This window comes from Prunus persica, chromosome G4, assembly GCF_000346465.2.
Source record: "Prunus persica cultivar Lovell chromosome G4, Prunus_persica_NCBIv2, whole genome shotgun sequence".
In the NCBI taxonomy this organism is placed as follows: Eukaryota; Viridiplantae; Streptophyta; class Magnoliopsida; order Rosales; family Rosaceae; genus Prunus; species Prunus persica.
In genome coordinates this window covers 21140422-21212510 of record NC_034012.1, presented here as the reverse complement: position 1 = coordinate 21212510, position 72089 = coordinate 21140422, and positions in this window count along the sequence as shown.

The following is a 72089-nucleotide window of genomic DNA, read 5'->3' as shown; positions in this document are numbered from 1 at the left end:
CCCAGCTCCACTTCCCACAAGGAAGGGCCCAGCCCAAGCCTTGCCGAATTTGCTAGAACCCAAGGCCCAGCCCCTTTCGAAGGTACAAACCCGAGCCTGCTCCAAGCGAATTCCTGCCGAAGGATAAGAGAGAATAACACATCAATATCATTGAATTTATGAACAAACCTTGCCGAACGGCAAGGCCCGAGGGAGAACAAAACGGTGCAAGCAAAAGGTCTTACCAACGTTGCTCAAAAGGCCGACACCATGACGCTTCAATGCTTCACCAAAATTCTCCTCCTTGCCCAAGCTACGCTGACCCAGCTCCAAGCCCTAACACATCCAGGCCTTGACAAAATTTGTTTGGACTGGCTCCAAGGTTCAACAAAAGCCCAAGCTCCAAAAATTGTCACAACCCAAGCCTTGACAAACTTGTGATTGTGCCGGCCTTCAAGAAGAAAAAAAACCGCACCCTTGCCGAACGGCAAGGACTATGCGGAAGGGAAAAAAGGCTCACTTCAACCTCTTGCTGAAATGCCCAGACACGAGGACCAAGTTCCTTGTTGAATGTGGAGCGGTCTTAGCTCCTACTGAAGGTTTTACTAGACCACAACAACAAAGGCTAACATCAAATCAAAAGTTCAAACCGGCCTTGCCGAACGGCAAGGACCGTGAAGAACCAAACAGGGGCTCGCCAAAAAAAAAAAAAAAAAAAAAGGTTCTCACCAAAATTGCTAAACCGTAAAGCCCAACTCCATAGCAGACCCTGCTCCAAAGCCCCTTACCGAATCATGAAGAGTATCAACCCTGCCAAAGGAATGAATGTGAGGCCTCAAAGACAAAATTTACTCAACCCACCCTTGCCGAACGGCAAGGGTTGAACAAAGAAGAAAGCGAGGCTTGCCAAAACTGCTAAACTCGTATAGCCCAGCTCCAAAGTTGACCCGGCTCCAAAATAACAAAAGTTAGACATTGAACCAAAAGACAAGCACAACAAAAAACAAATCCTCAGAAAATTCTCCTTGCCGAATGGCAAGGAGCATGCAGAAGAAATGGAGGAATCCAAAATTCCCACCTCTCCAAAGCCCACATGCCGAACGATAACAAAGGGCCAGCTCCAAGTCTTCCTTGCCGAAGCAAGCCCAGTTCCAAGAAAGGTTCGAGCCCAGCTCCAAGCCCCGTGCCCAACTCTATTTTAGGGGCTCAGCCTCCGATCTCCTATTTTATAGAACCTACCAAACAACAAGAGACCACTCGATTAAGATTGAAATTGCCAAGAGGGAGTGCAATTCAAATTGGCCTTGCCCAAAAATTGAAATTGGCTTAGCCTCCGATCTCCTATTTTAGCCAACTACGTTGTAGTCACAAGGCCCTCGCCCAAAAATTCCACAATAGCCCAGCCTCACCCTCTTACCGAAGCCACAAAGATGACAAAAATTGAATTTGTAGCACCCTTGTCGATCGGCAAGGGCCTTGCTGAGGCTCGGTGGCACACAAACGCTCTCTTTCAAAAAGATCGCGGCCTATTCGTGCTCTAGCTCTAACTTCCCTTGAAGAGGCTACTTGCCGAAGCTCAAGGAAGCCTGATCCCAACTGACTTCAGAACCCACCAAAACCCAAAGTTGGATTGATGCCAAAGACCACAATACTGTCAGCTGGGCTTCAAAATTTCCCAAGCCACCCTTGCCGAACGGCAAGGGCCGTGAGCTGGAAAAAATGGCAAAACTCTCCCAATTCTTGCCGAAGATGGAAGCCCTGTTCGCGAAGGATCTTCCCCTTGCCGAAAATCGAATAGCTCAAACCCCTTCCAAGCACCCTTGCCGAACGGCAAGAGCCATGCTGAACTACGAGCTCTCTCCTTGCCGAAGACACAACAAGGAACCTCTAAAAAATTCCCACTCCACACCCTACCGAACTATATGTGCTTCCCAAATCGATCTCACCGAACTGCACAAACCCCAGGTAGTCTTGCCGAATGCTTAATGGTATTTTCCCTTGCCGAAATTACCTTGCCACTCTCGACATGACCTTGCCGAACAGCAGGTTTGGTTTTTAAAGGACATCACACCTCCTCTCCCAAACCCTAGCTCCAACAAAGGCCCAGCCCATTCCACAAAGACTTGACTCAAAACTTGCTACCTTGACGAACTCCCCTTGCAGCCCACGTACTGAACCTCAAATGCCCTTGGCCCGCTTGTCGAATGGCAGGTACCTGGCCAAAACAAATAGAGGCCCAAGAACCCTAAAAAAAATAAATAAATAAAATAAAAAAGGGGGGAAAGTCTTGCCGAACGGTAGACACCGCAGAAGGGGGGAAGGCTCACCAAAATGTTATTCAACCAACCCTTGCCGAATGGCAAGGGACATGCCATAGCCAGTACGTACTCACATGCCCCTTTTTCTCCATTTAAGATCCTTGCCAAACCTTATCATGGCCAAGCCCTTGAGGCCCAAGTAGAAGAACGTCACTTGCTCTTTGCCAAAGGCCTAGTGGGCTCACAAGGGGTCACCTACCTTCTCCTTGCAGAACGCCCAGGTGCCCAGCTACTAACAGTTCCAGAGGATCACACAGCTTCTACGATACCTTTCAAGTGTTGACGCAACTTCTAAGGAATGCCCTATGGCTCCCACTGAATCTACAATGCTCGGTCACGGTTACACAAAAATCTCACAAGTTCCCAACCCAGAAGTTACTTCTTGACCACGAACTTAGGGGACTACTGTTTACACCATAATCAACCGAGCATATTCAGCCTCAAAATGACTAGCACTAAGGCAGACACGCCTTCTCTCCTGCCGAAGGAAGACACTCTTCCTAGGTGCCAGATCTGCCGAAGCTCTCGACTTCCGAAGCTCTCAACTGCCGAACCTAATCTCTAAGACACGTGTCACCACCACAGCATCTTGCACAAAGTCCCACATCCAAACTTGGTGCCAAGCTCCCACTTTCACTTCCCTATAAATAGAGAATAGTACCCAAGTAAAAAGGGTAACTACTTTCTCACTTTTACTGTTACTCTGCCAAATTTACCACTCTTAGCTGGCTTAAGCATCGGAGAGCCTTCGGCTGGCACCACACTGGTGTCCGAAGCTTAACAACTGCTTCTCCTACTCTATCTTCTGCAGGCTCTTCCCTTGCCGAAGGTCTTCACCTTCCCCCCTGTTGAAGACTACCTACTTCTCTCTAAGTTGACCTCCCGAAAAGAGCATCAACATGGTTTGAACTGTACAGAATAAATGGAAGATTCGTCTTCAGTTGACAAAGCCTGTAACTTGGCCTCCACTGGTGTGGGGAGTAGTTTGCAGAGCTGCTGCTTCTGGTAGGCTCCTTGAATATACCCAAGCTTCTAAGTATCAATGTTTCTTGTTATCTTATACTGTTGGTTTCATGATTGGGAATTGTCTATGGAGCTAATGAAGTCCCCTACAACTTACAATGCACATCAATATTCATGTTTCCATCTCCTCCCAATTTGCGATTTCTAAGGCTTACTTTACTTTGGAAGTTCCTGCAGTAATACTACCATATTATCGAGCATGTGCAGTTCTCCATTAATACTTTCTTCTTTTTTAATACAACTACAAAATTTTTATGATTTGTCTGTGGCTTGATCAGTTAAGCCTATAATATTATAATAACCACAAATGTGATGTTTATAGCTGATTTAAAAATTACACACCACTGCCAGGAAATTTTCCTTTTGTAATGAATTTGGTCAGGATCTGAACTTGGAGATCCATTAAGGATAAAAAACTGCCACTTCACATTAATTTATTGATGTTATGAATTTGGTTAGTAATTGGACTTGGAGATTCATTTACAATGTATTACTGCCAGTGATGAGTGATTTATTAATTTGAGAGAATAGCACGGTAGTGGTCAAAAGTTTTTAACAGGTCATCTAATAATAGTGGAATTCATTGTACTTCTTGAAATGTTTAATGTTTGCAATTGTAGTAATATTTGCTACACTTCTTCTCTGTCCATAAATTACTTTTCAGGCAATTATTTCATGTTGCAGAAAATTTTCACTGGACTTTTGAGGACGTTGCCAAATCAATAGTTTGCATGTGTATGTCTGGCCCTTTTCTCACTGGCTATACCCAGGTGTGCTTTACTTGGAAGGCGAAGTTTGGTTTTTCTCTGATCTATGAGGTCTTTGTACTCCAATAACTCCCTGGCCTTTGTTTAGACACTAAATGATTGGTATGACCGAGAAATTGATGCAATTAATGAACCATATCTTATGCAATTTAGTACCTTACACTATTTAAGCTTATGTTCATATTAGACACTGTTTGTGTTTACATTCTACATGTTTTTTTTTTTTTCATTATAGAGCTAGATGGAAGGACACGTACACCCAAATGAAATTGGATGAGGTGCGAGAAGAATTAGCAACTCATGTCCTAGAATGGCTTTTTGATTGAGCTAAACATTCCTTCATTTTACATGTCTTTCTCGCTAGTATTTTGCAAGTCATGTCCTAGAGTGGCCTTTTGTTTGAAATTAGCATTCTTCATTTTATTATGTATTTTTGTTGCTAGTATTTTGCTTATAAACAAGTATGGATCATATGTGGGGTTGGAAAATTTGTGATTTATGGAAGTGTTGGATATATAATTTGATATATGGAAATATTTAAATTTATATATGTTTTTTGATGTGCAATGGACAACAGTACATGATATTGTTCATAACAACCTCAATTTTGCACAAACAACAAAAGTTAAAAATTTAAAATAACAACAGCACTCCTAAGACAATTGATGCCTATAACTGGAAGCGGCATCATCACTATTGTATTATACGATGTTGTAAGTCGGAAAAAGCATCAATGTAGTATATAACTCTGATGTTGTAAACAGCATTTAGCATCAGAATTATTAAAACTACCGAAGTCATTACATGTTTAGGCATCGGAGGTCGACGATTTTTTGGCACATGGAAGGCACTTTAGCATCAGTGTTTAGGATATAACTGATGAGGTAGATATATAAAGGCAATGGATAATATCCCAATACATCGGTAGGTAGTGGCCTTTAGCAACAAATATTATCAGAAACTAAAGGTCAAATTTAACATAGTGAGTGGTTGGTGTATTGCGTAGTTTTAGGAATTGGATTTCACTGAAAATTCACAAAATGACTCCTCACACCATATTATGATGTTGCTCAAGTTTAGGGCTCGATCCAAATTCACTAAGTCAACGAAATTGGACACTTCAAGTTCATACGAAGTTCGTTCGTAAATGGAGTGGTTGGTTTATTGCATCGTTTTAGCAATTGGATTTCACTCAAAACTCACGAAATGACTCCTCCCACCGTAATATGATGTTGCCCAAGTTTTGGGCTCGATTCAAATTCACTGGGTCACTGAAATTGAGCACTTCAAGTTCATACAAAGTGCGTACTGTAAATTTAGTGGTTGGTGTATTGCATAGTTTTAGCAATTGGATTTCAATCAAACCTCACCAAATGACTCCTCACAGCATATTATGATGTTACCCAAGTTTTGGGCTCGATCCGAATTCACTACGTCAATGAAATTGCACCTCAAGTTCGTATTGTAAATGGAGTGGTTAGGGTATTGTATAGTTTAGCGATTGAATTTCACTCAAAACACACTAAATGCCGCCTCCCACCACATCACGATGATGCCCAAGTTTTGTAGTCGATCCTCAGAGAAATTGGACACTTCAAGTTCGTACGAAATTGGTTCGTAAATGGAGTGGTTCGTGTATTGCATACTGTAGTGCACCTTGAAACTTTGATCAAATCTGACTTTGCCCCCCCAAACTTAAAATGACCCACTTTCATCCATTGACCGAGGTTTGGTGACCCACTATGCCTCCTACCGTCAACTCTATCTAAAAGTCTGTTAACTTTGATGACGTGGCAGGGGTGTTTTTGTAATTTCATACACATGGATCATCATCCACTAATCAAATGAGTGACATGGCAAGTGGAGGCTACCTTCTCCATATGGATAAAAATATAATTAAATATTCTAATAATTAAAAGTTAAAAAAAATAAGAAAAAAATATTTTCACATAATTAAAAACTCTACCCATCACCCCAAATCCTCCCACCCACCCACGGCCACCCTCCCTTACCCCCCATCCACCATTAATCATTTCCCACAGCCAACCCCAGCAGCTAAAACTTCTGAGACTTGATTGGTCTCCATTAAAGCTACAAGTAGCTCCTCCCAAGTTCAATATACAACCCAACAACCATCTTAGCCATCTTCTCATTGATCTTCCACCCAGCATCCAACACTATCTTCATCTTAGCCATCTGTTGCTTTTGTTTTTGTTTTCAAATTAAATCTTTTAGTTCATTTTTTTTGTTGGTTGCAGATTCAATGATAAAGAACATCAAACTCGTCGCAACATCCTGCCTTAGATACGAACCCTACCACCATCACAACCCTCCCTCTCTCGATCTCCAACCAACCTTAATACCCAAATATGGGTTGTTTGAAACCTAGCCCCCTTCCCCAACCTCACCCCCCTCTCCCCCCTTCCTCTCTCTCTCTCTCTCTCAGATTAGCACCTTCAAGCCCATAGGAGCTCTAAAAATCAAGCCAATTCGATTCAGATATACGTAACAAAAACAAACCCAAATTCATATATGGGTTGTTTTTATCATTTGAATCTATTTAAAAAATATATTTAAATGAGTTATTTTGTAATTAACATTTTTCCTACCAAAAAGAGGGATAAATAGATTCAATTTTCACAAACAAACAAACCGGAGCAAGACTGTTATGATTTCCTTGGTGAGCTTTAGCCAAGAAACAAAGAGAAAATAAGAAAAGGAGAGAAAACTTTGTCTCCTCTGATACAAATCCTAGAAAGCGAGAGAGAGAGAGAGAGAGAGAGAGAGAGAGAAAGATGGTGGGATCTGGGTGGGCGTTGGATTGTGTACTGGGTACAATTTTTAATTGTTTGAATATTTTTTTTCTTATTTAATTTAATTATTAGTTATTTTTTAATTATTAGAATTTTTTTTTATGTGGAGGTGGGCTCCACTTGCCACGTCACTCATCTAATTGGTGGATGATAATCTATGTCTACGAAATTACAAAAACACCTCTGCCAAGTCATCAAAGCTAACAGACTTTTAGACGGCGTTGACGGTAGGGGGCAAAGTGAGTCACCAAACCTCGGTCAAGGGATGAAAGTGGGTCATTTTAAGTTTGGAGGGGCAAAGTGAGATTTGACTGAAGTTTCAGGGGGCACTACAGTAAATAAGCCTAGTTTTAGCATTGAATTTCACTCAAAACTCACCACAAGACTCCTCCCACCATATTATGACGTTGCTCAAGTTTTGGGCTCAATCCAAAATCAATAGGTCAAAGAAATCAGACACTTAAAGTTCTTATGAAGTTTGTTCGTAAATGGAGTGGTTGGTGTATTGCATAGTTTTAGCAATTTGATTTCAACTCACCAAGTGACTCCTCCCACCATATTATGATGTTACCAAAGTTTTGGGCTCGATCCAAATTCACTAGGTCAACGAAATTGGACACTTCAAGTTCATACGAAGTAAGTACGCAAATGGGGTGGTTGGTTTATTGCATAGTTTTAGTAATTGGATTTCACTCATTACTCACCAAATGACTCCTCTCACCATATTATGATGTTGCCCAAGTTTTGGGCTCGATCCGAATTCACTAGGTCAACGAAATTGGACACTTCAAGTCTGTATGAAGTTCGTACTGTAAATTGAGTGGCACATGTATTGCATAGTTTTAGCAATTGGATTTAACTCAAAACTCACCAAATGTCTCCTCCCAGCATATTATGATGTTGCCCAAGTTTTGGCCTCGACCCGAATTCAATAGGTCCATGAAATTCGACACTTAAATTTCGTATGATGTTCGTATTGTAAATGGAGTGGTTGATGTATTGCATAGTTTTAGTGATTGGATTTCACTCAACACATGACAGGACTCGACCCAAATTCCACTTTGGAATCTGAGGCGAACCTTGTACGTGTCTGACACCTGGCTAATGTCAGGCATAAAAGACCAAATTACCCTTCTAACCAAAATCCAAAGGAATTCAAGTACGACTTCTGCCGAAAATTCGGCAGAGTCTCCCCTGTAAATTGAACATTTCCCAAAAATTTTCGCCTGTAAAACAAGCATATATGTTTATATAACTCATCTGCCAGCATGCATTAAACCATATCCAGGCAATCATGCAACATATCACTCTGGCCTTAGGCCTCAACAAATCAAATAAATCATTCTGCTAACAACATTCAACTCAATTTTTTAGAACGTCCCTTGAACAGTGTTAGTTTTCATAATAACTTAACTAGACTACCTTTTTATTATAAGACCTCGTGGCTGCACCTAGAATTCTAGGTTGCCTACGTACCCTTAACAAGGGATCAAGCCACACGTAGTTCTTTCCTACAATTGCAAAACCACTAGTTCTCATATTTCATCTCAGCCTCCTGTTTTCTAGGCTTCCTGACATTTCCCACATGGCAATATATAATTAAATGAAGGAATGAAATCATTTAAATTCAGGTAATCACGCTTGGAAAACCACAACTATCAATTCCTCGTGACACCATGGTGACACGTCCTGCCCTATAATCCTCGCTAGACTTAGGAGACATCTGGTCCACCTGATCCGCAATCCTCACTCCCACTGTTCGGATATCTCAAAGACTCGTGGGGAAAAGTTTGCTAGAAATACTTGAGCTATTTAATACCATGTCCAATAATAAAAAGATAAAGGCAAACAACTTAGATAAAATAAAATAAGATAAATTAAAGCAAAATGGATTTTAAAAAAATAAACAAGCTCCGACTACCCTTGTATCGAACTCGCGTAAGGTTCATAAATAATTAATTATATATATAAGAAAATAATAGTAACCATATAAAATTCCTCAATTTTAATTTTAAAGCGTCTTAAAGTTTAAATCATCTCCACCCAGGCGTACCCCCATTTTTGATCCGTCATTTCCTTTAATACTGTCAATTCCATCCTCGCAGATCTCGGAAACATAAAGTTAACCGAGTTGCATTCTTCGCAGGTCTCAGAGATAACACTTCAATCTGAGCCACAATCCTCGCAGGTCCCGCAGACACCAAGTCCATCCGAGCCGTGTTCCTCGCATGTCTCAGAGATAACACTTCAATCTGAGCCGCAACCCTCGCAGTTCTCGGAGATACCACTTCAATCCGAGCCGCATTCCTCGCTCAAAGATAACACTTCAATCTAAGTCGCAATCCTCGCAGGTCTCGGAGATACCACTTAAATTCGAGCCGCAATACTCGCAAGTCTCGGAGATACCACTTCAATCCTAGCCGCAATCCTCGCATCGCATTGGGCGTCCCCGAAACTTGTGAGGCATTATCAATAATAACAAAACTGTTTCAAAGGCGACTGGGGGGTACCCTCATGGTGGGTTGAAAATCATATATCAAAACTTATCTCAAACCTTCCTTTAATTCTACAAATCCATGTTTTAAGTATGTTCTCAACTTTCCAAACCTCAGTTCTCAACTACCTTTGAATTTACATCACACACATATATATATACAATAAATAACATGTAGATGGACATTCGCTTAATTCCTTGTTCCTTTCGGAATCCGATACAAAACATTTCCAACTCTTCACAACTGAACACAATATAATATCCTTAAAAATTAATTCAATTATATAGCAACTCAAGAACATTAAATTATCCAACAACACTCAGCTAGATACAATAATAATAATCAACACAATACATAAATAACCTCCAATATCAAAATAATATCCCATATCAACATGAAACATTATAACGTAAACTCATAAACCAAACATAGACAAAACACATAACATAACAGTCACTCCTCAAGTATAAGATCGTTCTAATACTTCTCGAAGGATAAACTACCTCAGAAGACTCTCAGTCAACAAAGTGGTCAGACTTTCCAAATTGAGTCAACGGGGCCAGCGTGGGGTCCACTACCTCCTATCACAAATCCGGAAGTCCCCACATGTCTCGAGAGTTCGGTGTCGATCGGACGGTCGGATTGCTCACAATCGCACGATCGGACGGTTACTGTAAACCTAACCCTAAGTTGGCCTTTTCGAAGTATCCGGGACTCCGATTTATGATCCGTCAAATTCTACACGATCATAGAATTATCTAGATCAACATGTATGAAATTGACTACGATCCAACGGTTCAAATGTATCGAACCTGGAAATCACACAATACAAGGATCATTCTATGATTGAGAGTGACCTCACTGGGCTGCCCACGAGCTGCCACATGCGCTGGCGGCGAGTGGGTGGCTTGATCAAATTCCGGCAACTATAATTCTTCAAAACTGGAAACCCAGCTTCCTACCCTAGGTAAAACACCCTATTTGGAACCACTTTTGTTTTTGGACCTACCCCAAAAAGTGGCCGGAAGTGGAACCATTTTTGTTCTTGAAATCCAATTCGAAAATCGATCTACCTAGGGCCAAAATTGGTAAATTCCTACCCAACGATCAGCTAGATCATGAAAAATAGGTGAGAAAGCATACCTCAAAGTTTACTGTTATGAACAGAGGTCTGAGGTGATTAGCCATTTCTTTGGTTGGTTTAGAGAAACAAAGCTGTTTTGCGGCCAGCTTCATGGCAGTTCCGCCTGTCTTGGCAATAGGTGTTTACTGTTCTGGAGCCTCTTCTACCTCTGCCAACTTGCACTCAAAGCTTTCCTGGGAGAATACGTTTCCTCCAGAGTGTTTTCTTGGCCTTCTGCAACCCTAAATTCTTCTGGCAAGATGAAGACCATGTTAATGCCCAAATCACCCTGCAACAGGCTTTCCAATTTTGCACCAAAAGCCTCGGTTTCTTCATCTAGTTCTCCATCATATTCCATCTACTCTTTCCCATATTCTTCGGTCCAATCTTCTTGTTCTCCTGTTTCAAGGAGTCCAATCTGGTCATCTGCAGATGGTTCATAGTCCAACTACTCGTCCTCATATTCTTCGGTCCAATCTTCTTGTTCTTCTATTGGAATAGGTTTGGATTCACCTTGTGCTTTTGAAGGCTCAAGGTGATTCACTGAGGATGAGGTAAGATGGATAGAAGGTCCGCCTGGAGATTCAGTTTTTACCAGCTTTTGTGGCTAGCAGGTTGTTTGTTCTGTCTGAGGGAGTACTTCAGGATTTTTCCCTTTTCTGGCAGAACTGGTCTCTGGAAGTACCTGTGTATCACTTTTGTTCTTGAGGAATGTGCAATACTGCCTTTGAACCCTCCTCTTCTGAGTTCTGGTCAATTCCAGAGTTGGTCTACCACTTTTTCCGACAGAATACCATCTGCCTTCTATGATAGCTGCCAAGGGCTTTTCATTCCCATGCATTTTAATTGGTATTTCCTTCTTGGGCTACTCTGTCATCCTTCTGCTACACTGAGTAGGCCTAAGATAGTCCTCCTGTCTGGCTCTATCTTGAGATGAAATCGAAACTGGACCCTGCTGGTGACATGTCGTCCCAATTCTATCAAAAACACTGGGTGTGGCCTACTTCTAACTCAGTTTCGCATTTGCACTTGCTGCAGAGCACTACCCCAGCTGAGATAGTTGCCCTTGGCCTTTGATTAGCTTCCCTTGTGACTGTTTTGCCTTTGCTGGAGTTGGCCCCTGTCGTAGGTTTGCTTCTCTTCTGTTCTGGCCATTTTAAGTTGACCATGTTGACTTGTGACTGGGGAAAAGGATCTGTTGTGATTGATGGAGGTTTCTCCGCCAGTTTTAGCCTTCCTGATGTTATTCCCTCCTGTATAACATCCCTGAAAACAACACAACTATTGGTGGAATGGTTCCAAGAGTTGTGCCACCTGCCACCTGTAATACTGGCTTGGGCAACCTGTGGGGTGTCTCTATTGCCTTCTGTAGCAGCATCTCATCAAACAAGGCATCCACCTTGGTCAGATCGAAGGAATAGACCTTGTTCTGTGTTGGTTTGTTTGGAACAAACCCTCCCATGAATGGTGGCGGCTTCTGATCCTTTGGTGGCTTTATAAGAGCCTTGCAACTGATGGGATGTTTTAGTTTCGCCATTTCTGCCATTGCAATTTCTCTTTCCTCTGAGCCTTCTGTACCTTCTTTTGATCCTACCTCAATCAGATGTATTGAAGAAGAAGGGGACTTGTAGTACTGCCTTTAGATGAGTTCCTCTTTTGTTGTTCTTCCCTGAGCAGCTCCTCATATTTGGATGCTTTGTCAGCCAGTTCTGCCAGGTCTCCAAACAGCATTCCGTCAAATCTTTTCCTCAGAGAGGTTTTGAGAACAGCTTGAGCCATCTGGATGAAGTTCCTCTCTTCTATAGGGATCCGGCACTTCATTTTGAGCTTTCTGAACCTGGTTATGAAGTCTTGAGCTGGTTCATCTTCACTCTGTTTGAGGGCAGCAAGATCACTGATGGTGACTTCTGGCTGGATCCTGAAATACTTGTCATGGAAAACGTTTTCCATTTGCTCCCAAGTTTGGAGAGAATTGACTGGTAGACTGGTGTACCAGGTGAAGGCTTGTCCAGAAAGAGAATTCCTGACAACCCTTAGCTTTAAAAGAGGGTTATTTTCTATGGCTATGCACTGGACAGAAAACCTACCTATATGCTCGACTGACGAAGCATGGGGATCTTCTCCGTTGAACAAGGTGAACTTTGGCACCTTGAAACCCAAGGACAGAGGTATCTGATCAATATAAGCCGGATATGGCTTTCTGTAAGTGGGCCTCTCTCCTCTTCTGGCTTTAGGCTCCATCATTTCCCTGATAATTCTCTGTAGTGCCCCCATGTCATTTAAAGCATTGACAGGGTGCAAATTTCGTCCCTGTTCTGGCTGGACGTGATCAATCCTGTACTCCAACCTGTATGGCCTAGGCAGAACTTTCTCCCTATGTTTTTCCTCTACTTCAAAATCTGGATGATTCCTCCAATTTGCCCCCGGTCTGTTTCTATCATTGTTGCCAAAGGGGTTGATTCCCCCTCTGCCTCTTCTGCCCCTTACTGGTGGAGGGAATGGATTGGGATCCATCCTTCTAGGTCTATATGGTAGCACAGCTAGTGCCTCAGGCAGAAGTGCCAGGGGCCGATCACGTGGGGCCACAGGTTGTGGAATAGGTGGAGGTTCTAGCTGATCCTGTGGGGCTTCGAATGGTAGAGGGCCTAGCCGAATTTGACCCTCATGCTCTTGGACGGGAAGGGCTCCTCCCCTTTGTCCAACTTGGATCCCTCCATGCTCCAGTACTCTAGCTATCTGTGCTATGAGAGGGTTCTCCTGGTATGGCCATGCTAATCCCGGTGGGGGGGCCATAAGGAAGGTCTAGATGTTAGACCACAGCATCCGGGTTCGAAACTCTAGCCATGGCAGCCTCACGATCTTTCCTGAACTGCCTATTAACCTGCCATTGCATCATGGCTGTCATGTTGTTTAGGGTATCCTGGCTTCTTTGTGCTGTGGTCTCCTGCCAGAACACAGCTTCCACTACTACAAAAAGTGAAAAAGACGACCAGAAAACAACGACGGTCTCAGTGAAAACCGTCGTGGTTTTTAAAAAGACGACGGTTCTAAAAACACCGTCGTGTAATACCACCTTAGACAACTAAAAAATGGAGATTCAAATGGCTGTTCAAAAACAACGACGTACTTAATTAAACAACCGACGTCTATTTGAAACAGATTTCCGCAGTGTAAAATCAAAGCCAACAAAGAACGGCAGAAGTTATGAATCGACCGACGTAGAAAGTAAAGACGACGATTTCAATAAAAGCCGCCGTTTTTACTCATAAAATAACACGACGAGGTTTTCGTATAAGACGCTGTATAATTACAAACAAATCCACGGCTTTAAAATACAAAATATCGCCGTATTAAATTAATGTACAACGACGAAAAATATAAATATATCGACGTCATTCTGGTATAGTTCTACGACGTTATCTTTAAATCGTACTATAAAATTTAACGTCGTATTTATTCATTTTATACGTCGTACCTTTAATTTAAACCGTCGTCTTAATAAGAATTTTTGTTAACAATTTTTTTCTTTGATTTTCTTATCCTACGTCGGTAGATCTACTTAATGACAAGAATTGAAATAACCACGACGGTTTATATAGAAAACCGCCGACATAATCAGATTTTTCTGAGATCCCAAGGGTTACGAAATCTTACCAGATGGAACTCTGTTCCACATCATAATCTTAACAGATGACACAGATTTGCAATCAGAGAGACAATTTTTTGGAAGTTGATGATGTGTGTGCGTTTGTGTATCTACAAATATTATACCTAACGTCGTTGCAAATTTGCAATCAGAGAGACAATTTTCAACGACGGTTATATTATACCTAACGACGTTTAAAACACAAATCAACGTCGCTCAACAAATATATTACGTCGTCTTAGTCTTACTTAAGACGACGAAAAACGACGACAGTAATACAAAAACAGTCGTTGTTTTTATATTATTATTTTATTTAAATCTGTCATCCAAAAAAGAAACTTTACATATTCCAGAACATTAATTTCCTTCATTTTAAATTTCCTCCGGAAAAAAAACTCTATTTATAACGCACTGTAATTGAAAAATAAACTGAAAGGTCACGGGAAAAAAAATTCTATTCATAATTTAAAAATTCAAATCCACGTCGGTTATATTAAACCTAACGACGTTAAATGAAAAGATTCCACGTCGCAAAACAAATATTGCGTCGTGTTAGTTTGGGGTTTCTTTAACAGTTTCAGTTTCTTTAATAGTTTGGTCCTTTATCTTTCTGCAGGACTTGTATAGTTCAAAGCATTGACTTGTATAGTTCAAAGTATAGTTCAAAGCACTGATTCGATTGCTCATGCTTTAGAGGCCATCTGAAGCCATTTCTATTCTTTATCGCATTCTTGAAACCCATCTTCTTCTTCTGAAGCTCTACGGATAAAGGAAGAGGCTATCACAAATCTGACGGATCTTCTTAGCCAAGAAAATCAAGCAGAGGATCAGGCACATCTGATCTTCAGATTTCCCTGAGAAGCGAACTTTCCTTCGACAGCGAGTGGAGGCCAGGCTTGCATCTCTTTTGATGGAAAGCAAGGAGTATTCAGAAGCACTAAGTGTCCTATCAGGCTTGATCAAGGAAGTGAGAAGGCTAGTTGACAAGCTTCTTCTTGTGGACATAGATTTGATGCGAGTAAGCTCAATTTCTCTTTGAGAAAGACATCCAAATTACTGTCTTTGAGATGTGAGAGACAGTGTCTCTGAGAGAGGAAGAACTTGGAACCCTAAATGTAAACCGAAAATGAATGAAAGCGACAAATTTATAGAATAAATTTTTAAAACCAACGGCGGTCCTTACAAAAAAACCGCCGTTTAAATTGTAAAATCAACGTCGGTATTACCGACGTATATTACATAAATCCACGTCGGTACATTAATAAAACCGACGTGTTAAATGATCTACCATGACGCGAGTTATTACTTATGTACTTTAATTTTGAGTTTACTACGACGGTACCTACAACACTACTTTCGTAATTATTTACCACGTCCGAAGTTAAACGTACTGTCGTATTTTGTAATTTATACGTCGTAGTTATATGTAACCGCCGTATTATTTTTTTGAAATGGTTTTATATGTAAGCAACTTTTCGTCTACCTGACTTACACATGCACTTTTTCCAAACCCGATTAAAAATTTCAATCTCCCAGAGAAAACTTTTAGACTTTTTTCCTTGTCAGAGCACTTTCAGAGTATCTCATCGTCTTCCTCTCGTCTTCTTCGTCGTCTCTGAATTTAAACATCCATCGTCTTCCTCTTTCTTTCATTGCACGCAAAAGGTAAGCTTTCATTTTCACTATTTTGGTTGCTGTTTTGCATGCTCATACGTTTTTTGTTTGAAAAATCTTTTTACCTTTTTTCTGGCCAAAATCATTTTACTTCTTTCCAAGTTCGATAAAATATACAGACAAAGAGGGAAAGTTTCCAACTTTGAAGACAACTACCTCAACTAAATAAGACGACGGTAGCTTCTTATTTACGTGGTTAAATATGTAGACCACGACGGTTCGTCAGTCGTTCTAGCGTCGTCTGAAAATTGACAAAGTTGTTTTTAAAATTTTAGTCTTTTTTTTATTTGCTTGTTTAATTGCAGGTTTGATTTCTCTGAACAATGGTTTTTGTTTTTCCCTAATTTGATAAAATATAAAGAAAAAGAAATTAGGGTTGGTATCTAATATAGACGACAGTATCTTATTGTTTTACGTCGTGTGAATGTTAATACCACGACGTCATATTAAAATACCGTCGTCTATATAAGATTCCAAAACTTTCTTTCTTGGCCTTGTATTTTATCAAATTAGAAAACAAAAACCATGGTTCAGAAAAATCAAATCTGCAATCAAACATTCACAGAGAAAGAAAGAAGGGTTTTGGATCCTTATATAGACGACGGTATATTACTACTGACGTCGTGTGAACATCAATACCACGACGTTATATAAATATTCCGTCGTTTATAGTTAATTATCACGTCGTTTGTAGTCAATTATTTCGTCGTTGTTTACCTTGGTTTTAAAAATTTATTACGTCTGATATTATTTCATTGCGTCGTTTCAAATCATATCATACGTCGTATTTTATTAATAACCGTCGTTTGTGTTCTTAATCTTTTCTTGAAATATTTTCACTTGCAGTTTTGTCTGTAAAAATGGTTTCTCACCAAGACCAAAGTAAGGATTCTGGCTCCAAGAAAAATGGAGGTGAGGAGCAAGTACCTCCTCAAGAGAAGTCTTCGAAGATAATGAAGTCTTCGAAGAAGATGAAGTTTGCTTCATCATCTGCTGATACAGAACCAACCAGCGGGACAACAATATCTGATGATTCAAAGGCTGGTCGAGGTATGAGCACAATGCCTCGTGTTGTGAAGAGAAAACTGCAGAAACTGAGGCCAATTGTTGAGTACAATAAAAGGGGGAAAGGAATTGGCCAAGCTCATAGTGAGATGCAGTCCTATATTGGTGTGTTGGCACGCTCCAGAGTTCCACTTGTGGACTTGAAATGGGCTCAAATCCCCAAGGATATAAAGGAGCAGATTTGGGAAGCAGTTGACATTGCTTTTGTAGTAGGTCAAGGGGGCAAGAACTCTGTCTTAGCTTCTGCTGCCAAGAAATGGAAGGATTTCAAGTCTACACTAACGAGGCATTATATCCTTCCATACACCAATGACAGGGAGAGATTAAGCCAACCCCCTGAAACATATAAATTCATAGAGAAAGCACAATGGGATGCCTTTGTAGCTTCAAGGCTATCCAAAGATTTTGAGTCTGTGCATTCTCAACATGCACAGATTAGGGAGAAACTCGAGTACAATCATCGATTGTCTCGAAAAGGATATGCCGGTTTGGAGGATCAATTAGAGGAAACCATGCCTGGGGTAGAAATTGATCGATCTACCTTATGGAAGAGAGCTAGACAGGACAAACATGGTAACATCCCTGATCCAAAGGTGGCAGAGAAAGCAAAATTAATTGTAAGCCTACTCACTCTGTTTTAAATTTTTATTAAACTGTGAATAATTCTTATTACGTCTTATGTTATATTTTGCGTCGTGTGAATGATATTACCACGTCGACATTTTTTAAAACACGTCGTTAAAGGTCTAAATAGGAATCAGAACTCTGTTTTCTGTAATTATAGCATAAGATGTCGGTGGTTCAATTTCGCGTCGTCTGTATTAAATTACTACGTCGATATGTTTTAAACAACGTCGTTAAAGGTGTGAATATTGAATCATCCCTCTGTTACATAAGACGTCGGTGGTTTATTAATTTCGTCGTTTTAAAGAACTAACCACGTCGGTATAACTACCGTCGTGATAAATTATAATAACGTCGATTTATATGTTATTGCGTCATGTGAAATTATATAATACGTCGTTTGTATATAAATAACCGTCGTGTGTTTTTGTTCTTACTTTTTTATATATCTTTGTTTTAGGATGATTTGCAAAAACAAGTCTCGGAAGGCAAAGTCACCGTCTCTGGCAGCAATGATGTGCTGACCATGACTTTGGGCCCCGAGCATCCAGGCAGGGTCAGAGGAGTAGGTGCTGGGATCTCACCAAAGCAATATTTCAATTTACCCAAACCACAGAGAGTGAGCTTTGACGACCGTTTGAAGGACAGTTTTAAGAGTTCTCCTTCAAGAAGAGACTAAAAAGATGGAGGCTAAGGCAAGGGAAGAGGCTTTAAGGATGGAGGCTAGAACGAAACAATTGGTAGAGGCTGAGAGGGAGCATTTCCTGAGTCAGCTTTCCCAATTAATTCCCAATTTTGATCCAAGCATGCTTAAACCCAGAATTAGCCAAAGTCCCAAAAATCCAATGTCTGACAAAGCAAGCTGCTCTGGAGGTGATGTGAGATCCCAGCATTTTGAGGATGATAATGCCAAAAATGGGAAACATCAGGAAGAAAAGGTAACATATCTGAACTTTGAATTCTCTGTTTTTTTAAAAACCATTAGACGTCGTTATTTTAAATAAAACCGTCGTTTGAAATACATACCACGACGATTTTAAAAATAAACCGTCGTTTGTATTTCAATACCACGTCGTATTTAGTTTACTTGTTTTACACGCCATTAAACGTCGTTATTTTTAAAACTTTGTGGTTTTTAGACGACGGAGTTAATCATTCCCGACGTCATATATGAAGAGAATAAGGAAGAAAAACAAGATGAAAAGGAGAAAGAAGATGACGACCAGGTATGTTCACATAACTTTACCTTTTTTATTTGTTTTTCAAAATTCCAGACGTCGATATTTTTCTTTAAACCGTCGTTTGTTTACAACTTAGACGGCGGAATTGTTTTCTAAGACGTAATAAATAATTCACCACGACGGTTTTTTCACCGTCGTTTAAATTGTTTTCAGACGACGTTTTATTCCTTAAACCGTCGTTTTTATTGAATTACCACGTCATTTTTTTTATTTCTTTAAACAGGTTACTAAAGTTGTTGATTATTCAAATATGGAGGCGCCATCTTCTTTACAAACCCTTTGTCGTTATGTGGAAACGACACTCGTGCCTCAAGATAAGACCCTGCACTTTACAATTGATAAGGAGGTCTTTGGTCTAGAGCGCGATACCTTCCTCCTGCCTGAAGATATTACACAATTTGCAGGCATGGAGGAAATAGGAGCTACAGTCATTGCTGTATATATGAGGTTTGTCATTCTAAAATAATACGTCGTTGGTTTATTTATTGCGTCGTCTTAACTAACTAACCACGTCGTTAGTATGTACCGTCGTGATAAATTTATTATAACGTCGTTGTCTATTTCAGTACGTCGTGTGAAACCTTATAATACGTCGTTTTGTTATACATAACCGTCGTGTGTTTTTTTTGCTGACTTGTTTATATTATGTCGTTGGTTTATTTATTGCGTCGTCTTAACTAACTAACCACGTCGTTAGTATGTACCGTCGTGATAAATTTATTATAACGTCGTTGTCTATTTCAGTACGTCGTGTGAAACCTTATAATACGTCGTTTTGTTATACATAACCGTCGTGTGTTTTTTTTGCGCTGACTTGTTTATATTATTTTATATATTTAGGTACTTACACGATGTTTTAAAACAAGCAAATATGTGCACAATGGTTGGCTTTATCGACCCTGCTACAGTTAGTGCCAGCTCTGGCACAATAGCTGACAGATCACGACTTGTAGCATCACGACTTCAGAAGACTGACGGTGAACAGATTTTCCTGATGCCTTACAATCCAGGGTTAGTCTCCTTAACAGGATTTTGTTTTTATGATTTTCAATAAATGACAGCGTATAAACTAACCACGTCGGTGTTTTATTTTATTGAGTCGTTTGAAACGACTAACCACGTCGGTAGTTATTTATCGTCGTGATAAATATATAATGTCGTCGATTGCTACTTTATTTCGTCGTGTGAAATATTATAATACGTCGTTTTTGTAAATAACCGTCGTTTTTATATTAATTTTGTGCAGCCGTCATTGGATCTTGCTGATTGTAAGAGCAAAGAGGGAAACAGTCTATTTTCTGGATCCTCTGCCAGGAAATCGTGTGGTCGATGAAGAGGCCAAAAACATCGTGAACAGTGCCATAAAAATTTATAATTCCCACATAGCCAGATCAGGCCGTAAGGCAGTCATTTGGAAAACTCTGTCAGGCACACCAAAGCAACCCAGCAATGTCGAATGCGGGTATTACGTGATGCGCTTCATGAAGGACATCATCATGGATCCTTCCTTGGGGTTTGAGAAGAAGGTAAGAAGAAATAACCTTCAAACATTTTACGTCGTTTTTTGTATTATCAACGACGGTCATGTAAAATTACCGTCGTTGAATAGATATACTACGTCGGTTATGGTCGTCTGTGATTGAATTTCCTTTTATTTATAAACCCTAATAGTCATTGTTTTTATGCAGTATGCGAAGGGAAAACAGGAAGAGCCATACCCCCAAGAAGCAATTGATGAAGTCGGAATGAATGGGCAGAGTTTGTTTGCCTTCAAATGGAATAGGGGAATTATTGAACACTTGATATTTATGTATAATGTACAAATTTTGTCTATAATATATAATGTAAAAATTTGTTGAGGTTTTCTTAAAGTAAAAACAAAAACAAACATACAAAATGCGTAACCGACGTGTAATAATTTTCCAACGACGTAATAAAGTCAAGAGCCGTCGTTTTTTGTGGTTTCGTTTTAAAAATATCCGACGTAAAAGGATATTTAGACGACGTTCTTTGAACAATGGAGTCGTTTATGGTTTACAACGTCTTCAATTTCTTAAGGGCTCAGGGTAGTACTTTGTAACGACAGCGGTTAAGTCGAGGAATATATATTTTACGTCGGATAGTTAAATATCCGCCATCGTTTGTCATTTAAACGACGTCATTTTAACAACTTAGTCGTCTATTACTATTTACAACGTCTACAATTTATTAACACCGACGTGGTTTGTTGTTGTGATAAGAATATTTTATTATTTTTATATCAAAATATTCAAAATAAATTTAAAATAAATCAGAAAAATGCAAAGTCAACTCCTATGAAGTCAATGATATATTTTCTTCCCCCTAAACCTTGAAAAAATTCATTTTGAATAACAAAAATTTAAAATGAACATCCAAAACAAAATTGTTTTGATGAGTCATAAAATCACTTCTAGTTTTATGGTTTAGGGTTTAGAGTCTAGGGTTTAGAGATTAGGGTTGTTATTTATTGGGGTTTATTTTTAAAGTATAATTTTTGGGTAGTCTAGGGTATATATTAGGCTGTAAAACCATAAACCCTTTTATAAACTTAATTTTTAAAATTATATAATTTAGTTTTAAGGGTTTAGGGTATTAATTGTTAACGACGGTGGTTGAGTCGTGGAATACATATGTTACGTCATGCAGTAAATTATCCGACATGGTTTCTACTTTAAACGACGTCATTTTAATATGTAAGCCGTCTATTATAATTTACAACGTTTTCAATTTCTTAACCCCGACGTGGTTTTTCAGTCGTCTTTATATCAAAATATTGAAAATAAATTTAAAATTAATCCGAAAAATGAAGCGTCAAAATAAACGGCGTTACGTTCAGTGTTTCCGTCGTGGAATATTACATTTACGTCGGTTCTTGTAGAACTTTCGCCATGGTTTTTCTTTCGACGTTTTAAAGAGCGCGCGCTCTAAAAATTTTCGCGCGTCCTAAATTTTTTTATATTTGGCTCTTATTCTTATTCTTCTAACCCTGAACCCTAAAATTTTCAGATTTCGCGCAACATAACATTTCGCTCTCTCACTTCTGCTCTAATTAAAAGTTGCTCTAATTAAAAGTTGCTCTCTCACTTCTGCTCCGTCGAATCTGTGAGCTCGTCCAACCTGTAAGTACAAACCCTATCTTCCCCTTGTAAATTCATTGAATGATATTAGGTTGTTTTGTTAAAGGGTTTTAGGTATATGCTTTGCGATCTGTTAATAATGTGCTTATAAGTATGGGTTCATGGATTTTCTGTTTAATGGGTTCATGGATTACATTATCTGTTATGTTGAATTGGGAATGGATTTAATTTTGTCGGATCTTTTAATCACCCTATGTTATGTTGAATTGGGAATGGATTTATTGTTTTCATGCTTGGTTTCATGTATATGTTGGTTTCTTGCTTGGTTTCATATATATGTTGTGTTCTTAATGGGTTTTGGGTTCTTGAAAATAAACTGAGACACGACGCCTTTTTAGGCATACGACGACGATTACACGACGGTTTATGTAAAAACCGTCGTTGTATTACTTATACACGACGGTTTTTTCATAAACCGTCGTTTGTATTACTTATATTAGACGACGTCTGTTGAAAATCCGTCGTCTATATATGCCAAATACGTCTGTTTTTGTTTAAAACCCGTCGTCTCTGTTGTGTATTACTTGCTATTAGATCTTTGTATAATCTGCTATAGTGATGGTCATTGCCTGTATTTTCACTTTATTATAGATAATAGGTTATAGTGTCGGAGATGGATAAGTCATGGATGCACTCGGATAGAAGATCGAAGGCATATGAGTTTGGGGTGGAAGCATTTTTGAACTTTGCTGTAGAAAATCTTCTAACTACAACACATATCCGTTGTCCATGTGTTAAATGTGTTAATTTGAAGTTGTTTGGGGTTGGAATTATAAGGGATCACTTATACTTTAATGGAATTGACCAAAGCTATAAGAATTGGACATTTCACGGAGAACCTTGGGAAGCAACTACTAATGCTAGTAGAAATGTTGAAGAAGATGATGGCCATAGTAGGTACAGTTTTGTGTCTGAAGAAATTGATATGGATGATAATGATTTTGGTTCCGATCCGTATGAGTTTGCCAATGTGATTGGGGATGGAGATCAACCAGTGTACCCTGGTTGTAGAAAGTACACGAAGTTATCGGCATTAGTGAAGTTGTATAATTTGAAGGCAAAACATGGGATGAGTGATGTCTGTTTTACAGAATTATTGATACTTCAAGGCGATTTGCTTCCAGAAGGAAATACAATACCAACCTCTATGTATGAGGCTAAAAAGACTTTGTGTGCATTGGGGCTGAGTTATGAGAAAATGCACGCATGCCCCAATGATTGCATCTTGTATAGGAAGGAGTATGAGGATTCAACTAATTGTCCTACTTGTGGTATCTCAAGGTGGAAGGAAGGCAAAGATTCAATCTTGAAAGAGGGTGTGCCAGCGAAGGTGGTGTGGTATTTTCCTCCAATTCCAAGGTTTAAAAGGATGTTTCAATCACATGAGACAGCTAAGAGTTTGACTTGGCATGCTGCTAGAAAGTCAATTGACGGTCAGATGTCTCATCTGGCGGATTCCCCGTCTTGGAAACTTCTTGATGATAAATGGCCTGAGTTTGGTAATGAGCCGAGAAACTTGAGATTGGCTCTTTCATCTGATGGATTCAATCCCCACAGTTCTCTAAGTAGCAGATATAGTTGTTGGCCGGTTATCTTAGTTACATATAATCTCCCTCCATGGCTGTGCATGAAACGAAAGTTCATGATGTTAACCTTATTGATTTCCGGTCCTAAACAACCCGGAAATGATATAGACGTCTACTTGGAGCCTTTGATTGATGATTTAAAATCTTTGTGGGATGGGATTAGAGGAGTGTATGATGCACATAATGGAGAATACTTTACACTCAGAGCTGCATTAATGTGGACAATTAATGATTTCCCCGCCTATGGAAACTTATCTGGTTGTGTTGTTAAAGGATATAAAGCTTGTCCAATATGCGGCGATGATACACCTAGTCACAGGTTGAAAAATGGCCACAAAATTTGTTACATTGGGCATAGAAAATGGTTACCAATCAATCATCCATATAGGAGGCAACGTGCAGCTTTTAATGGGAAACCTGAATATGGCATACCTCCCGAGCCATTAACCGGAGAAGAAGTGCTGCATATGGTTGAAAATGGTGACAGAGTTTGTTGGAAGAAGAAATCAATATTCTTTGATCTCGAGTATTGGAAATACCTTCCTGTGAGGCATGCCCTAGATGTTATGCACATTGAGAAGAATGTTTGTGATAGTATCATTGGTACATTGCTGGAAATCCCTGGAAAAAATAAAGATGGGATTGCTGCTCGATTAGATTTATTGAACATGGGGGTCAAAACTGATTTGCAACCCAAGTATGGAGAAAGACGTACTCGTTTGCCTCCTGGGCCTTGGAATTTGTCAAGAGCAGAGAAGAGAGAGGTTTGCAATTCTTTCTATGGTATGAAGGTCCCTGAAGGTTATTCTTCAAATATTAAAAATCTTGTATCTTTACAAGATTCAAGACTTCTTGGCCTTAAATCACATGATTGTCATACCTTAATGCAACAATTGCTCCCTGTGGCAATTCGTTCTGTTTTGGAGAAGCCTGCAAGGTATGCAATAACACGTTTGTGCTTCTTCTTCAATGCTATATGTGCAAAGACTGTTGATGTTTCCAAGCTAGATAAGTTGGAAGAAGATGTAGTAGTTACTCTGTGTTTGCTTGAGAAGTGCTTTCCCCCTTCATTCTTTGATATCATGGTTCATCTAGTAGTACATCTTGTCAGAGAAGTTCGTCTATGTGGGCCAGTATATTTTAGGTGGATGTATCCGTTTGAAAGATATATGAAAGTGCTGAAGGGGTATGTTCAGAATCGTACTCGTCCCGAAGGTTGCATTGCTGAGCGGTATATAGCTGAAGAAGCGGTAGAGTGTTGTACTCAGCATTTATCTGATGTTAGTACAGTTGGAGTGCCTTCAAGCCAAAAGATGGGACTTTCAAAGCCATTATCAGGTTGCACAGTGAGCGTAGTTGATCAGGACCTGTTGAATCAAGCACATCTATATGTCTTGGAGAATACGGAGGAAGTCCTACCTTATATCGAGTACGTATGAGCTTTATTCTTTAAGTTTCCATTTTAAATTATTTCTTATGTTTATCTTCTATATTTAGGACCGTAATGCTTGAATTTTTCGTGTCATGTAGGCAACATATGATTCACATCAAGACTGCTTATCCAAAATTTAGAAAGAGAACAAAGTGGCTGCAGGAAAGCACAATAGCACTTTCATTCAATGGCTACGCTTCAAGGTATATGTTGTTGAATAACATATTTCTCTTTTAATTTTCTTCTTATTTATATGTTAGATTGAATTAAGATATGATTAATTTGCAGGTTCAAAGTGAACTTGAGGAAGACAATCATGGCGTATCAGAAAATTTAAGGTGGCTAGCAGCTGGTCCAAACATGTCAGTGCCATTATATAGGAGCTATCTTATTAAAGGTATTAAATTCAATATCAAGGCACAAGATGATGTGCGGACAACTCAAAATAGTGGAGTTTATTTACTTGCACATACCATGCAAGTTGCTAGTGCCAAGGATAAAAACCCAATTCTCTCAAATATGGGTTTCTATGGTGTCATTCAAGAAATTTGGGACCTTGACTACCAAAAGTTTACAATCCCAGTCTTTAGGTGTGATTGGATAGATAGTTCTGGTCTTGTAGTCGACGAACTTGGATTTACCCTTGTAGATTTGAGTAAAATTGGACATAGGAATGACCAATTTGTTTTGGCTTCTCAAGTCAAACAAATATTTTTTGTTGACGACCCGATGCATCGTGGTTGGTCGGTAGTGTTATCAATGCCTAATAGAGAATATAATGATGTTATTGGTGATGAAGTCTTAGGTGATGTGATAATTGAGTGTGAGCCATTTACTAGAGGGATGCCAAATGTTGACACATTTGATGAACTGGTAGGTGAGTTAGGCGGTCAAAATATTCGAGATGGGTGTGAAGATATATGGATTGAATGATGCTTATGTAATTGGCAGTGTATGACATTAATTTTGTAATATATTGTAATGTGATTTCTTCACTTTCTACGTTCAAATAAAACACGACGTTATTGTGAATCAGTTATTCAGCATATTTACCGACGTCTTAAAGCAACGTAACAATGAAGAACCACGACGCTATTGTGAAGCAATTATTCAGGATATCACGTCGGTGAAGGATTAAGAACCGCCATGTAATTCAAAATAACACGACTCCAATCCCATAATACCGACGTCTAAAAAACGAGATATATAATCTGAACGTTAAAAAATACGACGTCATCATACATTTTCCACGTCGCAAGTTCTTTTATAAACGAAGAGGAACGAAATGAATTCCGACGGAAATTCATTATAACCGCCGTCTAATAACAATTAAACGACGTTATTTGTAATACGGCTCTCATCATAATCTACGCCGTCTATATGTTCTGTAATACGGCTCTCATTTATTTGGAACCGACGTTGTTTAGAAGTTCAACGTCGTCTATATTATTAAGTGCGTCGTGAGTAATGAATACATATAAATACAACGTCGACTATATAAATGTATACGTCGTAAATAATGACACTGACAACTATTTCCACGTCATATTTTTTAGAAAAATCGAAGTGGAAAATTTATTTCACGACGGTTTTTTGTAAATAAGAGACGTAGTAGATTTCAATAACGTCGTCTGCTCATGTATTTAAAGACGTCATATTTTTTCTTGTCGTGTAAATTATATTTAACGGCGTAGTATTTTAGTTGTCGTCGTTGTATGTATATCTTGCGGCCTTGTTCTTTTAATATGTGTCATATTTTTCCTTTTTAACGACGGTGATTTTTTTGAGTTGGTCGTCTATTCTCATCCTCGACTATTTTCTAGAACTTTAGCAGACTAAACACGTTTGTTTTTATTTTTTTCCGACGTTGTTTTATTTAACAACGTCTAATATTTATCGTCGTTGTTTGTTTCTGAAAATAGGACGTATAAATTTTGTAATACGACTCTCATATATTTGTAACCGACGTTGTTTAGTTTTTCAACGTCTAATCTATAAACACATACGTCGTAAATAATGACACTGACAACTATTTCCACGTCATCTTTTATCGAAAAATCGAAGTGGAAAATTAATTTTACGACGGTTGTTTTTATATATGCGACGTAGTAGGTATCAATAACGTCGTCTTCTAATGTATTTAAAGACGTCATATTTTTTATTGTCGTGAAAATTATATTTAACGTCGTCGTATTTTTATTTTCGTCGTTGTATGTCTATCTTGCGGCCTTGTTCTCTTAATATGTGTCATATTTTTCCTTTTTAACGACGGTTTTTTTAGAGAGTTGGTCGTCTATTATCATCCTCGATTGCTTTTTTTAGATCTTTTTGCAGTACAAAGACGTCGTTTTGTATTTGTTGATGACGTTGTATATTTTAACAACAACGGTTATTTAGCGTCGTGGTTTATGAGGGAAAAGATGACGGTGGATTCCACGACCATTGAAAAACCCAATACACGACGGTGATTTACCGTCGTCTTTTTGCTTTTTTGTAGTAGTGTTCCTGTATTTGATTCAGCCTTCTAGAGCCAGTTCTGGATCGTCTGCTCCCGGTACTACCGTGGGATGATTGCCTGGCGTCACTCTCTTCTTATTCCAGTCCTTCTCGAAAAGCTACTTGATCTCTCTCCATTGCGCAACGCGGGTTCTGGCTAGAACTCCCAATATTCATATGCTTTAGAAGGTTTCGTTAGGAGTATGTATACTAAGAAGTCCCACTGGGCATGCCAAATTGTTCACCCGTTTTATGTTTGCTCCTGTGATGGAAGGGCAAAGTTCCCCATTGCCTTGAAAACCATTGACTACAAACCAACTTTCTTTTGCGTGCGAGCGTGCTACTGCTAGCAATAAAAAATCCTAGCAGACTTCTTTGAAACAGATAACTTGCGCCCCAAGTTACTGATTTCTAAACAAGCGATTATGAATTTGGGTGAGGAATATCTCCCAAGTAAGTTCTTTTCCTACCTCAGACTGGTGACGACTTCATAATTTATCACAGTATAAAATTGGTAGTTCTGGCCAGAATAGATGATAATAAAGTGGACTGTTTTAGGCAGAACTGCCTTCTACAGAATTAAGAAGGGAAAAATCAACTTTAGAAAGACAAAAAGATGGCTGGAATTCCATTTTTGCCTGGGTAGAAACTTATGATCCGGGCTGGACTGAGTATGTCTGTGCTGGACTGAGCTGTTAACAACTTCAACTGCTTAGCTTCAGCTGTAAATCGATACCAAAGTTCAATTTTGGCAGAGCTTTAATCTACTTCAAGCCTTGGGGGCTTTTGAGCGGGCAGAACTGCGGCTTCTTCAGTCTGAAGGGGTGGAAGTGGTTGGTCTCAATCCGATATCGATTGGCCAACGAAATTGGACACTTCAAGTTCGTACGAAGTTCGTTCCGTAAACAGAATGGTTGGTGTATTGCATAGCTTTACCGATTGGATTTCACTCAAAACTCACTAAATAACTCCTCCCACCCTATTATGATGTTGACCAAGTTTTCGGCTCAGTCCAATCTCGATTGAACCAAGAAATTGGACAATTTAAGTTCGTTCAGTAAATGGAGTGGTCGGTTTATTGCATAGTTTTAGCGATTGGATTTCACTCAAAACAAACCAATTCACTCCTCCCACCATATTATGACGTTGCCTGTGTTTTTGGCTCAGTCCAATATCGATTGAACCAATGAATTGGACAATTCAAGTTCGTACAAAGTTCGTTCCATAAATGTGGTTCCTTAAATGTGGTTCATGTTTTGGGCTCAGTCCGATATTATGATGTTGACCAAGTTTTGGGCTCAATCCGACATCGATTGAACCAAGAAATTCCACAATTCAAGTTCGTTCGAAGTTCGTTCCGTAAATGGAGTGATTGGTGTATTCCATAGTTTTATCAATTGGATTTCTCTCAAAACTCACCAAATGACTCCTCCCACTATATTACGATGTTGACCGAGTTTTGGGCTCAATCCCACATCAATTGAACAAAGAAATTGGACAATTCAAGTTCGTATGAAGTTCGTTCCGTAAATGGAGTGGTTGGTGTATTGCATAGTTTAAGCCATTAGATTTCACTCAAAACTTACGAAATGACTCCTCACACCATATTATGATGTTGACCAAGTTTTTAGCAAAGCCCGATCTCGATTGAACCAAGAAATTGGACAATTCAAGTTCGTTCGCAGTTCATTCTGTAAATGGAGTGCTAGTGTATTGCACAGTTTAAGAAATTGAATTTCACTAAAAACTCCCCAAATAACTCTGCCCACCATATTATGACGTTGCCCATGTTTTGGGCTCAATTCGATATTGATTGGCCATAGAAATTGGACAATTCAACTTTGTACGAAGTTCATTCCGTAAATGAAGTGGTTGGTGTATTGCATGTAGCAATTGGATTTCACTCAAAACTCACCAAATGACTCCTTCCACTATATTCCGATCTCGATTTAACCAAGAAATTGGACAATTCAAGTTCGTTCGCAATTCGATCTGTAAATGGAGTGGTTAGTGTATTGCATAATTTTAGCGATTGGATTTCACTCAAAAATCACCAAATAACTCCTCCCACCAAAATATGATGTTGACCAAGTTTTGGGTTCAATTCGATATCGATTGGCCAATGGAGTGGTTGGGGTATTGCGTAGTTTATCGATTGGATTTCACTCCAAACACACCAATTCCCTCCCTCCCCCATATTGGGACGTTGCCCTTGTTTTGGGCTCAATCCGATACTAATTGGCCAAAGAAATTGGACAATTCAAGTTCTTACGAAGTTCTTTATGCAAATGGAGTGGTTTGTGTATTGCATGTTTTAGCTATTTGATTTCACTCAAAACTCACGAAATGACTCCTCCCACCATATTATGATGTACACCAAGATTTGGGCTCAATCCGATATCGATTGACCCATGAAATTGGACAATTCAAGTTCGTACGAAGTTCGTTCAATAAATGGAGTGGTTGGTGTATTGCATAGTTTTAGCCATTGGATTTCACCAAAAACACACAAAATGACTCCTCCCATCACATTATGAAGTTGACCAAGTTTTGGGCTGAATATGACATCGATTGGACAAAGAAATTGGACAGTTCAAGTCCATACAAAGTTCGTTCTGTAAATAGAGTGGTTGGTGTATTGCATAGTTTTGGCGATTGGATTTCACACAAAGCACACCAATTCACTTCTCCTACCATATAATGATGATGACCAAGTTTTGAGCTCAATTCGATATTGATTGGCCAAAGAAATTGGACAATTCAAGTTCGTACGAAGTTCGTTCCATAAATGGAGTGGTTGATTATTGCATGTTTAGCGATTGGATTTCACTCAAAACTCACGAATTGACTCCTCCCACCATATTATGATGTTGACCAAGTTTTGGGCTCAATCCGAGATCGCCTGAACCAAGAAATTGGACAATTCAAGTTCGTACAAAGTTCATTCCGTAAATGGAGTGGTTCGTGTGTTGCATAGTTTTAGCCATTGTATTTCGCTCAAAACCCCCAACTGACTCCTCCCACTATATTACGACGTTGACCAAGTTTTGGGCTGAATCCGACATCGATTGAACAAAGAAATTGGACAATTCAGGTATATACGAAGTTCGTTCTGTAAACGGAGTGGTTGGCGTATTGCATAGTTTTGGCCCTTTGATTTCACTCGAAACTCACTAAAAGTATCCTCCCACCACTTTATGATGTTGACCATGTTTTGGGCTCAATCCGACATCGATTGAACCAAGAAATTCGACAATTCAAGTTCTTTCGAAGTTCTTTCCGTAAATAATGTGGTTGGTGTATTGCACAGTTTTAGCAGTTCAATTCCACTCAAAACACACCAATTCACTCCTCCTACCATATTATTACGTTGCCCATGTTTTGGGCTCAATCTGATATTGATTGCCTAAAGAAATTGGACAATTCCAGTTCGTACGAAGTTCGTTCCGTAAATGTAGTGGTTGGTGTATTGCATGTTTTAGCAATTGGATTTCACTCAAAACTCATGAAATGACTCCTCCCACCATATTAAGATGTTGACCAAGTTTTGGGCTCACACTGATATTGATTGAACCAAGAAATTGGACAACTCAAGTTTACACGAAGTTCGTTCCGTAAATAGTGTGGTTGATTTATTGCATAGTTTTAGCCATTGGATTTCACTCAAAACTAACTAAATGACTCCTCCCACCTCATTATAATGTTGACCAAGTTTTGGGCTCAATTGAACCAACAAATTGGACAATACAAGTTCGTACGAAGTTCGTTTCATAAATGGACTAGTTGGTGTATTCCATAGTTTTAGCCACTCGATTTCACTCAAAACTCACCAAATGACTCCTTCCACCATATTATTATGTTGACCAAGTTTTGGGCTCAAACTGATATCGATTGAACCGAGAAATTGGACAATTCAAGTTTGTAAGAAGTTCGTTCTGTAAATAGAGTGGTTGATGTATTGCATAGTTTTAGCCATTGTATTTCACTCAAAACTCACTAAATGACTCCTCCCACCACATTATAATGTTGACCAAGTTTTCGGATCAATCCGACATCAATTGAACCAACAAATTGGACAATTCAAGTTCGTACGAAGTTTGTTTCGTAAATGGACTGGTTGGTGTATTCTATTGTTTGTGTATAAATTTTCAGGAAGTTTATGTACGTGCGAGTCTTCATTTGGTTTATTTATGATGATGACCAAGTTTTGGTCTCAATCCAATATTGATTGGCAAAAGAAATTGGACAATTCAAGTTCGTACGAAGTTCGTTCCGTAAATGGAGTGGTTGGTGTATTGAATGTTTCAGCTGCTGGATTTCACTCTAACCTCCCCAAATGACTCCTCCCACCATATTATGATGTTGACCAAGTTTTGGGCTCAATCCGACATCGATTGAACCAAGAAATTGGACAATTCAAGTTCATATGATATTCTTTCCGTAAATGTTGTGGTTGGTGTATTGCATAGTTTTAGCATTGGATTTCACTCAAAACTCAAGAAATAACTCCTCGCACCATATTGTGATGTTGACCAAGTTTTGGGCTCAATCCGATATCAATTGGACCAAGAAATTGGACAATTCAAGTTCAAACGAAGTTCGTTCCGTAAATGGAGTGGTTGGTGTATAGCATAGTTCTATCGACTGGATTTCACTCAAGACACACCAATTCACTTCTCCCACCATATTATGACGTTGCGCATGTTTTAGGCTCAATCCGATATTGATTGGCCAAAGAAATTGGACAATTCAAGTTCGTACGAAGTTCATTCCGTAAATGGAATGTTTGGTGTATTGCATGTTTTAGGGATTGGATTTCACTCAAAACTCGCCAAATGACTCCTCCCACCATATTATGACGTTGACCATGTTTTGGGCTCATTCTGATATCGATTGAACAAAGAAATTGGACAATTCAAGTTCGTACGAAGTTCGTTCCTTAAATGGAGTGGTTGGTGTATTGCATAGTTTTAGCCATTGGATTTCACTCAAAATTCACCAAATGACTCCTCCCACCATATATGATGTTCACCATGTTTTGGTCTCAATCCGATATCGATTGAACCATGAAATTGGACAATTCAAGTTCGTACAAAGTTCGTTCCGTAAATGGAGTGGTTGGTGTATTGCATAGTTTTAGAAATTGGATTTCACTGAAACCACACCAAGTCACTCCTCCCACCATATTATGATGTTGCCCATGTTTTGGGCTCAATCCGATATTGATTGGGAAAGAAATTGGACAATTCAAGTTCGTACGAAGTTCGTTCCGCAAACGGAGTGGTTGGTGTATTGCACGTAGCGATTGGATTTCACTCAAAACTAACCAAATGACTCGTCCCACCATATTATGATGTGGACCAAGTTTTGGGCTCAATCCGAAATCGATTGAACCAAGAAATTGGACAGTTCAAGTTCGTATGAAGTTCGTTCCGTAAATGGAGCGGTTGGTGTATTGCTTATTTTTAGCCATTGGATTTCACTCGAAACTCACCAAATGACTCCTCCCATCATATTATGATGTTGGCCAAGTTTTGGTCTCAATCCGATATCGATTCAACCAAGGAATTAGACAATTTAAGTTCGTACGAAGTTGGTTTCGTAAATGGAGTGGTTGGTGTATTGCTTAGTTTTAGCCACTAGATTTCATGCAAAACTCATGAAATGACTTCTCCCACCATTTTATGATGTTGACAAAGTTTTGGGCTCAATCCGATATCGATTGAACCAAGAAATTGGACAATTCAAGTTCATATGAAGTTCGTTCCGTAAATGGAGTGGTTGGTGTATTGCATAGTTTTAGGGACTGGATGTCACTCATAACACACCAATTCACTTCTCCCACCATATTATGACGTTGCCCATGTTTTGGGCTCAATCCAATATTGATTGGCCAAAGAAATTGGACAATTCAAGTTCGTATGAAGTTCGTTCCGTAAATGGAGTGGTTGGTGTGTTGCATGTTTTAGGGATTGGATTTTACTCAAAACTCGCCAAATAACTCCTCCCACCATATTATGACGTTGACCAGGTTTTGGGCTCAGTCCGATTTCGATTGAACCAAGAAATTGGACAATTCAAGTTCGTACGAAGTGTGTTCCGTAAATGGAGCGGTTGGTGTATTGCATAGTTTTTGTAACAACACGATCCTAAATTAATATTTAATTATTAAAGTATTGAAGCAAAAGACAATGTTACCCCGGAATATTTTAATAGGTTTACCTGTTGACGTGTTGAGCTGGGAGACTTTGGTGGAATTGTTACATCCCGGTCTGAAAGTGTGTTAAAATAATTAAAGTAAGAGAGAATGAATTTAAATGAGGAATAAATTGAAATAAACATTAAAATAAAATGATTTGAATTAATTAAGGTTTTTGAGAAATTAAAATATTATTTAATATTAGAAAGGGGCAAAAATGTCATTTTAAGTTCGGGAAGGAATTTGGAAATTTTAATTAGGCCATTTCATAGAGCACGTCGAAACGAGTTCGTAGACACGTAGTGGACTCGAATCGGAGTTGTAATGAAGAAATGGCGATCAAAAGAAGTTCAGTGGCATAACCATAAATATTTCGACGTTTAATTTTTTTAAGCCCAGAATTTCTGCATTCTGGGGAGCATGACCAGCCAACTTCTCTCCTCCACCACCGCCACCACACACCTCCGTTCTTGGTGGTACCGGTTCCGTTAGAACCGCCTCACTTCTCTATTCGATTCCCGATTGATCCCAGCCCTGATCCGCCATCGTGGTCGCCGGAATCAGCCACGAAACAGGCAATGTTGGACAGTTTTTTAAGCAAACTTTCGGGAGCTCGTTCGGACACCTCCGGCCACCAAAGCTTTCGAACTTGGTATGCTTTTCTATCCTTTCAACATGTTCTAGCTTCTGGTTGTCTTAGTTTTGAGAAATTTCTGCGTTTAATTGATTGATTAAGCGATTGAAGTTTTGGCCGGTTTCGGCCTCCGATTCCGGCCACTTCTGTCGACTTTTTGGGGTAGGTCCAAGAACAAAAGTGACTCCGAAAGAGGTTTTACACCTAGGGTAGGAGTTTGGGCTAGCGGTTTGGAGTATTTCCAGTCGCCAGAATTTGATCAAACCACCCACGCGCTGCCGGCACGTGTGGCTGTGCTTGGGAAGCCTGGTGAGGTAACTCTCAGTCCTAGTATGATCCTCGTGTTGTCACGAGCACATAGGAATTCGCGGATCTCAATTCGGACAATGTTTGAGCCCTGATCGTATCTTGCATATTGTACGATTTCCGGGTTCGATACATTTGAACCGTTGGATCGTAGTTATTCTTGTATATGTCGATCTAGATAATTCCGGGATCGTGTAGAAATTGACGAATCATGAATCGGAGTCCCGGATACTCCGAAAAGGCCAACCCTACGGCTAGGTTTATAGTAACCGTCCGATCGAGACCAGACTTTCGGGACATGTGTCCTAGGTATACTGGAACCTTAAGGGACTTTCGGGTCAGAATTTCAAGGTCGTGGACCCCACGGGGTCCCGTGTTGACTTTTTGGGACTTTATCACTTTTAAGTTCCGAGGCACTTTTAGACCGCTCTAAACCTTGGGAAACGCTATTGTGAGTGTAGAAGTGACCTTAAAGCTAGTGCACGTACTTCCAGGAACCCAAGGATAAGGTTTCAGATAAATTAATGTTGATGAGCTCTATTGTTTGTGTATAAATTTTCAGGAAGTTTATGTACGTGCGAGTCTTCATTTGGTTTATTTATTTAGGGTATTAATTTCAGGAGTACATATATATATATATATATATATATATGAATTCGGGATGAGTATGCATAACTGGAGCTGAGTGGTATTAGGTTTTGTATGGAAGCATAATGTTTTAATTGTGGAATACAGTATTTTATGGAAGTCATATGAAAACGTGTGAGTGTTCATTGGTTAGTAATGGCATTAATTTCATGAATTAGATTACCATATCACTTTTTATGAAATTATATGACTATGGAGTGAGTATATATGATTGTATACATATGGATTGCTAAATTATATATATATATTTTAAGTTTAGTTGAGAATAAATTTATTGAAAGTTGATATAAATGACGAGTTATGGTTTTCAAACCCCCCAGGAGGGTCCCCCCTCCCCCCCCCCCCCAGTTGCCTTGAGACAGTTTGTTATTTATGATAATGCCCCACGAATTTCGGGGACGCCTGAACCGTGTGGTGGGGGATTGCAGCTCAGATTGAAGTGTTATCTCTAAGACCTACGAGGAATGCGGTTCAGATTGAAGTGGTATCTCCGAGACCTACGAGGATTGCGGCTCAGATTGAAGTGTTATCTCTGAGACCTGCGAGGAATGCGGTTCAGATTGAAGTGGTATCTCCGAGACCTACGAGGATTGCGGCTCAGATTGAAGTGTTATCTCTGAGACCTGCGAGGAATGCGGCTCAGTTAACTTTATGTTTTCGAGACTTGCGAGGATGGAATTGATGGAATTGATGGTATTAAAGGAATTCACGGATCAGAAATAAGGGTACACCTAGATGGAGAGAATTTAGATTTAAAAATGCTTTTAAACTAAATTGAGGATTTTATACAGCTACCATTATTTTCTTAAGCGTCACAGTTGTTTTGAAAGTGTTAGATGGAAATATACATATAGATTCTAATTAAGTTGTTGATATATATATATATATATTTATTTATTTATTTATGAACCTTACGGGAGTTTCAATACAAGGATACAAGGGTCTTCGAAGCTTATAAATCTCTAACTTATTTTATTTCATTTTATTTTATCTTAGTATGTTTATTTATCTTTACCTTTTATTATTTTATGTAGTATTAAATATCTTAAGTTTTTCTAGCATATTTTGCCCCACGAGTCTTAGAGTTATCCGGACCGTGGGAGCTAGGATTGCAGACCAGGTTGACCAGATGTCTCCTGAGTCCAGCGAGAATTACAGGGTAGGACGTGTCACCTTTGGTGTCACGAGGAATTGATGGTTATGGCTTTCCAAGCATGATTACTTGATATAAATGCTTTTATTTCTTCGTTTGATTATATATTGCCATGTGAGAAATGCCAGGAAGCTTTGAAACAGAAAGCTGAGATGAAATTTGAGAACTAGAGTGGTTTTGCAATTAAAGAACTACGTGTGGCTTGATCCCTCAGTAAGGGTACGTAGGCAGCCTATGGTTACAAGGTGCAGCCATGAGTTAGAATGTTTGAGATTACCAATGCATTATTGTTGTTCTAAAAGTTGAGATGAATTTTTTTAGCAGATTGATTTATTTGATTTGTTACGACCTGAGACCAGAATATTATGATGCTTAATTTGTTTGGATATAATTGAATGCATGTTGAACGATTGAGTTATATAACTGTTTGATGACAGGTGGAAATTTTGGAAAATGAGTAAATTACAGGGAAAACTCTGCCGAATTTTCGGCAGAAGATAATCTTTTTTTAAAAGTGGATTTTTAGTTAGAAGGGTAGTTTGGTTTTTGTGCCCAGCATTAGCCAGGTGTCGAACACTCACAGGGTTCGACTCGTATCCCAAAGTGGAATTTGGGTCGGGTCCTGTTAGTTTTACCCATGGGAATTCACTCAAAACTCACGAAATCACTCCTCCCACCATATTATGATGTTGACCAAGTTTTGGACTCAATCCGATATCGATTGGACCAAGAAATTGGACAATTCAAGTTCATATGATGTTCTTTCCGTAAATGAAGAGGTTGATGTATTGCATAGTTTTAGCCATTGGATTTCACTCAAACCACACCAATTCACTCCTCCCACCATATTATGATGTTGCCCATGTTTTGGGCTCAATCCGATATTGATTGCCAAAGAAAATGGACAATTCAAGATCGTACGAAGTTCGTTCCATAAATGGAGTGGTTGGTGTATTGCATGCAGCGATTGGATTTCACTCAAAACCCACCAAATGACTCCTCCCACCATATTATGATGTTGACCAAGTTTTGGGCTCAACACAATATCGATTGAACCGAGAAATTGGGCAATTCAAGTTCGTACGAAGTTCGTATGGAGTGGTTGGTGTATTGGATAGTTTTAGCCATTGGATTTCACACAAAACTCATGAAATGACTCCTCCCACCATATTATGATGTTGACCAAGTTTTGGGCTCCATCCCATATCAATTAAACCAAGAAATTGGACAATTCAAGTTCATATGACGTTAGTTCCGTAAATGGAGTGGTTAGTGTATTGCATAGTTTTAGCTACTAGATTTCACTCAAAACACACCAATTCACTTCTCCCATGATACTATGACGTTGCGATGTTTTGGGTTCAATCTGATATTGATTGGCCAAAGAAATTTGACAATTCAAGTTCGTACGAAGTTCGTTCCGTAAATGGAGTGGTTTGTGTTGCATAGTTTTAGCCATTTGATTTCACTCAAAACTCATGAAATGACTCCTCCCACCATATAATGATGTTGACCAAGTTTTGGGCTCAATCCAATATCGATTGAACTTAGAAATTGGACAATTCAAGTTCGTACAAAGTTCGTTCCGTAAATGGAGTGGTTGGTGTATTGCATAGTTTCAGCCATTAGATTTCACTCAAAACTTACGAAATGACTCCTCCCACCTTATTTTGATGTCGACCAAGTTTTGGGCTCAATCCGATATCGATTAAACGAAGAAATTGGACAATTCATGTTCGTACGAAGTTCATTCCGTAAATGGAGTGGTTGGTGTATTGCATAGTTATAGCCATTGGATTAACCTCAAGACATACTAAATGACTCCTCCCACCGTATTACGTTGTTGACCACGTTTTGGGCCCAATCCGATATCGATTGATCGAAGAAACTGGACAATTCAACTTCGTACGAAGTTCATTCTGTAATGGAGTGGTTGGTGTATTGCATAGTTTTAGCGACTTGATTTCCCACAAAACACACCAATTAACTACTCCCACCATACTATGACGTTGCCCATGTTTTGGGCTCAGTATGATATTGATTAGCCAAAGAAATTGGGCAATTCAAGTTCTTACGAAGTTCGTTCCGTAAATGGAGTGGTTGGTGTATTTCATGTTTTAGCGATTGGATTTCACTCAAACCTCACCAAATAACTCCTCCGACCATATTATGGCGTTGCCCATGTTTTGGGCTCAGTCCGATATTGATCAACCAAACAAATTGGACAATTCAAGTTCGAACGAAGTTCGTTCCGTAAATGTACTGCTTGGTGTATTTCATGTATTAGCGATCGGATTTCACTCCAAACTCATTAAATCACTCCTCCCACCATATTATGATGTTGACCACGTTTTGGGCACAATCCGATATCGTTTGAACCAAGAAATGGGACAATTCAAGTTCGTACGAAGTTCGTTCCGTAAATGGAGTGGTTGGTGTATTGCATGTAGCGATTGGATTTCACTCAAACCTCACCAAATGACTCCTCCCACCACATTATGATCTTGACCAAGCTTTGGGCTCAATCCGATATCGATTGAACCAAGAAATTGGACAATTCAAGTTCGTACGAAGTTCGTTCCGTAAATGGAGAGGTTGGTGTATTACATAGTTTTAGCCATTGAATTTCACTCAAAACTCACCAAATGACTCCTCCCACCATATTATGATGTTGACCAAGTTTTGGGCTCAATCCAATATCAATTCAACCAAAGAAATTGAACAATTCAAGTTCGAACGAAGTTCATTCCGTAAATATACTGCTTGGTGTATTTCATGTTTTAGCGATCGGATTTCACTCCAAACTCATTAAATGACTCCTCCCACCATATTATGTTGTTGACCAAGTTTTGGGCCCAATCCGACATCGATTGAACCAAGAAATTGGACAATTCAAGTTCGTACGAAGTTCGTTCCGTAAAAGGAGTGGTTGGTGAATTGCATGTAGCGATTCGATTTCGCTCAAAACTCACAAAATGACTACTCCCTCCATATTATGATGTTGACCAAGCTTTGGGCTTAATCCGATATCGATTGAACCAAGAAATTGGACAATTCAAGTTCCTACGAAGTTCGTTTCGTAAATGGAGCGGTTGGTGTATTGCGTAGTTTTAGCCATTGGATTTCACTCAAAACTCACCAAATGAATCCTCCCACCATATTATGATGTTGACCAAGTTTTGGGCTCAATTCGATATTGATTCAACCAAGAAATTGGACAATTCAAGTTCGTACGAAGTTCGTTCCGTAAATGGAGTGCTTAGTGTATTGCATAGTTTTAGCCATTGGATTTCACGCAAAACTCAGGAATTGACTCCTCCCACCATAATGATGTTGACCAAGTTTTGGGCTCTATCCGACATCGATTGAACCAAGAAATTGGACAATTCATGTTCATACGATGTTCATTCCGTGAATGGAGTGGTTGGTGTATTGCATAGTTTTAATGACTAGATTTCACTCAAAACACACCAATTCACTTCTCCATCGATATTGTGACGTTGCCGATGTTTTGGGCTCAGTCCGATATTGATTGGGCAAAGAAATTGGGCAATTCAAGTTCGTACGAAGCTCTTTCCGTAAATGGGGTGGTTGGTGTTGCATAGTTTTAGCCATTGGATTTCACTCAAACCTCACGAAATGACTCCGTCCACCATATTATGATGTTTACCAAGCTTTGGGCTTAATCCGATATCGATTGAACTAAGAAATTGGACAATTCAAGTTCGTACGAAGTTCGTTCCGTACATGGAGTGGTTGGTGTATTGCATAGTTTTAGCCATTTGATTTCACTCAAAACTTGCGAAATGACTCCTCCCACCATATTTTGATGCTGACCATGTTTTGGGCTCAATCCGATATCGATTGAACCAAGAAAATGGAGAATTCAAGTTCGTACAAAGTTCGTTCTGTACATGGAGAGGTTAGTGTATTGCATAGTTTTAGCCTTTAGATTTTACTCAAAACTTATGAAATGACTGCTCCCACCATATTTTGATGTTGACCAAGTTTTGGGCTCAATCCGATATCGATTGAACCAAGAAATTTGACAATTCAAGTTCGTACAAAGTTCATTCCGTAAATGGAGTGGTTGATGTATTGCATAGTTTTAGCCATTGGATTTCCCTCAAAACTCACTAAATGACTCCTCCCACCGTATTATGTTGTTGACCATGTTTTGGGCTCAATCCGATATCAATCGAACGAAGAAACTGGACAATTCAAGTTCGTACAAAGTTCGTTCTGTAATGGAGTGGTTGGTGTATTGCATAGTTTTAGCGACTTGATTTCCCTCAAAACACACCAATTGACTCCTCCCAGCATACTATAGCGTTGCCCATGTTTTGGGCCTAGTCCGATATTGATTTGCCAAAGAAATTGGACAATTCAAGTTCTTACGAACTTCGTTCCGTAAATGGAGTGGTTGGTGTATTTCATGTTTTAGAGATTGGATTTCACTCACAACTCGTTAAATGACTCATCCCACCATATTATGATGTTGACCAAGTTTTGGGCTCAATCCGATATTGTTTGAACCAAGAAATTGGACAATTCAAGTTCATACGAAGTTCATTCCTTAAAATGGAGTGGTTGTCGTATTGTATAGTTTTAGCCATTGGATTTCCCTCAAAACTCACTAAATGACTCCTCCCACCGTATTATGTTGTTGACCATGTTTTGGGCTCAATCCGATACCAATCGAACGAAGAAACTGGACAATTCAAGTTCGTACGAAGTTCGTTCTGTAATGGAGTGGTTGGTGTATTGCATAGTTTTACCGACTTGATTTCCCTCAAAACACACCAATTGACTCCTCCCAGCATACTATGGCGTTGCCCATGTGTTGGGCTCAGTCCGATATTGATTCGCCAAAGAAATTGGACAATTCAAGTTCTTACGAACTTCGTTCCGTAAATGGAGTGGTTGGTGTATTTCATGTTTTAGGGATTGGATTTCACTCAAAACTCGTTAAATGACTCCTCCCACCATATTATGTTGTTGACCAAGTTTTGGGCTCAATCCGATATCGTTTGAACCAAGAAATTGGACAATTCAAGTTCTTACGAAGTTCTTTCCGTAAATGGAGTGGTTGGTGTATTGCATGTAGTGATTGGATTTCACTCTAACCTCACCAAATGACTCCTCCCACCACATTATAATCTTGACCAAGCTTTGGGCTCAATCCGATATCGACTGAACCAAGAAATTGGACAATTCAAGTTCGTACAAAGTTCGTTCCGTAAATAGAGTGGTTGGTGTATTGCATAGTTTTAGCCATTGGATTTCACTCAAAACTCACCAAATGACTCCTCCCACCGTATTATGATGTTGACCAAGTTTTGGGCTCAATCCGATATCGATTCAACCAAAGAAATTGGACAATTCAAGTTCGAACTAAGTTCGTTCAGTAAATGTACTAGTTGGTGTATTTCATGTTTTAGCAATTGGATTTCACTCAAAACTCATTAAATGACTCCTCCCACCATATTCTGATGTTGACCAAGTTTTGGCCTCAATCCGATATCGTTTGAACCAAGAAATTGGACAATTCAAGTTCGTACGAAGTTCGTTCCGTAAATGGAGTGGTTGGTGTGTTGCATGTAGCAATTGGATTTCACTCAAAACTCACGAAATGGCTCCTCCCACCATATGTTGATGTTGACCAAGTTTTGGGCTCATTCCGATATCGATTGAACTAAGAAATTGGACAATTCAAGTTCGTTCCGTAAATGGAGTGGTTTGTGTATTGCATAGTTTTAGCCATTGGATTTCCCTCAAAACTCACTAAATGACTCCTCCCACCATATTATGATGTTGACCAAGTTTTGGGCTCAGTACGATATCGATTGAACCAAGAAACTGGACGTTTCAAGTTCATACAAAGTTCTTTCTGTAAATGGAGTGGTTGGTGTATTGAATAGTTTTAGCAACTGGATTTCCCTCGAAACAAACCAATTAACTCCTCCCACCATACTATGACGATGCCCATCTTTTGGGCTCAGTATGGTATTGATTTGTCAAAGAAATTGGACAATTCAAGTTCTTACGAAGTTCGTTCCGTAAATGTAGTGGTTGGTGTATTTTATGTTTTAGCGATTGGATTTCACTCAAAACTCATTAAATGACTCCTCCCACCATATTCTGATGTTGACCAAGTTTTGGGCTCAATCCAATATCGTTTGAACCAAGAAATTGGGCAATTCAAGTTCGCACGAAGTTCGTTCCGTAAATGGAGTCGTTAGTGTATTGCATAGTTTTAGCCATTGAATTTCACTCAAAACTCACGAAATGACTCCACCCACCATATTATGATGTTGACTAAGTTTTGGCCTCAATCCGATATTGATTGAACCAAGAAATTGGACAATTCAAGTTCGAACGAAGTTCGTTCTGCAAATAGAGTGGTTGGTGTATTACATAGTTTTAGGCATTGGTTTTCACTCAAAACTCACGAAATTACTCCACCCACCATATTATGATGTTCACCAAGTTTTAGGCTCAATCCAATATCAATTGAACCAAGAAACTGGACAATTCAAGTTCGTACGAAGTTCGTCCTGTAAATGGAGTGGTTGGTGTATTGTATAATTTTAGTGACTGGATTTCACTCAAAACACACCAACTAACTTCTCCCACCATATTATGACGCTGCCCATGTTTTGGGCTCAATCTGATATTGATTGGCCAAAGAAATTGGACAATTCAAGTTTGTATGAAGGTCGTTCCGTAAATGGAGTGGGTGGGGTATTGCATGTTTTCGCAATTGGATTTCACAGAAAACTCACCAAATGACTCCTCCCACCGTATTATGTTGTTCACCAAGTTTTGGGCTCAATTTGATATCGATTGAACTGGGAAATTGGACAATTCAAGTTCGTATGAAGTTCATTCCGTAAATGGAGTGGTTGGTGTATTGTATAGTTTTAGCCATTAGATTTCACTGAAAACTCACCAAATGACTCCTCACACCATATTATGATATTGACCAAGTTTTGGGCTCAATCTTATATCAGTTGAACTAAGAAATTGAACAATTCAAGTTCACACGGTTTTCTTTCCGTAAACGGAGTGGTTGATGTATTGCATAGTTTTACCCATTGGATTTCACTCTAAACTTACGAAATGACTCCTCCCACCATATTTTGATGTTGAACAAGTTTTGGGCTCAATCCGATACCGGTTCAACCAAGAAATTGGACAATTCAAGTTCATACGACGTTCGTTCCATAAAGGGAGTGGTTGGTGTATTGCATAGTTTTATCCATTGCATTTCACTCCAACCTCACAAAATGACTCATCCCACCATATTGTGATGTTGACCAAGTTTTGGGCTCAATCAGATATTGATTGAACCATAAAATTGGACAATTCAAGTTCATACGAAGTTCGTTCCGTAAATGGAGTGGTTGGTGTATTGCATAGTTTTAACCATTGGATTTCACTCAAAACTCACGAAATGACTCCTCCCACCATATTTTGATGTTGAACAAGTTTTGAACTCAATCCGATATTGATTGAACCAAGAAATTGGACAATTCAAGTACGTACGAAGTTCGTTCTGTAAATGGAGCAGTTGGTGTATTGCATAGTTTTAGCGATCAGATTTCAGTCAAAACTCACCAAATGACTTCTTCCAGTATATTAGGATGTGAACCAAGTTCTGGTCTCAATCCGATATCGATAGAACCAAGAAATTGGACAATTCCAGTTAGTGCGAAGTTCGCTCCGCAAATGGTATGGTTGGTGTATTGCATAGTTTCAGCTATTCGATTTCACTACAAACTCACCAAACGACTCCTCCCACCATATTATGACGTTCACAAAGTTTTGGGTTCAATCTAATATCGATTGAACCAAGAAATTGGATAATTCAAGTTCGTACGAAGTTCGTTCTGTAAATGGGGTGAATGGTGTATTGCATGTTTTAGTGATTTGTTTTCACTCAAAACTCACAAAATGAGTTCCCCCCCCCCCCCCCCCCCCCTTTCCATATTATCGATTGACCCAAGTTTTGGGCTCAATCCGATATCAATTTAACCAAGAAATTTGACAATTCAAGTTCGTACGAAGTTCAGTCCATAAATGGGGTGGTTGGTGTATTGCATGTTTTAGGGATTGGATTTCACTCAAAACTCACCAAATGACTCCTCCCACCATATTATGGTGTCCACCAAGTTTTGGGCGCTAATTTCTTGATATGATTTTTAGTACCTGTGCAAACAGGGATTAAAATCACATAAAATACTTGCAAGAATACACGGCTATTGTAGTATAGATGCTCATGCAAGGTCGTTCTCCTCAAGGACTAATTAGCAATTTAAGTAAAAACAATTTCCAAATAACTACTTAAAATAAAAGGTTAACAAAGATGATTATGAATTTGGTTGATACTAAAAACAAATAAACAAAAACAATTACGACTGAAGGAAAAAGTTTTAAATACCAATTTATAAAGCACTAGGGTTTCACCATCACCTAGCAATCCTATGAACTTTTACCAATTACTTATGATTTGCACATGCCACTTTGAAGGTTAGGTTTTCCTAATGTGTATTCTACTTGGAACCTCCAACACAGAACATATATCTAACATGCAACCCGTCCAGACGTTCGGATCAAATATGAACATGAAAGACTCATTAAGTTTTGTGAAAACCCTTTGAAAAACCATGCAACCCTTAAGACGTGGTGTTCATCTTAAGTGAAATTACAATTATTAATCACAAGAAGCTAGCATCAATTTCAGGGAACTTTCCGACCAAAATTGCATCCAATTACTTTTCTAAAGATCCTAATGGTGATCAGGCATTAAGACAATTAGATAGTTTAAAACAGTGATTAACAATTCAAAGTAGGCATGCACTCATCATAAGCAATTAAATAAAAATTACATATTCATGCTAAGGTTCAAGGCTTCACCCTAGCAAAATAAAATTAGTTATGCATATTCATAATTGAAATCCAAGAAAATATCATTTATAAGGAAAAGAAGGAAAACACCTTAAAGTAGCAAAAACCCAAAACTCTAGCTTGCTCTCCACAATGTCACGTTCAAAAGTGAAAAAGAAGAAGTCCCTAAATTCCTTGTGAAAAGAGCTTAAATACTCCTTAAAACCTAGCTGCTAATGTAAAGCTTTTCTATCCCCACAAGGAAACTAATTAAAATAAAATAATACTAGGAAATAAAGTCCAAATTGGATTAGGAGAATCTGCCCAAAATCTGCCCAGCCACGTTTTGGCCTCAAATCTCCTCCAAATCTGGCCCAAGATAGGTTGTTTTAAAGATAAAAATATTCTGAACACTTCTCTAGAAGGTCACGAACCCATCCAAGGTTATTTTGGGCTCCAAAAACGCAATAAAAGCCCAGCATGTCACTATTCCAGCACTGCGCACTGCACATTTATTTTGTTGCCAGAAAATAACCGTTTAGTAGAAAAAACTGAAATTTTGATACGATCAAGCTAAGTGACTCACGAGCGTCCTCCACCTCAAATTACTCCAAAATTCATCGATTTGATTATGTTTTGCTTCAGAGGAAGTCGAAAGTCCTACATTAGAAATATAATTCAAAGTATCAAAATTCTTCCAAAATATTAACCAAAATATACTAAGAATGAGGTTAAATACATAATATAAAATATACCCATCAAAATACCCCCAAACTTAGTTTTTTGCTTGTCCTCAAGAGAAACAAGACTCAAACAAAAATAAAAACTTAACAGACTAGACATCTGCTAACACTTAACCAGGACAAAATTTCCACCTTCAAGTTTCAATCCATAGCAAATTTTAAAAACTAGAACATCTATTCAATAGATCCAACTAATCCCACCACAGAGTCTAAGCTATTTAGAATCAATTAGAAAAGAATTCACAAACTTCCTTCAGTGTAAAGTGAACCATCATAGTTAAGGAGACTCGACTAAAACCCTTTCCTCTCATCCCTTTTATTCAAACTTCACATACTTATATAATTGTTCTTTTCCTTTTTTTTTTCTTTTTTTCTCTTTTCTTTTTACTTTTGAGTAACAGTAGTGGTTGTGCAATGTCGGTTCCCTTAATCTTTCGATCCAACCTGTGTAGTGAGCTTTAGGTCAATGACTCCCAAACCACTAAGGCTTTAGGGCATTAGGTGTAGAACACCCCTAAGGACTTATTAACTCAAGCTGAAAAGGCTACGAAACCAACTAACCATCCTGCCTCATGCCAAAACTCTACCGTTTGTCTCGAGAATCACTGCTGATTAGGCAGGACTGGCCCGGATTCTAGCAAAGCTTAGGGTGAGGCAATTATTACATTATAACACAAAATAACTTTATTTTATAAAGAACAAAAATTCAAACACACTTATACAAAAAGTAAGTATTTCAATCTCACTTCCCACAAACCATGCTGGTGTGATGTGCAAATTTCAAAGTATAATTCATGAATTAGTGTCTAAGCAACAATAAATAGAAAAGACTACTATGGGATTGATCTTCACCATGTCCATTTGTTCTAACGTTTAAAATAATCTATGGATATTAACTTAAAAACAAAAATTCTAGACAAGATCCAGAAAATAAAAATCTAAATTTTTAGTTTCCCACCCCCAAACTTAAATCACACATTGTCCTCAAGGTGTGGAAAATAAACAAAAGAAACAAGAGCAGACCAAATAACTAAATCCTAGAAAATAGAAATCAAAAATAAAGAAAATACTCTAGGAAAAGAAAATAGGAAAACAAAAGAGAATAACAATAAAATAAAATAAGACAGAAAATGAGAAAAACAATAAAAGAAAATAAATAGGAAAGAAAATATCCGGAAATTAGGCACCTTGGGGATTCGAAGTCAGGACCAGGGAGCGGGGATCTTGCGTCGACAAGCTGACCAACTAGCACAAGTCACGCTTGTGTCATATTTGAGCAACAGATACCATATAATGGGGTAGTGGCTGTGGTGTCAGTTCCTTTTCACACACTGAGCTGTCCACTCCATCTCCTCTGCTGCTTCGTCATTTCTCTCAAACCTAAAGTCCCTCTCTTCTTCTGTCATAACCGAAATCAGCAGCTCATTCTTTTTTTTTTCTTTTTTTTTTTTCGCAAAAACCCAAAGCCAGCGAAGCTCTCATTTCCTCACCATCCTCCATAACTCCGTAAGAGCAGCTCCAGCAAGGAGCTGAGCCCAAGATTGGAGGGAGAAAAAAACAAAAATCTGTTTCCAGCGAGGAGCCTAGGCCCGAGCGCAAGGTGGGACCCAGCAACCTGGGCTGGCCCGAGGGCAAGGTTGGCCCGAGCTCCAGCCCTCGTTTTGGTGCTGACATCATCGCTATAGTGCCACAGTGCTATAGTGATGCTACAGTGACGCTACAGTGTCTGCCGCTACAGTACCACTAAAAGTCCACGTGTCGCACTCTGGGCTCTCCGATCAGATTTTTTTCTCCAATCCAACGGCAGCCAATTTTTGTGCAATAAAAAAATGAAAAAAATACCAAAAAATTACTTCTTTTTTTTTTTTCTATAAATACCAAAATTTTATCCGATTAAGATATGAATTTTATAATAAATATTGATATGTACGAACCCAAAAATATTATCCGAAAATATTATCCAAATTAATTATTTTCATTAAAAAATTTGTGAAAAAAACAAAAAAATGAATAGTAATTGCCCTTAGCCATGGCAATGGGTGGAAACACAAAATACTATTTGAAAGGGCAACCACTATTCACGTGAATAGTGGCTGCCCTAGCTGCCCCCTTGCTATGGCAATGGGCAAATGGGTGGAGTTGCTCTAAGGTTGTGATTGATTGAACCGGATCAAAGCTTTCTCGTTGTTGCCCATTCTTCTTCCTAACACCCACTTGTTGCGAGCCCAGAGCCACACGGATCTCCTTTGTCCATTCCCATCTCTGTTGGTTGTGAGAAAGTCAGAAAACACAGCTTGTTGTGGATCTCATCCATCTAAAGGTAAGATGAATTCCAGAATTTTTTTTGGGTCCTGATCTGTATAAATGTTGGTTCTATGTCCCTGTATGTACTCATATTGGTGCGCATTGTGTAGGAAAAATGCAGATCTAGGATAGGGCAATTAACACCCAAGCTCAAAAGACATGGAATCACATGTGAGTGCGAAGGGTGGATCTGATAGCAATTAGGAGTTAGAGCCAAAACTATAAAATAGTTTTGGATAGTTAGTTAGTCAAGTGTTAGTTGGGGAATCTATTACAATTACTGTTGTATCCTTGACGGTGGCTTTATTACTAATTTGGGGAGCCATTGTACGTATTGTTGAGAAATATACAGAAACATTCTTTGGGTTCTCTCTGTTCTTGGTTATTGTCTAAGGTTGAAAGATAGAGTCTTATCATTGGTATCAGGCCATTGATCCTCTAAGCTATTCCTTTAGTATATGACCTGTGCTCGTGTTCGTACTCGTGCGTTAACAATGGACGCTCGTGTTGCTGCGCTGGAAGCCTTTACCTTCCAAGAACCAGGGCATTTTGAAACAATTCAGCGTCTTCTTGAGGATAAGTTTGCATCCATCAACAAACGCCTCGATTCAACTGATTCTCATCGTGAGGGTTTTGATCAGCCATTCCCGCCTCCATCTGATGACGACGACAGTGATGGCTCTTAGCGGCGCGGAGAGAGGGATCACCGAGAGAGGGAAAGGGGTTTTTCTTTTGAGAATCGTATGCCTTTTGTTAAGATCGAATTTCCCAGATTCAGCGATGGGATGATCCAATTGAATGGATTTACAAGGCGGAGCAGTATTTTGATTACTTTTCGGTGCCTTCTGAGAAAAAGGTAAAAATGGTTTCTTTCCATCTAGATAGTGAGGCTCTGCAATGGTATCAATGGGAGGAATGTGCTTCTTCTTTGTCCAAATGGGAAGATTTTACCAGGGCATTTTGCAGAGAATTTGGCTCTCATGGGTTTGAGGATTTTGCAGAGTTGCTCTTTAAGCTTCGTCAAACAGGTCCCTTAAAGGATTATATCGCTGAGTTTCGACGATTGGCAACTCGAATCCGTGATCTTAAACCTACTTTTCGATTGAGCTGTTTTGTTGGAGGATTAAAGGAAGAACTCAAGCATGATGTCAAGCTGCTTCGTCCTGCTACAGTTCATGAGGCCATGAATTTTGCTCATGAAGTGGATGCTAAACTTCAGAAGTTGAGGTATGCACATTCTGCTGGAATTTCTAAGTCAAGATTGCCTCTTTTACCCATTCAAAATGATTTAGTTCTTGCTAAAAATGAAGTTGTTCCTAGGAAGGATATGCCTGTCAAGAAATTAACCCCAGAAGAAATCCAATATAAACGGCAAAATAATCTTTGTTTTTATTGTGATGAAAAATTTGTGAGGGTCATAAGTGTGCAAGGAAACAAATCTTGTTGTTGGATATGGGTTATAATAGTTCTGAGGAAGAGGAAATAGTTCATGAATTACAACAGATTGAACAAGTGGCTGAGGTGAATGCTTGTTGTATCACAGCTTGTGCTTTGTATGGTACTCCGGCTCCTCTTGCTATTAAGACTATGAAACTCACTGTTGTAATTAAAAACTGTCCTGTTGTAGTATTGTTAGACTCTGGAAGTTCTCATAATTTCATCAATATTGGCATGGTTAAGAAGTTGGGTTGGAAGTTAGATCAGTCTCATATTTGTGATGTCATGATAGCTGATGGTGGACAAGTTCAGAGTAAGGGTTGTTGTGTTGCGGTTCCTTTAGCCATCGAGACTTATGTATATACCTCTAATATGTTTGCTTTGCCATTGGGAGGCTGTGACATTGTGTTAGGGGTTCAGTGGTTGCGAACTCTTGGTCCAATCTTGTGGGACTTTGAGAGATTAACTATGAAGTTTTGGCATGGGAATGAACAAATCTGTTTGTCCAGTTCTAAGCCTCAGCCTCCACAGCCTATTTCTTGTCAACAGATGGACAAGTTGTTGCATTCAGGTTGTTATGGTGTGATTCTCTGTGCTGTAGAATGTGAAAATATGGCCAAACCCGCAGATGATTTATCCTCACCACAACAGCATGAATTGCAAGCCTTATTGGATTCTTTTTCTGCTGTCTTTGGCACCCCAACTACACTACATCCTGTGCAAGAACATGATCATCGGATCCCACTAATTTTTGGTTGTAAACCACCACGCATTAGACCATATGCTTATGGACCACTTCAAAAGTCAGAAATTGAAAAGTGTGTCAAGGAGCTGCTAGACTCTGGATTTATAAGGAACAGTCATAGTCCTTTTTGTTCTCCTGTTTTGTTGGTCAAGAAGAAGGATAGCACATGGAGAATGTGCATGGATTACAGACAGTTAAACGAGTTAACTATCAAGGATAAATATCCAATTCCACTTATTGATGATCTGTTGGATGAATTGCATGGGGCAAAGTATTTTTCCAAATTGGACTTGAGGAGTGGCTATCATCATATCAGAGTTCATCCAGAAGATATTGAAAAAACAGCTTTTCGGACTCACGAGGGACATTATGAATTCCTTGTTATGCCCTTCGGTTTGACAAATGCTCCTGCCACATTTCAAGGTTTGATGAATGAGATTTTCTGGAATTGTTTACGGAAGTTTGTCTTGGTATTTTTTGATGATATTCTTGTTTACAGTACGTCGTGGTCAGATCATTTGAGGCATTTACATACTGTTTTGAAAATTTTAAAGCATCATCAACTTTTTGTCAAGATGTCCAAGTGTGCCTTTGGAGTTTCTACTATTGAATATTTGGGCCACATCGTCTCTAGGCAAGGAGTTTCAGCTGATCCTTCCAAATAAAACGCAGTGGCTGACTGGCCTGTACCTACTTTTGTTAAAAGTTTGAGAGGATTTTTGGGTCTCACAGGCTATTATCGGAAATTTATTCCTCACTATGGTAGGGAAAGTTTCCCTTTGACTCAGTTAACTAAGAAGGATGGATTTTTGTGGACTCCAGAGGCTACTGCTGCCTTTCACAAACTCAAGGAACTCATGTTATCTCCTAGGGTTCTCGCCTTGCCAGATTTTACAAAACCTTTTATCATTGAGAGTGATGCTTCTGGATATGGTAAAGGAGCTGTGTTACAACAGGAAGGCAGGCCTATTGCTTTTACCAGCAAGACTCTTGGTCCTAGAAACCAAGCCCTTTCCACTTACGAGAGGGAAATGATGGCAATTGTTCATGCTATCAAGAAGTGGCATCATTACTTACAAGGAAGACACTTTATCATTAAGACAGATCACCATAGTCTTAAATATTTTCTCAATCATAAGGCTCACACTCCTTTTCAGCAAAAATGGGTCACCAAGCTTGTGGGCTATGATTATGAGATACACTATAGGCAAGGGAGTGATAATAAAGCAGCTGATGCTTTGTCTAGATTTCCTATCAGTCACAGTTCTTCTACTGACCAAGTTCAAGTCTTTGCCATGGACAGCTTGCTCATTGGAACTGATGTTTTTGGGCAGTATATTGAGAATTTGGCAATTACATATCCTTATCACAGTTGGATGGATGATTTACGACGGTACAATGAGGGTGATCCTTGGATTCTTAGTAGAAAACAAGAAGTTCTAGCTGTTGCTGGTCCTACACAATCACCTCATGCACCATCTCTTTCTACAACAAATCATTGACTTAAGGAGACCATTGTCAAGTTTCACATTGACAATGGTCTCCTTAAATATAACTCCAGAATAGTCCTCAGTCCTGATTCGATTTGGAAGACCAAAGTTTTTGCTGCCCATCACTCAGTTCCAACGGCTGGTCATGCTGGGTTCTTGAAGACTTATCAAAGACTTTCCCGGAGTTTTTATTGGCCAGGTATGAAACATGATGTGCAGAAAATGGTAGCTAAATGTCACACCTGTCAACAACATAAGTATGAAACTGTGACTCCTGCTAGATTATTGCAACCCTTGCCTATACCAGATAAGGTGTGGACTGATATCTCAATGGATTTTAGTGTTGGATTCCCCCTTGCCAAGGGAAATCTGTCATTTTTGTAGTAGTTGATCGTCTGAGCAAGTATGCCCATTTCATTGCTTTATCCCATCCTTATTCAGCTGCTACCATTGCTCGGCTCTTTGTGGACCATGTGTTTAAGTTACATGGTATGCCTAGCTCTATTGTTTGCGACAGGGATCCAGTATTTGTTAGTGACTTCTGGAAAGAATTCTTCAAATTGCATGATGTAGCTTTACGGATGAGCTCTGGTTATCATCCACAGACTGATGGCCAAACTGAAGTGGTTAATCAATGTTTGGAGACCCATTTGAGGTGCTTTGCTGCTGCTCAGCCCAAAAAATGGTTGCTTTGGTTATCTTGGGCAGAATTTAGCTATAACACAGCCTATCATACATCAACCAAGTTAACCCCATTTGAAGTTGTTTATGGTCAGCCCCCACCCATGGTTACACCATATGAGCCAAGCACTACAAGATTCGCCAATGTTGACAGAAGCTTGGCTGCCAGAGACAGAATGTTGACCTTGCTGAAATCTAATCTCCTTATGGCACAGAATCGAATGAAGACTTAAGCTGATAAACATCGCTCCGAAAGGGAATTTCAGGTTGGGGATATGGTGTATTTGCATTTGGTACCTTATCGGTTACAGTCCTTGGCTGCTCACTCATACCACAAACTTTTGCCCAAATTTTATAGACCTTATGAGATACTGGAGAAGTTGGGACCAGTGGCTTACAAACTCCAATTGCCTACTGGTTGCAAGATCCAACCCGTATTTCATGTGTCTTGTTTGAAAAAGCATTTGGGAACTTACGTGACTCCTTCGTTAACATTACCTCGAATTACTGAAGATGGTATTGTGCAAGATGAGCCACTGGCTATTTTGGAAAGGAAGTTAGTCAAACGTGGTAATGCTGCGGGGGTGGATGTCCTAGTGCATTGGAAGGGTCACACACCAGAGGATGCCACGTGGGAGGACTACCATGACCTCCAGGCCAGATTTCCAGAATTCATTGCCCAGGTTGAAGCTGCTTTCAATTCCAGATGAATCATGTTGCAATTGCTGTAGCAACTCTGTTTTTGTTCTAATAAGTTTTCAATGCTTGTAAACTTAGCTTCAAAGGGAGGGGTAATGATAGGAATTAGGAGTTGGAGCCAAAACTGTAAAACAGTTTTGGATAGTTAGTTAGCCACGTGTCAAGTGTTAGTTGGGGAATCTGTTACAATTACTGTTGTATCCTTGACAGTGGCTTTATTACCAATTTGGGGAGCCATTGTACGTATTGTTGAGAAATATACAAAAACATTCTTTGGGTTCTCTCTGTTCTTGGTTATTGTCTAAGGTTGAAAGATAGAGTCCTATCAGGATCCGTGCTCTGTGTGAGTATAATTTTGAATTCCTGCAAATTTTGTGGTTGTGGATCCAGTAGTGAAAGAGCTGGACCGAATGTTGTGGTGTATGGCTTTGTGTTTGAACTGCTCAAAATTATGTGTCTACGCTATATGTACACAACTACCCCCAAACTTGCATCTTTAAGTGATCTCATGTTAATTGCTTTAATTTCCAACGTAGTGTAGATGTTGTGATGTTAATGTAGACTTGCTGCTGGGTGCATGATTCCAGTTGCTGCTGGGTGCAGGATTCCAATGTAGACTTGCTGCTGGGTGCAGGATTCCAGCATAGGATTTTTCTGCTTTTGATGTTTGCTACTAATTGTTGTGTCTTTCCTCGTGTAGACTTGCTGCTGGGTGCAGGATTCCAGCGTAGGATTTATCTGCTTTTGATGTTTGCTGCTGATTGTTGTGTCATGCATTGAATCAATTATGTGTTAGGAGTAGAAAGAAAATAAAAACATCTAGAGAAAGAAAACAGCAAAAATATTGTTTTATTTTTATTTTTATTTTTATTTATTTATTTTATGTTGAAAATAAAAGAAGTAAAGAGTTTAGAAAAATTGGGTTGCCTCCCAATAAGCGCTTTATTTTAAGTCTGTGGCTATACATTGCAGAAGTCTGGTGGTCAAATCACTGGTTCCTTCAGAGTTAAAGACTCGGTTGAAGTGTCAGAGGGTGTCTCCAAGTAGGGTTTTAGCCTGTGACCATTCACCTTGAATGTGTTGCCTTTAGCTTCATTACTGATTTGAACTGCTCCATGAGGAAAAACTTTAGTCACCAGGTAGGGTCCAGTCCAGCGAGATTTTAATTTCCTTGGAAATAACTTGAGCCTTGAATTGAATAATAGAACCTTTTGTCTTGGCTGAAATTCCTTCCGTAAAATTTGATTGTCATGAAATGCCTTAGTTCTTTCCTTGTAGATGCGAGAACTGTCATAAGCGCCTTGACGAATTTCCTCTAGCTCATTTAACCGCAATTTCCACTTTTCCCCAGCTGCGTCATATGCAAAATTTAACTCTTTAATGGCCCAGTAAGCTTTATGCTCCAGCTCCATAGGTAGATGACAAGCTTTTCCATAAACAAGTCGAAATGGTGACATTCCAATAGGAGTTTTATAAGCTGTCCTGTATGCCCACAAAGCATCATTTAGTTTGAAACTCCAATCCTTGCGTGTAGAGCTCACTGTTTTCTCCAAAATACGCTTGATTTCTCTATTTGAAACTTCAACTTGACCAGATGTCTATGGGTGGTATGGTGTAGCCACGTGATGATTAATCTCATATTTTGCAAGTAGGTTGGCAAATGGTTTATTAATAAAATGCTTCCCCCCATCGCTAAGAATAACGCGCGGAATTCCAAAACGTGGAAATATAACCCCCTGGAGGAACTTCAGGACCACTGATCCTTGATTAGTTGGTGCTGCAATGGTCTCGACCCACTTTGAAACATATTCCACAGCCACTAAAATATATTGGTGTCCGTTAGAAGATGGGAATGGTCCCATGAAATAAATACCCCAAACATCAAATAGTTCAACAATTAGGATACTTCGCTGGGGCATCTCATTCCTTCTGGATTGATTACCGACCCTTTGACACCTATCACAAGCCTTGCACCAATTCTGGGAATCTTTAAAAAGTGTTAGCCAAAATAACCCACTTTGTAAGATTTTCTCTGCTGTCCTTTTCTGCCCAAAATGTCCCCCACAGGCATAATGATGAGCAAACTTTAAAACACTTTCCTGTTCAGCCTTAGGAATACACCTGCGAATGATCTGGTCTGGCATACTTGTATAAGTAGGGTTCATCCCAGAAATAGTGCGTCACATCAGATAAAAACTTCTTTTTCTGCTGGTAGGAAAAATCTGGATGCACGACACCCTTAGCCAAATAATTGACAATATCTGCAAACCAAGGTGTATCAATTTGGACAGCAAATAGCTGTTCATCTGGGAAACTTTCACTCAATGGTAGAGGATCTGCCTCCGTAGCTGTTGGAATAATTAATCTAGATAAATGGTCAGCCACAACATTCTCACTACCCTTCTTGTCTTTAATCTCTAGGTCAAATTCTTGAAGTAAAAGATCCCAACGAATCAACCTAGGCTTCGCATCTTTCTTAGACAACAAGTATTTTAATGCAGCATGATCAGTATAAATAATTACTTTAGCCCCAACCAAATATGACCGAAACTTCTCTAGTGCGAATACAACTGCCAACAATTCCTTATCTGTAGTTGCATAGTTAAGCTGTGCATCATTGAGAGTACGACTTGCATAATAAATGACATGGGGAAGCTTATCTTTCTGCTGCCCTAAAACTGCCCCAACAACATAATCTGACGCATCACACATTAGTTCAAATGGTAAATCCTAATCTGGTGCAGCAATGATGGGTGCCGAAGTTAGGAGTGCTTTCAACAAGTTGAATGCTTCTAAACAAGCCTCATCGAAATTAAATGGTGCATCCTTAGCCAATAAATTTCACAAAGGTCGACAAATCTTGGAGAAATCCTTGATGAACAGATGATAAAAACCTGCGTGTCCTAAGAAGGACCTCACACCTTTTACTGATGTAGGAGGTGGCAGCTTTGCAATAACTTCAATCTTTGCTTTGTCAACCTCAATGCCTTTGCTAGAAATTGAATGATCCAAGACAATTCCTTGTTTAACCATGAAATGACACTTTTCCCAGTTTAGCACTAAATTCGTCTCTTGACATCTCTCAAGAACTAATGATAAATTTTGTAAGCACTGATCATATGAATTCCCAAAAACAGAAAAATCATCCATAAAAACTTCCACAATATTTTCGACCAAGCCAGAAAAAATGCTCATCATACAACGGTGAAACGTAGCAGACCGAATGGATAAGTGAAAGTGGTTTTCTCTTGATCCTCTGGTGCAATTGGAATCTGATTATACCCAGAATACCCATCAAGAAAATAATAAAAAGCACGCCCAGCCAACCTTTCCAACATCTAGTCAATGAAAGGCAATGGAAAATGGTATTTTCTTGTCCCTGTGTTAAGCTTTCGGTAATCTACACACATTCTCCAACTTGTAGTCAATCTTGTAGGAACTAACTCATTATTATCATTTTTCACCACTGTAATACCGGTCCGCTTAGGCACAACTTGTGTAGGGCTAACCCATTTACTGTCAGAAATAGGATAAATCATACCTGCATCAAGTAATTTCATAACCTCTGTTCTGACCACCTCTTTCATAATTGGGTTAAGGCGGCGTTGAGCATCAACTGTTGGCTTCACGTCGTCTTCCATTAAAATTCTGTGCATACATACTGCTGGGCTGATACCCTTGATATCCGCAATTGTCCATCCCAATGCATCTTGATATTTTCTCAACACACGAAGCAATTTATCTTCCTTTGTGGGAGTTAAATGTACTGCAATTATAACTGGCAGCGTCTCTGCAGCTCCTAAATATGCATATTTCAAATGTTTTGGTCAAGGCTTCAGCTCCAATTTTGGTGGCTGCTGTCTGGATGGTTTAAGGGGTGTTTTTGGCTTTCCAAGGCTTTTGTAAACATGCCTCCAACGGGGTAATTGGGCTGGTACACTGTCTAATGCTGTTACATATTCAAAAATTTATGCATCTTCTGTTTGTGCTGTATCTGGACCATGTAAAGCACTCAATAACGGATCTGCTGTCAATTTAGTCATATTTTTTGCATGAATAACACATTCTAACACATCTGCCCGCATACATTCTTGCTGTTCTTCTGGGCGTTTTGCAGCTTCAAATAGGCTAAAAGCCACAGATTGGTCTTCAACTCTCAATGTTAAAGTGCCCGCTTCCACATCAATCAATGTTCGGGCAGTGGCCATGAATGGTCTTCCCAAAATAATTGGTGTTTGCAAACCTTCATCCATGTCCAAAACTACAAAATCTGCTGGTAAATACAAAATGTCAAGCTTGATGATTAAATCTTCAATGATCCCCCTAGGATAAGTAACAGAACGGTCCGCTAGCTGGAGAATAACTGACGTATGCTTTAGATCTCCTTGGCCCAATCTCTGAAAAACAGAATAAGGCATTAAATTAATACTAGCACCTAAATCAATTAAAGCATGTTTAAAATTTGAATTTCCAATAGTGCAAGAAATTGTAAAACTCTCTGGATCTTTCTTTTTGGGTGGCAATTTGTGCTGTAGAATTGCGCTACATTGTTTAGTGAGAACAACTTTTTCAAAATCAACCAGCTTATTTTTGTGTGTGCACACATCTTTCAAAAATTTGGGATATGAAGGAATGTTTTTTGTTGCATCAAGTAGTGGTAGGTTAATTTGAACTTTAGATAACGTTTGCATGAAGTCCTTCAATTGCTTGTCTTTTGCTTTTGGCTTCAAACATTCTGGATATGGAATTGGGGCCTCATAAACACGCTCAGGAACTTGTTTTGGGAAAGTTTCTGTACCGGACAGATTTTTTTTTTTTGCAGAATGGGTAGGTTCTGCTGCTGCAAAATTTTATGTATTATCCTCCAACGCTAGCTGCTCCTTTTCAATGCTATTTTCACGATTATCATAACTTTTTCCACACTGTACAGTCCGAACAATGTTGCAATCTTCACGTCCTTTTGGATTAGGCACTGTTTGACTAGGAAATTTGCCCTTTTCTCTGTCTCAAATCTGTGCAGCTAGCTGTCCAAATTGTTGCTCCAAACTTTTAATTGATGCTTCAACATTTTGAAATCTTTGATTGTTGCTCTCGATGAATGATTGAGTTGTTGCTGCCAGTTTAGCAAGTTGATCATCCAGAGATGGTTTGGAGGGAACAAAAGGTTTTTGTGCATGCTGGAATGGTTTTGCATTATTTTGATTGTCACCCCATTTGAAATTAGGGTGATCCCTCCATCCAGGATTGTAATGAGTTGCATATGCATCATTCCTAGGCCTTTGATAGCTGTTCATCATATTGACATGTTGCTCAACAAGCTGCTGATGTGTAAAACTTGCTATCTGTTGTAAAATAATGTCAAACTTTGCATCAATTTTCTTCTCCATTTGTGCCATTTGTGCAGACATGTTAACAGATCCTATTGATAACTCAAAAATTCCCCTCTTCTGTGAATGTTTTGCTTCCCATTGTTGAGATTCTGTAGCCATCATATCAAATAATTCAAATGCTTCTCTTGCAGATTTATTTGACAACGATCCTCCAGCTGATGCATTCACATGGCTTTTGGATGTAGGATTAAGCTCATCAAAGAAAATATTTATTTGTGTATCTGCATCAATATTAACATGTGGACACTTTATTTACATCTCTGTTTATCTCTCCCATGCTTCATGAAACTCTTCATTAGGCTTCTGTGTGAATGTCAAAATCTCCCTCTTGTAATTCAATGTCTTGGATGCTGGATAATATTTGTTCAGGAATTTTGTGTGTAATTGCTGCCAAGTAGTAATGCTATTAGCTGGTAGAGTGAATAACCAAGTTTCTACCTTATCCTTCAAAGTAAAAGGGAAAAGGCATAACTTAATAGTTTCAGCTGAAAAACCCTGAATCAAAATATTTTTGCAACCGACAATAAATTTTGCAATATGTATGTTCGCATTTTCATTAGGTAGCCCACAAAAAGTAGGTAGAATTTCAAGCATATGGTGCTTGATCTCGAACGAATCACCCTCTTATTGTTCAAGATACACAATACAATTAGGGACATCAGTAGCACGGGCGGCCAACGACTCTCTGAGTGGTCTACCTGCTGCAAGTAATTCTAACGCCATGTTACCCTCATCTGCAAATAAATTCTGCAGAAAAGTGCCCTGCAGTGAACAATCCCAAGCCCAAGTAACTTCTCTCCGCTGTCCATGCACTGTGTGCTTTGGTTCTGGATCAAACTGTACAATCTGTGCAGTTCCTGATCTGGTCTAGACCATGCAGTCTGCAGAATCTACAACAGAAACAAAATTGTTCTATTTTTTTTATTGGCGAAAATTAAAAATAAAATAAAAATAAATCCGAAAAAGGTTAAACAAAAATTGTCTAAAATAGTCCCCGGCAGCGGCGCTAATTTCTTGATAGGATTTTTAGTACTTATGCAAACAGGGATTAAAATCACATAAAATACTTGCAAGAATACAAGGCTATTGTAGTATACATCCTCATGCAAGGTCGTTCTCCTCAAGGACTAATTAGCAATTTAAGTAAAAATAATTTCCAAATAACTACTTAAAATAAAAGGTTAAGAAAGATGATTATGAATTTGGTTGATAATAAAAACAAATAAACAAAAACAATTATGACTGAAGGAAAAAATTTTAAATACCAATTTATAAAGCACTAGGGTTTCACCATCACCTAGCAATCCTATGAACTTTTACCACTTTGAAGGTTAGGTTTTCCTAATGTGTATTCTACTTGGAACCTTCAACACAGAACGTATATCTAACATGCAACCCGTCCGGACGTTCGGATCAAATCTGAACATGAAAGACTCATTTAAGTTTTGTGAAAACCCTTTGAAAAACCATGCAACCCTTAAGACGTGGTGTTCATCTTAAGTGAAATTAAAATTATGAATCACAAGAAGCTAGCATCAATTTCAGGGAACCTTCCGACCAAAATTGCATCCAATTACTGTTCTAAAGATCCTAATGGTGATCAGGCATTAAGACAATTAGATAGTTTAAAATAGTGATTAACAATTCAAAGTAGGCATGCATTCATCATAAGCAATTAAATAAAATCACATATTAATGCTAAGGTTCAAGGCTTCACCCTAGCAAAATAAAATTAGTTACGCATATTCATAATTGAAATCCAAGAAAATATCATTTAGAAGGAAAAGATTGAAAACACCTTAAAGTAGCAAAAACCCAAAACCCTAGCTTGCTCTCCACAATGTCATGTTCAAAAGTGAAAAAGAAGAAGTCCCTAAATTCCTTGTGAGAAAGAGCTTAATTACCCCTTAAAACCTAGCTGCCAATGTAAAGCTTTTCTATCCCCACAAGGAAACTAATTAAAATAAAATAATACTAGGAAAGAAAGTCCAAATTGGATTAGGAGAATCTGCCCAAAATCTACCCAGCCACGTTTTAGCCTCAAATCTCCTCCAAATTTGGCCCAAGATAGCTTGTTTTATAGATAAAAATATTCTGAACACTTCTCTAGAAGGTCACGAACCCATCCGAGGTCGTCTTGGGCTCCAAAAACGCAATAAAAGCCCAACACGTCACTATTCCAGCACCGCGCATTGCACCTTTATTTTGGAGTCCGATTTTCCTGCTACCAAAGTCCCTGCGCTCCCATATTTCCTCCCTAGTTTTGTGACATGTGGCACATAACTGAACAGGAGTTTAACTCTGTTAACTCTCTTTCAACATTTTTTTTCTTTAATTAAAAAAATTAAAATATATTATATTAGAATTCACGTTTGACAAAATCACTTTACAGGCCGCTTCATCTTCTACGCTACACTTCAACCCCTAAATCTTCTCTGCACTACAAAACTCAGCCACTTCATATTTTCTGCTCTACGAAACTCAGGCCTTGCATATGGTTTGTTTTCCTACTTCCCTCGTTGGGTGCTGGTTCATCAAGTAAGCACGCTCTGCTCTTTTTTTTTTTTTTTTTTCTTCTGCCTTTTGATTGCTGGTTTTTTAGCATCATATGAGAAACTCAGGCGCTTCATCTTGGGTATATAATTATCAAATGAATTGCGTAATGGGTCTCAGCCCCTCCATATATTTCGCTCGTTGGCCATTGGTTCATGAGGTAAGCCAGGCTCTACTTCATAATTTTTCCCCCTTTTTGGTTGCTGGTGTTGGAGCTATTGCACAAGAAGCTTTTAAACGATTAATTTGAATAATTATATACCCATTATGCAATTGATTTGGTTTCATTATTTTTTTCCCCAGAAAAAGAGAAGGAAGAAGGTTGATTTGGCTGAAGCATACCTCTAGCATTTTGGTTCATCAGAAGTTAATTCCCATCCTGCCTTTTAAATTGATCTTATTTTCAAGCTATGTCTCTGGACACTTGGCTACAAAGGCAATTCTGGGAATTTTTGGGTGTCCAGAGAAGTTTTTTGGGTGTGTATCAAAAGCTAATCACCCTTATATACGTATGGATGAATGCTTTATTGGGTACTAATAATTTGGAATCTGTTAAATGGTGAAATGGTTAAGAGTGTTAATTAGATGGGGATGCTGTCCGAAATGTTAAACAACTGCTTATGAATGGAGCCTTGTATGTTGGTCAAACTGTGTAAATGCTATTATTATGTTATATATCCAAAGTGCTTGCCTATGTAGCTCATGTCTATGAGTCTAGCTATTTTCGTTGTCATAATTTATTTCAGATTTAAGCATTTAGTTTCTTGAAACATTGTTACAAGTTGTGGGTTCTATTCTCTAGCCCAATGTGTGATTCGTAATTTCTAGATACAATGTGCATGTTTGCTTAAAGCAGATACCATAATGTAAGTGTAGGTGGGTGTGGGTAGTGGGGGATCTTTCGTGGTTGACATCTGGCTTCTATTTGAAGTGGTTTATTCTTTGAGTAATGATGCTTGTAGATTCTGTAAGAGTACAATGGCCTGCATCTAAAATCACTAGACACAAAAATTGATTAGAATCTGTAACTTGATTTGTAGAAGGAAGAGAAATTAGAAGAGGTGCCTGAAATTACCTTGAGTATACCTGGATATTGATATTGAGGGACATCACTTAGGTACAGCTTCATGTCAATACTATTACATGAACTACCTTCCGCCGATTTCATATTGGTTTCCTATCCACTAATAACTTCTATTTTCACTTTTACATTTGCAGGTAGAATTGTGATTGTATTATATTGTCAGGTTGTACCAAAAACTGTTGAGTTTGACATACAGGCCATTTCATGTTGGTTTGTTTGTGACAAATGAAATGGCAGGAGAGCGGGGAAATATTCTTCTACTATAGGCCAAAAGTTAACAAAGAGGAAGCTCATAGCCCAGATGATGTTCTAGTGAAAAAGGTGCAAAGAAGAAGGCATCAAATTCTGGTGAAAAAGGTTCTAGTGGTAGTCAAAGTAATGAAGGTGGGCATGGTAGGCAGGAAGTGAACATTGAGAAGTAACCATTGTTGAGGTTCATAGTGATGGGAAGGAAATCCTATACTATACAAATGATGTATTATTTCTCCTTGGAAATCTTTTTTATATGACCCAAAATTCTATGAAGTTTGTACGAGGTTCTACATTATTAACATCATTGTGCATTCTTCTTCATATTCTGACATGGAGAGAGCTTACTGGAAAGTATGCACCATGATTAATGACTTTGTGGCTTAAAATGCAAGTAATATTTTCATTGAATGTAATACTTCAACACCTTAAGAAGGCAGAGATGCCAAATATCATAATAAGTTCAAATGCCAAGACAGGACAAACATAACAAACGTTCTAAATCAAAACAGAGTTGTAACAAATTATGGAACCCTTGTCAATTTAGAGCTAAACAACCCAAACAACCCAAATTCAACATTATGATGCTTGGAGACTCGTGTCAATTGAAAAAGGTAGACCTACTTCAACACTATAATTCTTGGCCTTGGCACTTGTGAATTGAGAACTAAACAACCCAAATTCTCCTTCCAATGGTGATTGTGCCTACACTCATACAATATATATATGTCAAAAGAGCAAAATATACTCAATCAAGTAAATAATTATGATTAAGAAAAGTTTTAACTAAATGCAATGAAGTACCTGCAACAAGTTGACCATGCTAATTGGAAATTCCATGCTTAAATTATTGACAGCAACAAGTTCCTACAATTTTTTGGGTTCAACCAATACAAAATACAATGAAGCTACAGGGTAATAAACAAACAAAGATGAAATTAATAATGAATTTATATAATACCTGTGAAAATTCTAATAGAGGTGTTGGAACAACTTTCGTAGTAGGAACACATATTGAATCAACACTGCTTGAATATTGCAACTCTATTTTTTGAGTTCTTCTCTTCTTTGTCAGCTTCTCCAAAGCACTTTTTGGCCTTTTAGAACTACCAACAACTCTTTCTTTAATTTTGATTCCTCTAACTTTAATGATATCATCGTCAACATTAATATACTCATTTAACTCAGATCTACTATTAAGTACTGGTGAGATCACTTCAGATGTTTCTTGACTTGATTTTTCTTTCAAACATGCATCCATCTCGTCAAAAGTCTGGTTCAATCGTCGTATAACAATTTCATTTGCCTTAGCACACCCTGCTGCCCTTGTTCCTAATTGAGTATGCAACTGACACAACTCTCTATAACATCTTACAATTTCTACCTTAGGGTCATTTGTACTTGAAGCGGAATTAATTTTTGCACTCATAGCCTTCACATTTTTTGTCCATCTCTTCAAGATGTACTGAGCTGGGATACTTTTAACATTTCTCATAGAAAGAACCTTCAAGGCATATGCACATAAGATTCCTGCAAACTCGAACTTCTTGCAACTACATAAAGTTACATTATTTGTTGAGTCAAATGTAACTGTATGTTGCCAATTCTTTCCATACAGGATAACTTCATACTTGTTGATTGTTCCCATCTCATCATTGAGCAAAGCACAATCATAAGCCTTACATAGCTCATCTTGAAACACTTTAAACACTTTCGATGTATACACATTTGTTGCATGCTTCAATATCTCCACTGGAAATGACAATGTTAGGGAACTTCGAATTGCTTTAAATTTATCTTTCAACTCTTCATAACGATGATCTTCAACTAACCTTTGGAAGTGTTGAAAAAATCTGAGCAAGTCATATTTGTAACTAACATATTTTTTTATACAACTATTCATGCTTTCACTCCGCTAGGTAGTAGTAATATCTGCACAAAAAGTTTTTCACCCATAAACTAAAGCCCATTTCTCTGTAACAACCCGATCCTAGATCAATTTTTAATTTTTAATTTATTATGGGAAAAGACTATTTTACTCCGGGAATATTTTATTGGGTCAAAAGTTGACTTTTTGCTCGAGAAGGAATTTGAGAATTTCAGTTACACCGTTGCGTAGAGCACGTTGAGATGAGTCCATAGACACGTAGTGGACTCAAATCAGAGTTGTAATGAAGAAGTTACGATAAAAAGAAGTTCAGTGGCAAAATCGTAAATTTTTCGAAGTTCAGAATTTTTAAACCCAGGTTTCTTCTTTCTCTCGCAAATTTGACGAGCAGCAGTTTTCAAACTCAGATTTCACCTTCGTCTAGACACCAATTCCAACGCCATAACTTGTAAACGGTTTGTATCTCTCTCCTATTTCCATAAATATCCATATCCAGCCTTGATTCCAAGCGAATCAATCAGAAAATTGAGCCAAAGTTGAGCTCGAAAATGGGCAGTTTCGAAACCGGAATTTTCAGTGGACACCGACGCCATTTCCGGCCAATTTTGGCCCCCACAACTCAGGTAATTACACCCAAACTACTCTCCTACATCCCTTTGTGTTATTCCTTGAAAACCTGAGGTGAATCCATTCCAATTTCTTTGATTTCGAAACTAAAATTTTCTAGATTTTTATGAGACAGAAAGCTTCGTTCGAGGGCTTTAAAGGTGGAATTGATCATCGAGCCAAGGTATAAAGTTACTCCCCTTGATATGCTTAATCCGTAGGTATGATTATTGGCCGGCGGTTTGGAGTTTTTCGATCGCTGGAAAATTATTCAATACACCCGCCGGCGGTGGCGACGTGTCGCCGAGGTGTCAATGTTGGATTTTTGTCCTAGAATGTTTCCCACGTCATCCTGAGCACAACGGTATGCTCGGATTTCAATTTGATTATCGTTTGGTCGTCGATCGGATATCGCATATTAGGCGTTATCCGGGTTCGATAAGTTTGAACCGTTGGATCGTAATCAATTTAATATATGTTGATCTAGGTAATTCCAAGATCGTATAGGATTCGACGGATCGTGAATCGGAGTCCGGGATACTCCGAAATCTTGAACCCTAGGGTTAAATAACCGTAATCGTGCGATCGTGATCAATCTGACCGTCCGATTTGGACCAAACTTGCAGGACATCATTATTAAAATATGTAGAACCTATAGAAACTTTCGGATTGTTAATTGGAGGTGATGGACCACACGGGGTCTCAGGTTGACCAATATGGAAGTTAATCACTTAGCGAGTCTCGGGTCCTTTCAGACCGTTCTAACTATCCGAAATGCTTAAGTGGGCATAGGAATTATCTTAAATTGGTGCACGCACTCTTACGAGACGGGGGTCAGGGTTTTAATTAAGGATTATATTGAGCAAGATTATTAATAAAATATTGTGATGGTTTAATCAGGCATTCGGGCTCAGGCAGACCCGCAGGAGGGACCTTCAAAGGTCCTTCAAAGGTCCAGCTAGCTCGGACCCGCAGTGAGTGAACTTTTGTTTTATAAATGATTTTTATGCAATTGAATTTCCTTATTTGATCTTGAATAAGTTTAATTGATTATGGCTTTCCTAGCATGATTTGTTGAGGTTAAATATCTTTATTTATATGCTGCCTAGTTGAATATGCTAAAAGGATATGGAAAGTAAAGATTGAGATATTATCGGATTGAATGGCAGCAGGATTTAAGGATAATTAAGAAATAGTTTTATAAATTCTAATCTTTTTCAGAAATATATATTTATTTTAAAAACCACCTTATGTAGTACCCAAGGTTTCCTTCGGATTAAATTTTGCCTTCGGAATGAATGTTGCCTACGGAATAAATTGTTGCCTTCGGTTATGATAATGTCCATGGACATAATAGTTGCCTTCGGTTTAGTCAGTGCGCTTGACAGTTGCCCCACGAGTTTCGGGGACGCTTGGACCGTGGGAGCGAGGAATGCGGATCAGGTTGACTAAAGGTCTTCTGAATCCTGCGAGATTGCGGCTCGGGTCGACCTTGTATTACCAAGACCTGCGAGGACGTGTCACAAATTGTGACACGAGGAATTGACGGATATCAGGAATTGAAGGAAATAAAGGGGTACACCTAGGTGGTAGTTTTAAATTGATTTCAATGCTTTTAAGAGAGTTTTACCGACCATGAGTATGATTGACATATATGTATATAAATATATGAATGCATTGATTTCAGTACAAATATAATGAAGAGGATAATTTAGTTTTGCATAACTGTTTTTACAGTGGGGTTAGTATGTTCATATGCTATTTTCTAAACATTTATTTTTGTCCACTCACATTTTTGAATGTTTTGCGCCACCAGGCAATAGACGTGCACCAGAGCGCCACCACCGGGCAGATTCCACACTCCACTCCACTCTCTCTCTTATATAGAATTTTCTTTTGAAATCAAATTGTTCTGTTGTATATTCTTGAATTAGTTGCTCTGATGAATTGCCCTAGGACTTTCTGTGTGGCCTGAGGCCGTTTAGTTTCTCAGAATTGTTTGGATGTAAATTGGAAGCATGTTGGCAGTTGAGATATTTATATGACAGGTTGAAATTCCGGGAAATGATCAAGTTACAGGGGAGACTGCCGAATTTTTGGTAGAAGTTGAACTAGTAATAAACTTGAATTTTAACTAGAAGGGCAATTTAGTCATTATGCTCGGCACCCACCAAGTGTCCGACACGCATAGGGTTCGGCTCGGATTTCAAAGTGGAATTTGGGTCGGGTCCTGTCAACTTGGTATCAGAGCATTAGGTTTAAATTCCTGTAGACTTTGCACCTTGTGTGTATTCCTCTTTTGGATGAATTCATGTTTCTTGTGATAAATTCATGGGCCCTAAACGTGGTGGCACTCATAAGGAAATTCGACGGTCGTCTCGACTTCGGGGACAGGATCCCCTTCCTGAATAGGAGCCGGAACCTGAGCAGTCGTTTGTTGGAGGTCCGGCAGGAGTTGTACCGGTGATGCTCACTCCACCGATTGATCCCAATTTTCAGTAGACACTAGAGTTGTTGACCCAGGCCTTATCCAGGACCGGGCAGCCTAGTGTTCCATCTTTGAGTTATGCTGACCAGGCCAAAAGAGTTGGGGCCGTAGAGTTTGATGGTGATGGCGACCCTACTGTGGCAGAAGTGTGGATACAAAAGATAGAAAGAATCATGGATGTGATTAACATTCCACAGGGACGCAAGGTTGTACTAGCTACTTTCTTTCTTGCCAGGAATGCCAGATATTGGTGGGAGTCAATCCGAAGACGGTATTAGGATCCCTCAGCTATTACATGGCAAGAGTTCCGTACTGCATTTGATGAGCAGTTCTACCCACTAGCTTATCAGAATATGAAGATGGAGGAATTTATTCAGCTGGAATAGGGTAGCATGGCAGTGTTAGAGTATGAGAAGAGGTTTAGTGAGTTGTCCAAGTACTGTGCACCACTTGTGTCGAATGAAAGGACCAAGTGTTAGTTGTTCATTAGAGGACTTAAGGCATTCATCCGTGACATTGTGATAGGACAGCGTCGGACTAATTTCGAGATTTGGTGATGTTGGCCTCATTGATTGAGAGCAGTCAGATGATGGTGCGGGGAAGAGGTGATTCCCGCAGGTGTCAGTATCATATGGGTGGTCCCAGTCAGGGGTCATCCAAGAGGGTTAGCTTCAACTCCAGATCGCCTAGTGGCTATAGTTATAAAGGTTTTCGAGTTGGAGTTAGTTCTAGTAGTGGGTCTAATCAGAGTGGTAGTTCTGGACCTCGTTCTGGAGGTGGTATAATTAAAAGCTCGGGGAGACAGTTGCAGACGGTTACTTAGAAAGGGGTGTCCAGGATACTTGGCTCACGTAACTGACACCCAAGATAATGGGTTGAGGTTGGAGGATATTACAGTGGTATGAGAATTTTCGGATGTATTCCCTGAGGATCTTCTGGGGTTACCTCCTCACCAGGAGATCGAGTTCACTATTGAGCTTGTTCCAGGAACAAATCTTATCTCTCAGGCACCGTATAGAATAGCACCAGTTGAGTTAAAGGAATTGAAGATACAGTCGCAGGAGCTGGTAGATAAGGGTTTTATTCGACCCAGTTTTTCAACTTGGGGCACACCAGTTTTGTTTGTAGAGAAGAAGGATGGCACCCTGAGGTGGTGTATTGACTACAGGCAGTTGTATGCCAAGTTTAGTAAGTGTCAGTTTTGATTGGACAAAGTGAATTTCTTGGGACATGTGATTTCTGCAGAGGGTATTTACGTGGATCCCCAGAAAGTGGAGGTAGTAGTGAATTGGCCACGACCAATTAAGGTCACTAAGGTACGGAGTTTCCTTGGGTTAGCCGAGTACTATCGTCGCTTCGTGGAGGGCTTCTCTGCTATAGCGGCACCTCTCACTTGTTTGACAAGAAAGGGGATTAAGTTTGAATGGTCAGATGAGTAGGAAGAGAGTTTCAACGAACTCAAGACCAGATTGACCACCGCTCCGGTATTGACACTTCCGGATGATAGTGGGAACTTTCTTATCTACAGTGATGCATCCCGACAAGGACTTGGTTGTGTGTTGATGCAGCATGGTCGAGTAATCGCTTATGCTTATAGGCAACTCAAGAAGCATGAGTTGAATTATCCTACTCATGATTTGGAACTTGCTGTCGTGGTATTTGCCTTAAAGATTGGGCGACATTATCTCTATGGGGAAACGTGTCAGATTTTCACGGATCATAAGAGCTTGAAGTATCTGTTCACACAGAAGGAACTGAATTTGAGGCAAAGGAGGTGGTTAGGGTTGATTAAGGATTATAATTGTATTATTGAGCATCACCCAGGAAGAGCGAATGTGGTAGGTGATCTTCTTATGAGACCTAAACAAATGAGTCTTAGACGAACTTGTAGTCACATGGTTATGCTCATAAACAAATTCTATGACACGATACTTCTCATTCAAATGACAACTAATTTTCATCCTTGCTAAGCATCCACATCTTGTCTCAGCACGATGATATTTCACATTAGAAACACGCTTATCAATTTCGCGCTTACCTTCAGTGAAGCAAACAAAAAGCCTGTCTCTCAACTGGCCACTTTTGAATTTGTGACAACTACTTCTTCTAATACTAAAACCAATATTGTATGCATATGCATTGTAAAATTTAAATGCTAAGTCTTCTGTCTCAAACTCCATCCCAATCATAGGAATTAGTTGTTTTCGAATGCTTAAATGAACCAAATCTATTTTTTCATTACCTTTCATAGCTTGTAATGACTTTTCATTGCTTTCACATTCTGAAATGTTCAAGCCAGGGCTCGTTTCACCTTCTCCATCTTCCATGCAATTATTATCCATATTCATATCCTTCGAAAATTAAATCAAACAAAATTTATACATCTAAAATATTTTCCATAACAATAAAAAATTACAATTAATTCAATAAAAATTAAATAGAGCTAAGTACTGTACAATCATATGTTCATATTCATATCCTTTAAAAATTGAACCAAACAAAATTTATACATCTAAAATATCTTCCATAACAATAAAAAATTACAATTAATTCAATAAAAATTAAACAGAGCTAAGTACTGTACAATCATATGTTCATATTAGTTAATGATGAAACTAGAAAATGGATGTAGATGAAAACCAAAGCATCGAGCTCCAATCCCTTACATTTAATATCAGAAAAAGTAACCCAAAACAGGCAAACTATCAGAAAATTTGTGAAAAGAAAAATCAATATATTTTATATTAGTTGTTATTGTAGATGAAAACAAAAAGTCATCACAAGATTGAAACCAAATGAATTTGATTCAAATGAATTGCATACTGGGTATATGATTGTCACAAGTTATATGTTTATAAGTTTTTCATACGATGCTAAAAAACCAGCAATAAAAAGCCAGAGGAAGAAAAAATGAAGAGCAGAGCGTGTTTACCTGATGAATCGGTAGCCAACGAACGAACTAGAAGAACAAACCATACATAGGGGCTGAGTTTCGTAGAGCGAAAAAGATGAAGTGGTTGAGTTTTGTAGTGCAGAGAAGATGTAGGGGTTGAAGTGTAGCGTTGAAGATGAAACGGCCAGCAAAGTGTTTTTGTCAGACGTGTATTCTAATAGAATATATTTTAATTCTTTTAATTAAAGAAAAAAAATGTTAAAAGAGAGTTAACAGAGTTAAACTCCTGTTAAGTTATGTGCCACATGTCACAAAATTAGGGAGGAAACATGGGGGCACAGGGACTTTGGTAACAGGAAAATCGGACTTTTTATTTTGTTGCCAGAAAATAACCGTTTGGTAGAAAAAGCTGAAATTTTGATACGATCAAGCTACGTGACTCACGAGCATCCTCCAACTGGAATTACTCCATAATTCGTCGATTTGATTATGTTTTGCTCTAGAGGAAGTCAAAAGTCCTATATTAGAAATATAATTCAAAGTATCACAATTCTTCCAAAATATTAACCAAACTATACTAAGAATGAGGTTACATACATAATATAAAATGTACACATCATATGGCACAGTTTTAGCCATTGGATTTCACCAATACTCACAAAATGACTCCTCCCACCATATTATGATGTTGACCAAGTTTTGGGCTCAATCTTTTATCGATTGAACCAAGAAACAGGACAATTCAAGTTCGTACGAAGTTTGTTCCGTAAATGGAGTGGTTGGTGTATTGCCTAGTCTTAGCCATTGGATTTCACTCAAAATTCACGAAATGACTCCTCCCACCATATTAGGATGTTGACCAAGTTTTGGGCTCAATCTAATATCGATTGAAGATTGAACCAAGAAACTGGACAATTCAAGTTCGTACGAAGTTCGTTCCGTAAATGGAGTGGTTGGTGTATTGCACAGTTTTAGCAAATAGATTTCACTCAAAACACACCAATTCACTTATCCCACCATAGTATCACGTTGCCCATGTTTTGGCCCCAATTCGATATTGATTGGCCAAAGAAATTGGACAATTCAAGTTCGTATGAAGTTCGTTCTGTAAATGGAGCGGTTGGTGTATGGCACAGTTTTAGCCGTTGGATTTCACTCAATACTCACGACATGACTCCTCCCACCATATTACGATGTTCACCAAGTTTTGGGCTCAATCCGATATTGATTGAACCAAGAAATTGGACAATTCAAGTTCGAACGGAGTTCGTTCTGTAAATGAAGTGGTTGGTGTATTGCATAGTTCTAGCCATTGGATTTCCCTCAAAACTCACTAAATGACTCCTCCCACCATATTATGTTGTTGACCAAGTTTTGGGCTCAATCCGACATCGATTGAACCAAGAAACTGGACAATTCAAGTTCGTACGAAGTTCATTATGTAATGGAGTGATTAGTGTATTGCATAGTTTTAGCTATTAGATTTCCCTCAAAACACACCAATTAACTCCTCCCACCATACTATGACGTTGCCCATGTTTTGGGCTCAGTCCGATATTGATTGGCCAAA